Below are 72,089 nucleotides of genomic sequence, written 5' to 3' on the forward strand. Positions count from 1 at the left end.
ACTCTGTTTTGTCTATGTATTCACACATGTACTAAGTTTCCGGTTAATACAATTCTGGCATGAATAATAAACATTTATCATGATATAAGGAAATATAAATAACAACTTTATTATTGCCTCTAGGGCATATTTCCTTCAGCCTCCCACTTGCACTAGGGTCAATAATCTAGATTACATAGTAATGATTCTAACACCCGTGGAGTCTTGGTGCTGATCATGTTTTGCTCGTGGAAGAGTCTTAGTCAATGGGTCTGCAACATTCAGTTCTGTATGTATCTTGCAAATCTCTATGTCTCCCTCCTTGACTTGATCGCAGATGGAATTGAAGCGTCTCTTGATGTGTTTGGTTCTCTTGTGAAATTTGGATTCCTTTGCAAAGGCAATTGCTCCAGTATTATCACAAAAGATTTTCATTGCACCTGGTGCACTAGGTATTACACCTAGATCGGATATGAACTCCTTCATCCAGACTCCTTCATTTGCTGCTTCCAAAGCAGCTATGTACTCCGCTTCACACGTAGATCCCGCCACAACGCTCTGCTTGGAACTTCACCAACTTACAGCTCCACCATTCAATATAAATACGTATCCGGTTTGTGACTTTGAGTCATCCGGATCAGTGTCAAAGCTTGCATCGATGTAACCATTTATGACGAGCTCTTTGTCACCTCCATAAACGAGAAACATATCCTTAGTCCTTTTTAGGTATTTCAGGATTTTCTTGACCGGTCCAGTGATCCACTCCTGGATTACTTTGGTACCTCCCTGCTAAACTTATAGCAAGGCACACATCAGGTCTGGTACACAGCATTGCATACATGATATAACCTATGGCTGAGGCATTGGGAATGACTTTCATTTTCTCTCTATCTTCTGCAGTGGTCGGGCATTGAGTCTGACTCAATTTCACACCTTGTAACACAGGTAAGAACCCTTTCTTTGAATGATCCATTTTGAACTTCTTCAAAACTTTATCAAGGTATGTGCTTTGTGAAAGTCCAATTAAGCGTCTTGATCTATCTCTATAGATCTTGATGCCCAATATATAAGCAGCTTCACCGAGGTCTTTCATTGAAAAATTCTTATTCAAGTATCCTTTTATGCTATCTAGAAATTCTATATTATTTCCAATCAACAATATGTCATCCACATATAATATCAGAAATTCTACAGAGCTCCCACTCACTTTCTTGTAAATACAAGCTTCTCCAAAAGTCTGTATAAAACCATATGCTTTGATCACACTATCAAAGCGTATATTCCAACTCTGAGAGGGTTGCACCAGTCCATAAATGGATCGCTGTAGCTTGCACACTTTGTTAGCACCTTTAGGATCGACAAAACTTTCTGGTTGCATCATATACAACTCTTTTTAAGAAACCTATTAAGGAATGCGGTTTTGACATCCATTTGCCAAATTTAATAATCATAGAATGCGGCAATTGCTAACATGATTCAGACAGACTTAAGCATCGGTATGGGTGAGAAGGTCTCATCGTAGTCAACTCCTTGAACTTGTCGAAAACCTTTTGCAACAAGTCGAGCTTTGTAGACGGTAACATTACCGTCAGCGTCAGTCTTCTTCTTGAAGATCCATTTATTCTCTATGGATTGCCGATCATTGGGAAAGTCAACCAAAGTCCACACTTTGTTCTCATACATGGATCCCATCTCAGATTTCATGGCCTCAAGCCATTTCACGGAATCTGGGCTCATCATCGCTTCCTCATAGTTCGTAGGTTTGTCATGGTCTAGTAACATGACTTCCAGAACAGGATCACCGTACCACTCTAGTGTGGAACGTACTCTGATTGACCTACGAGGCTCAATAGTAACTTGATCTGAAGTTTCATGATCATCATCATTAACTTCCTCACTAATTGGTGTAGGCATCACTGGAACTGATTTTTGTGATGAACTACTTTCCAATTCGGGAGAAGGTACAACTACCTCATCAAGTTCTACTTTCCTCCCACTCACTTCTTTCGAGAGAAACTCCTTATCTAGAAAGGATCCATTCTTAGCAACAAATATCTTGCCTTTGGATCTGTGATAGAAGGTGTACCCAAACGTTTCCTTTGGGTATCCTATGAAGACGCATTTCTCTGATTTGGGTTCGAGCCTATCAGGTTGAAGCTTTTTCACATAAGCATCACAGCCCCAAACTTTAACAAAACAACAGTTTAGGTTTCTTGCCAAGCCATAGTTCATATGGTGTCATCTCAATGGATTTAGATGGTGCCCTATTTAACGTGAATGCAGCCGTCTCTAAAGCATAACCCCAAAACGATAGTGGTAAATCAGTAAGAGATATCATAGATCATGCCATATCTAATAAATTATGGTTACGACGTTCGGACACACCATTACGCTGTGGTATTCCAGGTGGCATGAGTTGCGAAACTATTCCACATTGTTTCAAATGAAGACCAAACTCGTAACTCAAATATTCACCTCCACAATCAGATCGTAGAAACTTTATTTTCTTGTTACGATGATTTTCCACTTCACTCTGAAATTCTTTGAACTTTTCAAATGTTTTAGACTTATGTTTCATTAAGTAGATATACCCATATCTGCTCAAATCATCTGTGAAGGTCGGAAAATAACGATACCCGCCACGGGCCTCAACACTCATCGGACCGCATACATCAATATGTATTATTTCCAATAAGTCAGTGGCTCACTCCATTGTTGCGGAGAACGGAGTCTTAGCCATCTTGCCCATGAGGCATGGTTCGCAAGTATCAAGTGATTCCAAAAGCCCATCAGCATGGAGTTTCTTCATGTGCTTTACACCAATATGACCTAAACGGCAGTGCCACAAATAAGTTGCACTATCATTATTAACTTTGCATATTTTGGCTTCAATATTATGAATATGTGTATCACTACGATCGAGATTCAAAAAAATAGACCACTCATCAAGGGTGCATGACCATAAAAGATATTACTCACATAAATAGAACAACCATTATTCTCTGATTTAAATGAATAACCGTCTTGCATCAAACAAGATCAAGATATAATGTTCATGCTTAATGCTGGCACCAAATAATAATTATTCAGGTCTAAAACTAATCTCGAAGGTAGATGTAGAGGTAGCGTGCCGACAGCGATCACATCGACCTTGGAACCATTTCCGACGCGCATCGTCACCTCGTCCTTAGCCAATCTTCGTTTAATCCGTAGCCCCTATTTCGAGTTGCAAATATGAGCAACAGAACCAGTATCAAATACCTAGGCGCTACTACAAGCATTAGTAAGGTACACATCAATAACATATATATCAAATATACCTTTCACTTTGCCATCCTTCTTATCCGCCAAATACTTGGGGCAGTTCCGCTTCCAGTGACCAGTCCCTTTGCAGTAGAAGCACTCAGTTTCAGGATTAGGTCCAGACTTGGGCTTCTTCCCAAGAGCAGCAACTTGCTTGCTATTCTTCTTGAAGTTCCCCTTCTTCCCTTTGCCCTTTTTCTTACAACTAGTGGTCTTGTTAGCCATCAACACTTGATGCTCCTTCTTGATTTCTACCTCCGCAGCTTTAAGCATCGCGAAGAGCTCGGGAATTGTCTTTTCCATCCCTTGCATATTATAGTTCATCATGAAGCCTTTATAGCTTGGTGGCAGTGATTGACTCCCAGCTGAGTCAAGTGGTTATGGTACCCAGACATTCTGAGTATGTGTTCACTGACAGAACTGTTCTCCTCCATCTTGCAGCTATAGAACTTGTTGGAGACTTCATATCTCTCAACTCGGGCATTTGCTTGAAATATTAACTTCAACTCTTGGAACATCTCATATGCTCCATGACGTTCAAAATGTCTTTGAAGTCCCGACTCTAAGCCATAAAGCATGGCACACTGAACTATTGAGTAGTCATCAGCTTTAGTCTGCCAGACGTTCATAACGTACAGAGTTGCTCCTGCAGTGGGTCTTGCACTCGCTGTGCTTATAGGACGTAATTCTTCTGTGCAGCAATGAGGATAATCCTCAAGTTACGGACCTAGTCTGTGTAGTTGCTACCATCATCTTTCAACTTAGCTTTCTCTAGAAACGCATTAAAATTCAAGGGAACGGTACCACGGGCCATTTATCTACAACACCATAGATATGCAAAAAAAAAACTATCAAGACTAAGTTCATGATAAATTAAAGTTCAATTAATCATATTACTTAAGAACTCCCACTTAGATAGACATCCCTCTAGTCATCTAAATGATCACGTGATCCATATCAACTAAACCATGTCCAATCATCACGTGAGATGGAGTAGTTTTCAATGGTGAGCATCTCTATGTTGATCATATCTACTATATGATTCATGTTCGACCTTTCGGTCTGAGTGTTCCGAGGCCATATCTGCATATGCTAGGCTCGTCAAGTTTAACCCGAGTATTTTGCATGTGCAAAACTGGCTTGCATCTGTTGTATGTGAACGTAGAGCTTATCACACCCGATCATCATGTGGTGTCTCGGCACGATGAACTGTAGCAACGGTGCATACTCAGGGAGAACACTTATACGTACCTTCAAATTTAGTGAGGGAACATCTTATAATGCTACCATCGTACTAAGCAAAATAAGATGCATAAAAAGATAAACACCACATGCAATCAAAATATGTGACATGATATGGCCATCATCGTATTGTGCCTTTGATCTCCATCTCCAAAGCATTGTCATGATCTCCATCGTCACCGGCTTGACACCTTGATCTCCATCATAGCGTCGTTGTCGTCTCGCCAACTATTGCTTCTACGACTATCGCTACCGCTTAGTGATAAAGTAAAGCAATTACATGGCGATTGCATTTCATACAATAAAGCGACAACCATAAGGCTCCTGCCAGTTGCTGATAACTTTTATAAAACATGATCATATCATACAATAACTTATATCACATCATGTCTTGACCATATCACATCACAACATGTCCTGCAAAAACAAGTTATATGTCCTCTACTTTGTTGTTGCAAGTTTTACGTGGCTGCTAAGGGCTTCTAGCAAGAACCGTTCTTACCTACGCATCAAAACCACAACGATTTTTCGTCAAGTGTGTTGTTTTAACCTTCAACAAGGACCGACCATAGTCAAATTCGATTCAACTGAAGTTGGAGAAAAAGACACCCGCCAGCCACCTGTGTGCTAAAGCAAGTCAGTAGAGCCGGTATCATGAACATGGTCATGTAATGTTGGTCCGGGCCGCTTCATCCAACAATACCGCCGAATCAAAATAAGATGTTGGTGGTAAGCAGTATGACTATTATCGCCCACAACTCTTTGTGTTCTACTCGTGCATATCATCTACGCATAGACCTGGCTCGGATGCCACTGTTGGGAACTTAGCATGCAATTTCAAAAAAAATCCTATGATCACGCAAGATCTATCTAGGAGATGCATCACAACGAGAAGGGGAGAATATGTCCACGTATCCTCATAGACCGAAAGTGGAAGCGTTAGCTTAACGCGGTTGATGTAGTTGAACGTCTTCGCGATCCAACCGATCAAGTACCAAATGTACGGCACCTCCGAATTCAGCACACGTTCAGCTTGATGACGTCCCTCGAACTCTTGATCCAGCAGAGGGTCGAGGGAGAGTTTCGTCAGCACGACGGCTGATGACGATGATGGTGATGTGATTCGTGCAGGGCTTCGCCTAAGCACTACGACACTATGACCGAAGGAGTAAACTGTGGAGGAGGGCACCGCACACGGCTAAGAGAACAATTGATGTGCTATGGGGTGCCCCCTGCCCCCATATATAAAGGAGGGGAGGAGGAGGCGGTCGGCCAGGAGGAGGCGCACCATGCGGGGGAGTCCTACTAGGACTCCACTCCTAGTAGGATCCCCCCCTTTTTTCCTTTCTTCACCGGAGGGGACAAGGAAGGAGGAGGAGAGGGAGAGCGAAAGGGGGGCGCCGCTCCCTCCCCTAGTCCAATTCGGACTGCCATGGGGGGTACGGCCACCCCTTGCAGCCCTCCTCTCTCTCCACTAAGGCCCATCTAGGCCCAATACTTCCCCCGGGGGTTTCCGGTAACCCCTCGGTACTCCGGTAAAATACCCGAACCACTTGGAACCATTCCGATGTCCGAATACTACCTTCCAATATATGAATCTTTACCTCTCGACCATTTCGAGACTCCTCGTCATGTACGTGATCTCATATGGGACTCTGAACAAACTTCGGTCACCAAAACACATAACTCATAATATAAATCGGCATCAAACGTTAAGCGTGCGGACCCTACGGGTTCGAGAATTATGTAGACATGATTGAGACACATCTCCGGTCAATAACCAACAGCGGACCTGGATGCTCATATTGGTTCCTACATATTCTACGAAGATCTTTATCGGTCAAACCGCAATAACAACATACATTATTCCCTTTGTCATCGACATGTTACTTGCCCGAGATTCGATCATTGGTATCATCATACCTAGTTCAATCTCTTTACTGGCAAGTCTCTTTACTCGTTCTGTAATGCATCATCCCGTAACTAACTCATTAGTCACATTGCTTGCAAGGCTTATAGTGATGTGCATTACCGAGAGGGCCCAGAGATACCTCTCCAATACTCGGATTGACTAATCCTGATCTTGATCTATGCCAACCCAACAAACACCTTCGGAGACACCCTTAGAGCATCTTTATAATCACCCAGTTACATTGTGACCTTTGATAGAACAAAAGGTGTTCCTCCGGTATTCGGGAGTTACATAATCTCATAGTGAGAGGAATATGTATAAGTCATGAAGAAAGCAATAGCAATAAAACTTCAATGATCATTATTCTAAGCTAACAGATGGGTCTTGTCCATCACATCATTCTCTAATGATGTGATCACATTCATCAAATGACAACACACGTCTATGGTCAAGAAACTTAACCATCTTTGATCAACGAGCCAGTCAAGTAAAGGCATACTAGTGACACTTTGTTTGTCTATGTATTCACACATGTACTAAGTTTCAGATTAATACAATTCTAGCATGAATAATAAACATTTATCTTGATATAAGGAAATATAAATAACAACTTTATTATTGCCTCTAGGGCATATTTCCTTCAGAGCTTGATTCCAAAAGTGCACAAATTCGTGAAGGTTTCGGCGAGGTTAGTCAGGAGGTCAGAACCTTTCCTGGACTTGACCACAATGTCATCCATGTAAGCCTTTGCGTTTCAACTGATCTATTTCCGTAGGCACTTTTGAATCATACGCTGAAACGTGGCCCCAGCATTTTTCAATCCGAATGGCATAGTGATATAGCAAAAACACCCAAATGGGGTGATGAACGTTGTTTTTAATTCATCGGGACCATACATTCGGATCTGGTGGTACCCGAAGTATGCATCCAGAAACGATAACCGCTCACACCCGACAGTAGAATCTACTATCTGATCTACGCGAGGGAGAGGAAAATGATCTTTCGGGCAGGCCTGATTGATATGCTTAAAATCAATACACATTCGGAGAGAGTTATTTTTCTTCGGCACCATGGCAACGTTGGCGAGCCACTCGGAGTGGTACACTTCTCAGATGAATTCAGCGGCCAATACTCACGCTATCTCCTCGCCAATTGCCTTGCGCTTCTCGATGGAAGATCGCCAGATGTGATCTTTGATAGGCTTCATCGTTGAGTCGACACGGAGTCTGTGCTCAACCAGCTCCCTGGGAATGAAGGAAATATGCCCTAGAGGCAATAATAAAGTTATTATTTATTTCCTTATATCATGATAAATGTTTATTATTCATGCTAGAATTGTATTAACCGGAAACATAATACATGTGTGAATACATAGACAAACAGAGTGTCACTAGTATGCCTCTACTTGACTAGCTCATTAATCAAAGATGGTTATGTTTCCTAACCATGAACAAAGAGTTGTTATTTGATTAACGGGATCACATAATTAGGTGAATGATCTGATTGACATGACCCATTCCATTAGCTTAGCACCCGATCGTTTAGTATGTTGCTATTGCTTTCTTCATGACTTATACGTGTTCCTATGACTATGAGATTATGCAACTCCCGTTTGCCGGAGGAACACTTTGTGTGCTACCAAACATCACAACGTAAATGGGTGATTATAAAGGTGCTCTACAGGTGTCTCCAAAGGTACATGTTGGGTTGGCGTATTTCGAGATTAGGATTTGTCACTCCGATTGTCGGATAGGTATCTCTGGGCCCTCTCGGTAATGCACATCACATAAGCCTTGCAAGCATTGCAATTAATGAGTTAGTTGTGAGATGATGTATTACGAAACGAGTAAAGAGACTTGCCGGCAACGAGATTGAACTAGGTATTGAGATACCGACGATCGAATCTCGGGCAAGTAACATACCGATGACAAAGGGAACAACGTATGTTGTTATGCGGTCTGACCGATAAAGATCTTCGTAGAATATGTAGGAGCCAATATGAGCATCTAGGTTCCGCTATTGGTTATTGACCGGAGATGTGTCTTGGTCATGTCTACATTGTTCTCGAACCGTAGGGTCCGCACGCTTAACATTTCAATGACAGTTATATTATGAGTTTATGAGTTTTGATGTACCGAAGGAGTTCGGAGTCCCGGATGAGATCGGGGACATGACGAGGAGTCTCGAAATGGTCGAGACATAAACATCGATATATTGGAAGCCTATATTTGGATATCGGAATCGTTCCGGGTGAAATCGGGATTTTACCGGAGTACCGGGGGGTTATCGGAACCCCCCCCCCCGGGGGGGGGTTATTGGGCCTACATGGACCCTAAGGGAGAAGAGGAAAGGAGGCAAGAGGTGGGCCGCGCGCCCATCCCCTCCCTACTCCGAATAGGACAAGGAGAGGGGGGCGGCGCCCCCCTTTCCTTTCCCTCTTCCTCCTCCTTCCCCCTTCTCCTTCTCCAACTAGGAAAGAAGGGAGTCCTACCCCGGTGGGAGTAGGACTCCCCCTTGGCGCGCCCTCCTTGGCCGGCCGCCCCCTCCCCTTGGCTCCTTTATATACGGGGCCAGGGGGCACCCTAGAACACACAAGTTGATCTTCGTGATCGTTCCTTAGCCATGTGCGGTGCCCCCCTCCACCATATTCCACCTCGGTCATATTGTAGCATTGCTTAGGCGAAGCCCTGCGATGGTAGAACATCAAGATCATCACCACGCCGTTGTGCTGACGGAACTCTTCCCTGACACTTTGCTGGATCGGAGTCCGGGGATCGTCATCGAGCTGAACGTGTGCTAGAACTCGGAGGTGCCGTAGTTTCGGTGCTTGGATCGGTCGGATCGTGAAGAAGTACGACTACATCAGCCGCGTTGATATAACGCTTCTGCTGTCGGTCTACAAGAGTACATAGATCACACTCTCCCCTCGTTGCTATGCATCACCATGATCTTGCGTGTGCGTAGGAAATTTTTGAAATTACTACGTTCCCCAACAGTGGTATCAGAGCCTAGGTTTTATGTGTTGATGTTATATGCATGAGTAGAACACAAGTGAGTTGTGGGTGATATAAGTCATACTGCTTACCAGCATGTCATACTTTGGTTCGGCGGTATTGTTGGATGAACCGGCCCGGACCGACATTACGCGTACGCTTACGCGAGACTGGTTCTACCGACGTGCTTTACACACAGGTGGCTGGCGGGTGTCAGTTTCTCCAACTTTAGTTGAACCGAGTGTGGCTACGCCCGGTCCTTGCAAAGGTTAAAACAGCACCAACTTGACAAACTATTGTTGTGGTTTTGATGCGTAGGTAAGATTGGTTCTTGCTAAGCCCGTAGCAGCCACGTAAAATTTGCAACAACAAAGTAGAGGACGTCTAACTTGTTTTTGCAGGGCATGTTGTGATCTGATATGGTCAAGACGTGATGAGTTATAAGTTTTTGTATAAGATGATCATGTTTTGTTGAAGTTATCGGCAACTAGCAAAAGCCTTATGGTCGTCTCTTTATTGCATAAGATGCAAGCGCCAAATAATTGCTTTACTTTATCGCTATGCGATAGCAATAGTTGCAAGAGCAATAGTTGACGAGACGTCCACGTGACGACACATTGATATAGATCAAGATGATGAATATCACGGTGTCATGCCGGTGACGATAGAGATCATGACAGTACTTTGGAGATGGCCATATCATGTCACATATTTTGATTGCATGTGATGTTTATCTTTTATGCATCTTATCTTGCTTTAATTGACGGTAGCATTATAAGATGATCTCTCACTAAATTTCAAGATAAAAGTGTTCTCCCTGAGTATGCACCATTGCCAAAGTTCGTCGTGCCCAGACACCACGTGATGATCGGGTGTGATAAGCTCTACGTCCATCTACAACGGGTGCAAGCCAGTTTTGCACATGCAGAATACTCAGGTTAAACTTGACGAGCCTAGCATATACATATATGGCCTCGGAACACTGGAGACCGAAAGGTCGAGCGTGAATCATATAGTAGATATGATCAACATAGTGATGTTCACCATTGAAAACTACTCCATCTCACGTGATGATCGGACATGGTTTAGTTGATTTGGATCACGTGATCACTTAGAGGATTAGAGGGATGTCTATCTAAGTGGGAGTTCTTAAGTAATATGATTAATTGAACTTTAATTTATCATGAACTTAGTCCTGGTAGTATTAGCATATCTATGTTGTAGATCAATAGCTCGCGTTGTTGCTTTCATACGTTTATTTTGATATGTTCCTAGAGAAAATTGTGTTGAAAGATTTTAGTAGCAATGATGCGGATTGGATCCGTGATCTAAGGTTTATCCTCATTGCTGCACAGAAGAATTATGTACTTGATGCACCGCTAAACGACGGACCTATTGCAGGAGCAGATGCAGACGTTATGAACGTTTGGCTAGCTCAATATGATGACTACTTGATAGTTTAGTGCACCATGCTTAACGGCTTAGAATCGGGACTTCAAAGACGTTTTGAACGTCATGGACCATATGAGATGTTCCAGGAGTTGAATTTAATATTTCAAGCAAATACTCGAGTTGAGAGATATGAAGTCTCCAACAAGTTCTATAGCTAAAAGATGGAGGAGAATCGCTCAACTAGTGAGCATCTGCTCAGATTGTCTGGGTACTACAATCGCTTGAATCAAGTGGGAGTTAATCTTCCAGATAAAATAGTGATTGACAGAATTCTCTAGTCACCATCACCAAGTTAGTAGAACTTCGTGATGAACTATGATATGCAAGGGATAACGGAAACGATTCCCAAGCTCTTCGTAATGATGAAATTGACGAAGGTAGAAATCGAAAAAAACATCAAGTATTGATGATAGACAAGACCACTAGTTTCAAGAAAAAGGGCAAAGGAAAAAAGGGGAACTTCAAGAAGAACAGCAAGCAAGTTGCTGCTCAAGTGAAGAAGCCCAAGTCTGGTCCTAAGCCTGAGACTAAGTGCTTCTACTGCAAAGGGACTGGTCACTGGAAGCGGAACTACCCCAAGTGATTGGCGGATAAGAAGGATGGCAAAGTGAACATAAGTATATTTGATATACATGTTATTGATGTATACTTTACTAGTGTTTATAGCAACCCCTCAGTATTTGATACTAGTTCAGTTGCTAAGATTAGTAACTCGAAACGGGAGTTGCAGAATAAATAGAGACTAGTTAAGGGTGAAGTGACGATGTGTGTTGGAAGTGGTTCCAAGATTGATATGATCATCATCGCACACTCCCTATACTTTTGGGATTAGTGTTGAACCTAAATAAGTGTTATTTGGTGTTTGCGTTGAGCATGAATATGATTTGATCATGTTTATTGTAATACAGTTATTCATTTAAGTAAGAGAATAAATTGTTGTTCTGTTTACATGAATAAAACCTTATATGGTTACACACCCAATGAAAATAGTTCATTGGATCTCGATCGTAGTGATACACATATTCATAATATTGAAACCAAAAGATGCGAAGTTAATAATGATAATGCAACTTATTTGTGGCACTGCCGTTTAGGTCATATTGGTGTAAAGCGCATGAAGAAACTCCATGCTGATGGGATTTTGGAATCACTTGATTATGAATCACTTGATGCTTGCGAACCATGCCTCATGGGCAAGATGACTAAAGACTCCGTTCTCCGGAACAATGGAGCGAGCAACTGACTTATTGGAAATAATACATACTGATGTATGCGATCCGATGGGTGTTAAGGCTCGCGGCGGGTATCATTATTTTCTGACCTTCACAGATGATTTGAGCAGATATGGGTATATCTACTTGATGAAACATAAGTTTGAAACATTTGAAAAGTTCAAAGAATTTCAGAGTGAAGTGGAAAATCATCATGACAAGAAAATAAAGTTTCTACGATCTAATCGCAGAGACGAATATTTGAGTTACGAGTTTGGTATTCAATTAAAACAATGTGGAATAGTTTCACAAACTCATGCCACCTGGAACACCACAGCATAATGGTGTGTCCGAACGTCATAACCGTACTTTATTGGATATAGTGCAATCTATGATGTTTCTTACCGATTTACCACTATCGTTTTGGAGTTATGCATTAGAGACAGCTGCATTCACGTTAAATAGGTCACCATCTAAATCCGTTGAGATGACACTATATGAACTGTGGTTTAACAAGAAACCAAAGTTGTCGTTTCTTAAAGTTTGGGGTTGTGATGTTTATGTGAAAAAGTTTCATCCTGATAAGCTCAAACCCAAATCGGAGAAATGTGTCTTCATAGGATACCCAAAGGAGACAGTTGGGTACACCTTCTATCATAGATCCGAAGGCAAGATATTCGTTGCTTAGAATGGATCCTTTCTAGAGATGGAGTTTCTCTCGAAAGAAGTGAGTGGGAGGAAAGTAGAACTTGATGAGGTAACTGTACCTGCTCCCTTATTGGAAAGTAGTTCATCACAGAAAACGGTTTATGTGACACCTACACCAATTAGTGAGGAAGTTAATGATGATGATCATGAAACTTCAAGATCAAGTTATTACCGAACCTCGTAGGTAAACCAGAGTGAGATCCGCACCAGAGTGGTACGGTAATCCTGTTCTGGAGGTCATGTTACTTGACCATGACGAACCTACGAACTATGAGGAAGCGATGATGAGCCCAGATTCCGCGAAATGGTTTGAGGCCATGAAATCTAAGATATGATCCATGTATGAGAACAAAGTATGGACTTTGATGGATTTGCCCGTTGATCGGCAAGCCATAGAAAATAAATGGTTCTTCAAGAGGAAGACGGACGCTGATAGTAGTGTTACTATCTACAAAGCTAGAATTGTCGCAAAAGGTTTTCGACAAGTTCAAGATGTTGACTACGATGAGAGTTTCTCACTCGTATCTACGCTTAAGTCTGTCCGAATCATGTTAGCAATTGCCGCATTTTATGAAATCTGGCAAATGGATAAACAAAGCTGCATTCCTTAATGGATTTCTTAAAGAAGAGTTGTATATGATGCAACCAGAAGGTTTTTGTCAATCCTAAAAGTGTTAACAAAATATGCAAGCTCCAGCGATCCATCTGTGGACTGGTGCAAGCATCTCGGAGTTGGAATATGCGCTTTGATGAGATGATCAAAGTATATAGTTTTATACAGATTTTTGGAGAAGCCTGTATTTACAAGAAAGTGAGTGGGAGCACTACAGCATATCTGATAAGTATATGTGAATGACATATTGTTGATCGGAAATAATGTAGAATTATTCTGCAAAGCATAAAGGAGTGTTTTGAAAGAAGTTTTTCAAAGAAATACCTCAGTGAAGCTGCTTACATATTAAGCATCAAGATCTATAGAAATATATCAAGACGCTTGAGAAGTTTTTTCAATGAGTACATACCTTGACAATATTTTGAAGTAGTTCAAAAATGGAACAGTCAAAGAAAGAGTTCTTGGCTGTGTTACAAGGTGTGAAATTGAGTAAGACTCAAAGCCTGACCACGGCAGAAGATAGAAAGAGAACCTATGCCTCAGCCATAGGTTCTATAAAGTATGCCATGCTATGTACCAAATCTATTGTATACCCTACACTGATTTTGGCAAGGGAGTACAATAGTGATCTAGGAGTAGATCACTGGACAGCGGTCAAAATTATCCTTAGTGGAATAAGGATATGTTTCTCGATTATGGAGGTGAAAAAAGGTTCGTCGTAAAAGGGTTACGTCGATAGAAGTTTTGGCACTGATCCAGATAACTCTAAGTCTTCATCTAGATACATATTGAAAGTGGGAGCAATTAGCTAGAGTAGCTCCGTGCAGAGCATTGTTGACATAGAAATTTGCAAAATACTTACGGATCTGAATATGACAGACCCGTTGACTAAAATTATCTCACAAACAAAACATGATCACACCTTAGTACTCTTTGGGTGTTAATCACATAGCGATGTGAACTAGATTACTGACTCTAGTAAATCCTTTGGGTGTTGATCACATATTGATGTGAACTATGGGTGTTAATCACATGGTGATGTGAACTATTGCTGTTAAATCACATGACGATGTGAACTAGATTATTGACTCTAGTGCAAGTGGGAGACTGAAGGAAATATGCCCTAGAGGCAATAATAAAGTTATTATTTATTTCCTTATATCATGATAAATGTTTATTATTCATGCTAGAATTGTATTAACCGGAAACATAATACATGTGTGAATACATAAACAAACAGAGTGTCACTAGTATGCCTCTACTTGACTAGCTCGTTAATCAAAGATGGTTATGTTTCCTAACCATGAACAAAGAGTTGTTATTTGATTAACGGGATCACATCATTAGGTGAATGATCTGATTGACATGACCCATTCCATTAGCTTAGCACCCGATCGTTTAGTATGTTGCTATTGCTTTCTTCATGACTTATACATGTTCCTATGACTATGAGATTATGCAACTCCCGTTTGCCGGAGGAACACTTTGTGTGCTACCAAACATCACAACGTAACTGGGTGATTATAAAGGTGCTCTACAGGTGTCTCCAAAGGTACATGTTGGGTTGGCGTATTTCGAGATTAGGATTTCTCACTCCGATTGTCGGGGAGCTATCTCTGGGTCCTCTCGGTAATGCACATCACATAAGCCTTGCAAGCATTGCAACTAATGAGTTAGTTGTGAGATGATGTATTACAGAACGAGTAAAGAGACTTGCCGGCAACGAGATTGAACTAGGTATTGAGATACCGACGATCGAATCTCGGGCAAGTAACATACCGATGACAAAGGGAACAACGTATGTTGTTATGCGGTCTGACCGATAAAGATCTTCGTAGAATATGTAGGAGCCAATATGAGCATCCAGGTTCCGCTATTGGTTATTGACCAGAGATGTGTCTCGGTCATGTCTACATTTTTCTCGAACCGTAGGGTCCGCACGCTTAACGTTTCGATGACAGTTATATTATGAGTTTATGAGTTTTGATGTATCGAAGGAGTTCGGAGTCCCGGATGAGATCGGGCACATGACGAGGAGTCTCGAAATGGTCGAGACATAAAGATCGATATATTGTAAGCCTATATTTGGATATCGGAATCGTTCCGGGTGAAATCGGGATTTTACCGGAGTACCGGGGGGTTACCGGAACCCCCCCCCCCCCGGGGGGGGGGGGGTTATTGGGCCTACATGGGCCCTAAGGGAGAAGAGGAAAGGAGGCAAGAGGTGGGCCGCGTGCCCCTCCCCTCCCTAGTCCGAATAGGACAAGGAGAGGGGGGCGGCGCCCCCCCCCCCTTTCCTTTCCCTCTTCCTCCTCCTTCCCCCTTCTCCTTCTCCAACTAGGAAAGAAGGGAGTCCTACTCCTGGTGGGAGTAGGACTCCCCCTTGGCGCGCCCTCCTTGGCCGGCCGCCCCTCCCCTTGGCTCCTTTATATACGGGGGCAGGGGCACCCTAGAACACACAAGTTGATCTTCGTGATCGTTCCTTAGCCATGTGCGGTGCCCCCTCCACCATATTCCACCTCGGTCATATTGTAGCATTGCTTAGGCGAAGCCCTGCGATGGTATAAAAGCAAGATCGTCACCACGCCGTCGTGCTGACGGAACTCTTCCCCGACACTTTGCTGGATCGGAGTTCGGGGATCGTCATCGAGCTGAACGTGTGCTAGAACTCGGAGGTGCCATAGTTTCGGTGCTTGGATCGGTCGGATCATGAAGAAGTATGACTACATCAACCGCGTTGATATAATGCTTCCGCTGTCAGTCTACAAGGGTACGTAGATCACACTCTCCCCTCGTTGCTATGCATCACCATGATCTTGTGTGTGCGTAGGAAATTTTTGAAATTACTATGTTCCCCAACAGGGAACACCCAGCATGTCAGAAGGCTTCCATGAGAAGATGTCCCAATTCTCACGGAGGAACTGGATGAGCTCGGTTTCCTATTTGCTGTCAAGGGTGGTGGAGATGTTGGTTGGGGTAGCGTTCGGGTCCTCGGGATGAATGTGCACTGGCTTCGTCTCCCCTGCCGACTGGAAAGCAGATTCCACAGTCATCTTCTTGGACATCAACAACTCACTCAAGTCCACCGCCTTCTTGTACTTGTCCAACTCGTCCATCACTATTTGTTCATCAGCAATCTGAGAGCTCTTCTAGAGACACTCTTTGGCGAACTTCCGATTTCCCGTGATAATGATCACGCCTTTCGGTCAAGCTTAAGATACACGTAACATGGACGGGCTATGAAATGGGCATAGGCGGGCCTACCCAGGATGGAATGGTAAGCACTTCGGAAGTCTACTACTTTGATAGTCAGTCGTTCCTTTCGGAAGTTCTTCTCTTTGCTGAATATGACATCAAGGGCGATCTGCCCGAGTGATTTGGCCTTCTTCATGGGTATTACCCCTTGGAACTACATGTTACACTTGCTGAGACGGGTCATCGGAATGCCCATTACTTCTAGCATGTTGGCATAGATGACGTTAAGCTTGTTGCCGCCATCCCTTAGGACTTTGCGCAATCGGACTCCACCAACGACTGGGTTAACGACCAAGGCCTGCTGCCCGGGGGTTGGTATGTGGGCCAGGTGATCCGACTGATCGAAGGTCACAGGCATCTTGGCCCAGTCGAGGTATTTGGTGACAGTCGGAACCGCCATGTTGACCTCTCGGTTAATGACTTTGAGGCGGCTCTTGCTTTCGACATCGGCGAAGATCATCAAGACATTCTCGACGTTGGGGTACCCGGAAGTACCCTTGCCTCTATTGTCGTCATCTTCATCCTTGTCTCCAGAGGAATCTTGCCACATTTCTTGCTTCGGGAGTCCGCACTCCTGAGTGGCGTGCTTGGGCAGAATCAAATTTCCCTCCTCATCCTTCTTCATATGGATCTGGCAGGGTTGGTTGAGGATGTCACTCTTCTGGGCGACTTGCTTCTTCCCCTTCCAGTCCTTCTTCTGCTTTTGGGAGCCTTTGCTTTTGTCCTACCCAGCTAGAGCCGCAGCCTCGGCGCTCCCTCCAGCCTCGGCCTTTCGCTTGTGTTTTTTTGCCATTGTTATCCGACTAATGAGCATCGCCTGTTCGGCTTTTGCCTCTTCTCATTCGGTCTTCCTCTTCACCATTGGCATATCAGTTGGCTATTTTCATAGCCTGACTAAGAGTCGGGGTCTCAGTTTGGCTAAACTTCATGTTCAGCTCCTGATACCTAACTCCGGCCTTGAAGGCGCAGATTGCCTGGTGCTCGGTGATGTTCTCCACCGTGTTGTGCAAGGTGGTTCACCACAGGATGAACTCACGAAGAGTGTCATTCTGCTTCTACACACGGTGCTGCAGCTCGGCTAGACCACCCGGCCTCTTATAAGTGCCTTCAAAAGTTTTGACGAACACTCTTGCCAAGTCATCCCAATAGAATATACTACCTGGCGGGAGCTGTGTGAGCCACGCTCGAGCGGAGCCTTCCAACATCAGTGGCAAATGCTTCATGGCCACATTGTCGTTGCCATCTCCAATCTGAACTGCCACGCGGTAATCTTCCAGCCAAATCTCAGGCTTGGATTCGCCAATGAATTTGCCGATCCCCATGGCCAACCTGAAGTTGTTGGTAATCTCAATTACTTGTATGTAATGACTGAAGCACTCGGGACCTGATGGTACGGAGCCACCCGGTACGTCATGATCTTGGTCCTCCCGTAGGGCCCATCCTCTTTCGACCAAGCTCTTGATACGTCCATTTTTCATCATGCTTTTATGTTGATATTTATTGCATTATGGGTTGTTATTTCAAAATATGGTACAATACTTATGTCTTTTCTCTCTTATTTTACAAGGTTTACACAAAGAGGGAGAATGCTGGCAGCTGGAAATCTGGACCAGAAAGAAGCAAATCTGATATACCTATTATGCACAACTCCAAAAGTCCTGAAATTTTACAAAGAATTATTTTGGAATAAAAAAATATTGGGTGAAGAAACTAGAGAAGGGGCCCACCAGGTGGCCACAAGCCTGGGGGGCACGCCTTACCCCCCCCCCCCCCCCCAGGGCGTGTGCCCAGGGGGTGGGCGCGCCCTGGTGCCTTGTGGGCAACAGGTGGCCCCCTCGAGTGGGTCTTTGCTCCAGTATTTTTTATATATTCCATTAAAAAATCTCCAAAAAGTTTCGTCCAATTCCGAGAACTTTTATTTCTGCACAAAAAAACAACATCATGTTAGTTCTGCTGAAAACAGCATCAGTCCGGGTTAGTTTCATTCAAATCATGCAAATTATAGTCCAAAACAAGAGCAAAAAGTGTATGGAAAAGTAGATACGACGGAGACATATCAATCATCTTGAGCTTGTGTTCCTCAAAAGAAGTGGGGTCATACTTCTCTTGTTGAGGAACATACTTCGTCTTCCGGTATTGATCTTCTTCCCATTCAACTCCATTGGCATTGAACTTTCATTCAAAACCAATACATTGGTTCTTCCGGTCTCTTCCTTGCTTGTGTACAATTTTCTCAAATTGCTTACTCCTGGCAAGGCTCTTGTAAACACCTTTCTCTATAATTCCTTTCAATAAAGTATTTACTTGCTCAAGCATAACTTGACTAAGAGAACCATTAGTGGAATCAAGAGAACTAGTAGAAGCAACAATATTGGATTTAGCATTGTTATTGTTACTACTAGATGAATAATCTTTCTTACTCTTGTTACTAGCTTGAGTAATTTTAACTTGTGGCATAAAAGTAGACAAGAGGAGACATTTGGCAATGTAAGAAGAACTCTTCTTTCGAAGATCATCAATGATTGCTTTTAGAAGCTCGTGCTCTTGCTCTAAATTTAACTTCTTGAGGCATAGCTTCTCATGAGTTCTTAGCGGCTCTCTATGATCTTATTGAGTTGTTTCATGAGCTAACTTAAGAGTGTTTAGTTCTTTAGTTAGACGTTCAATCTCCTTCGTAGCATTGCCACTCGTTTCATCTTGACTATCATGATTATTAGCAAGTTCATTATAGATCACATCACTACTTTTATCAACAAGCAAATCATCATCACTAGTAAATCATCCTCGTCACTATTGAAATCAAGATACTTGGGGTGTGATATCTTGGGGACTTTAGCCATGAAGCATCTTCCAATTCCTGCATTTGGTGAATCAAATATGTCATGGGAGTTGTATGATACTAGAGCAAGTCTGGCAACACCTTCATCTTGACTATAGTTAGAGTCAGAGTGGTAACTTCACTCGGAGTGGTCGTCGAAGTCGGAGCCGAATACCCATTCACCAACATGAGCTTGATGTCTTCTTCTAGAGTAGCTCTTGGTTGACTTGTATTTCCCTTCCGATTCCTTGTTTCTTCAAGAAGGTCTTCGTTCATAACGATCATCTCTACTCCTCTCTCTATGAGGTGATTCATCTCTTCTACTCTTCCATGTAGGTGAGTCCTCTCTTTTCTTGTGAGGTGACGTACAACCATTGGAGTGTCTGGGTCTTCCATAGTTGTAGCAATTTTGGTCACGCCTTAATGATATTTGCTCATAGTGCCTTGAGTTGGAGCTTCTCTCTTTCTTTCTATTCTTGTAGAATTTATTGAATTTCTTCACCATTAGGCTTAATTCCTCATTGGATACTTGCTTGTCACTTGAAGTTGTAAAAGCCTCACTTGAAGCTTTGTATGCACCACTTGACTTGTTGTGGAGCTCCTCCTTATCCTTGAGTGACATCTCATGAGCAACAATTCTTCCAATGACTTCCATGGGCTTGAGATCTTTGTAGTTGGGCATCATTTGGAGCAATGTGCACATAGTATCATATTTTCCATCCAAGGCTCTAAGGATCTTCTTGATGACGAACTTGTCAGTCATCTCTTCACTTCCTAAGCCGGCAATCTCATTTGTGATGAGAGCAAGCCTAGAGTACATTTCGTCGACTCCTTCACCATCCTTCATCTTGAACTTGTCAAGTTGACTTTGAAGCACATCCAACTTGGATTCCTTGATGTACTCGGTACCTTCGTGCATATCAGCCAAAGTGTCCCAAATTTCCTTTGCTTTCTTGAGGCGGCTGATTTTGTTGAACTCTTAGGGCACAAACCATTGAAGAGAATGTCACAAGGCTGAGCATTATATTGCAACATATTCAATTCTTCTGCGGTTGCCTCATGATCCGGTTTTTTACCATCCTCAAAGAATTCACCTTGCAAGCCAATAGGAACAACATCCCAAACGGCGTTGTTATGACGAAGAATATGCATTTTCATCTTATACTTCCAACTAGTAAAGTTTGTACCATCAAAATATGAACCTCTACGGTTGTAGTTTCCCTCACTAGATTCCATACTCTTCTAGGTTGTGAAACCAATGCAATGGAGACCAATGCTCTGATACCACTTGTATGATCGAAAGTACGTCTACAGGGGGTGATTAGACTACTTGACCAAATAAAACCTAACCTTTTCCCCAATTTTAGTTGTAGGCAGATTTAGCAAATCTAACAAGTCAAGTATCACCCTACACATGCAATTCTAAGAGTATAGCAGCGGAAAGTAAAACATTGCACATGTAAGTAAAGGAGGGGTTTGGAGATTTCAAACGCAATGAAGACACAATGATTTTTGGCGTGGTTCCGATAGGTGGTGCTATTGTACGTCCATGTTGATGGAGACTTCAACCCACGAAGGTTAACGGTTGCACAAGTCCACGAAGGGATCCACCCACGAAGGGTCCATGAAGAAGCAACCTTGTCTATTCCACCATGCCTTCCGTCCACGAAGTACTAGCCCTCGGGTACACCTTCATGAAGTAGGCGATCTTCTTGCCCTTACAAACTCCTTGGTTCAACTCCACATGATCTTGGAGACTCCCAAGTGACACCTAACCAATCTAGGAGACACCACTCTCCAAAAGGTAATAGATGTTGTGTTGGTGATGAACTCCTTGCTCTTGTGCTTCAAATAGTAGTATCCTCAACACTCAATCTCTCTCACAGAGATTTAGCTTTGGTAGGAGAAGGATTAAAGTGGAAAGCAACTTGAATAGGCTACAAATCAAGGTTCAAATGGTAGGAATGGAATCTCTTGATCTCAACACATGAGTAGATGGTCCTCTCTCAGAAAATGAATGGTGGAAGTGTAGCTTCACTCTGATGGCTCTCTTACTGGGTAAGAGAGGGTGGAGGGGTATAAATAGGCAGCACAAAAAATCCAACCATTACAAGCTTTTGACCCAACTCAGTGGTACCGATATGATAATCTCGGTGAGACAGACTAGTACAAAAGACTTGACATTTGGCTTTTTGGTGAGACCGATTATACCAACTCGGTGGGACCGAAGTGCAAAGGTTAGGGCAAAGCCTCGACTCGGTAATTCCAATCGATTTGTCTCGGTGATTCCGAAATGAAACGACTTCATTATAAAAGCTTGGCAAGGCCGTCTCGGTGGGACCAAGAACCATTTCGGTCAGACCTAATTGTTAGGGTTTTGGCTGTGGCAATGGAAGGATCATGTCGGTAGGTCTAGATTGGATGATATCGTGGGACCGAAATAATGAATTAGGGTTTGGACAGATGTGTTTTTGGGAAAGTGATGGAGGGTTTTTGGAGCAATATCACAAAGCACTTTGAGCAACAACCTCATCAACAATACCTCATCCTCTTTTAATAGTGTTGGCTTTCCTAAGGGACTCGATGTGATCTTGGATCACTAAACCAAAAAGTAGAGCCTTGGGGTAGCCAATTCTTGTTCTTGGCATTTTGAGGGGTCCACATCCATTAGTCCTTGCCATGCCAATCATTGATCTTTTCTGAAATCTATCATCAATGTTCATTAGATCAATGACATATATGTTGTTATTAATTAGCAAAACCAACCGGGGATTAGTTGCACTTTCACGTGTCGTGCCCACCCGAAACCCTAGCAACCCATCGTCGTCGCCGTCGTCAAAACCCTAGGGCAGAGAGAGAAGGACCGGAGGGGATTAACTCACTAAAACCCTAGAGAGGGGAAATAAGGTGGAGGGAAGATGCACATGTTACCTCAGCACCAGAAACCACCGGAAATGGCCGCCTGGATCGGCCAGCAACAAGCAATTACAGAAATGGGATCAAGAGGCAGAGAGCACCGCGTGCAGAGAGAGGGAGCAGGGGGAAAGAGAGTGAGGTGGAGCGAGAGGACCGTCGCCCCCTTAGTTTTGACCCTCCGACGTGCTTTTGGGCTTGGTCCAATACGCAAAAAAAATTTAACAAAAACAAATAAATTTCTTTAATAAAAGTAATACAGTATTTCTACTTTACTAAAAACAAATAAAAACACAAAATATAGAAAAAAATGTCAGCATTTAAGAAAATTAAAAATGTCAACATTTAATAAAATATAGTGGACCAGTAATTATTATTTTATAATTTATTAAAAGACTCAAAATAATACTACTACTTTAATAAAAAAATATTTTTACTTTCATAAAACAACTAAAAGACTAACTATATTTATAAAAAAAATGTCAGCATTTTCAATTCAAATATCCTTACTTTCATAAAGTAACTACAATATATTTTTTGACTACTATAATATAAAAATAAAAAGACTCTAAATATATTATAAAACTTCCACTATTTCTAATTAAAATATTCTAAATTTAGTAAAAATAAACTATAATATATAAAAATTCATGATGTACAATAAATAATTACAAATAAAAGTAATTCCAAAAAATAGACCACATGTCATATAGTGCTGGCGTCTGACGTGATGTTACGTCACCACTATATGACGCCTTGTACCAACTATGGGTCCCACATATAAGTGGCGCTCAATAAAAAATTTCAATGCCGCCACTATGAGTTTAGTGATGCCGTATCAAATATGCCAACGCCACCACTATTTGGAAAATATAGTGCTGGCGTTGATTCAAAATGACGCGCCGCCAACTAAAGTTGTGGCTAACTATTTCTCCACTAGTGCAAGTTGCAATGTATTTGGGGCTCCGAGCTGCAGCCCAATGATCACGCCTACGAGAATGGGGATCGACCAAGACGTCTCAATGCCCATCACATTTTGTTCATGAGAACAATATCTCGCTTACCATCCGCCTAGTGCCAACCCATTTTTCAGCACTTGTTTGTGCGTCGGTTGTGTGTTTGAATGTAGTTTTCTTTGTTTTTTCCTTTTCTTTTTGTTTCTTTGTTTCTTCTTCGGTTTTTTTGTTTTTCTTTGTGTTTTTACTGGTTCACTTCGTTTCTTTATAGGTTTTCATTGGTTACTTTCTTTTCTTAGTTTTTCTTCTGTTTCTTTCTTGGTTTTCACTGTTTTTTTCTTTCTTTTCTTCCTTTTTCTTCAGTTTCTTTTTGTTTCTTGGTTTCATTGGTTTCCTTCATTTTTCTTTATTTCTTTCTTGATTTCCACTGTTTTTCATTCTTTTTGCAACGGTATTCTTCTTCTTCTTCTTTCCTCTTTCCATTGGTTTCCTTTGTTTCTTTTTTGGTTTCTTTGTTTTCTTCTGTTTATATGAAAAAAATGTTGATCATTTATTTTAGAAATGTCAAACATGTACAAACAAATGTTTCTGGTGTATAAAAAAATGTAGATCATACATCAAATAAATGTAGACATAAAAAATATTTCAAAAAAGTTAATATTGTATTTAGAAATTGATAAACTTGTATATAAAAATGTTCCTGATGTATATGAAAAATGTACATTGTGTGTGGAAAAAACTTTATTGTCCTTAAAGAAATTTTAACACATGATCAACATATTTCATACATGTTTAAGATTTTCTAATGCATGATCAACATTTTTATACCCATTTAATATTTTATTAAATACATGGTGAACATTTTTTCATCTACATTGTATATTTTTTGTATACATGAAAAACATTCTATACACATTTAACATTTTCCAAATGCTTGACTAACATTTTTTAAAATACTTGATTAACATTGTTCAAATGTATGATCAATTTTTTTCATACACATTGTATTTTTTTATACATGAGAACTTTTTTCATTAAAAAATCAAATGCTTGATTACAATTTTTTAAATACTTGGTTAATATTTTTCAATTGCATTATCAAAATTTTCATGCGCATTATAATTTTCTTGTTTATATGTTTCTATATACATTAACATTTTTAAGTTCTTGATTAATATTTTCAAATATTTTATGTAAAGTATTTTTTAATATTTGGAAGTATAGACAAAATTAAAAAAAGAAAGCAAGAAGCAAATACAAAAGGCGTGAATAAAAACAGAACAAAAAACGAGCCTGCGGCCTCCCGCACGCTCACCCAGGCGAGGCGACCCTACGTCTCTCTATATGCGAGACATAGGCGCGCCCGATTTGGTTGGCTCTCAACGTGGATCTCAGTTCTCAGGCTGCAGGCACCGATGATCTTATTGAAATTAGGTACTCTCTTTGTAAATTAATATAAGAGCGTTTAGATCACTACTTTGCTCTTATATTAGTTTACGAAGAGAGTACTTAATTAACATGTTCTCAAAATTATGTGCAACTACTAGGCAGTAATGTAACTCTAGGTTAGCGACTACTACAGTCTTTGGTTTCGATGTGAGAAGGAAGAAACTGGGATCGAAGGGTCGCTAGCAACATCGCCTTGGGCCGTTGGCTGGTTGGTCCACTGCGTTTCCTCCATCCTCTAGGCTGAACAGTGGTCATTCCATTACTTGCTCGTCTATGCCCCACGATTTACGCATCCGATTCATCAAAGTACTACATCATTGGACGAGCCAGCAAGTTGATCTGTGCAAAAAGCTGAATAACAGAGCTACGACATGGTTACGAGCAAGAGAAAGCCTAAACGTGACAGAGCTATGACATTTATTTATTTATTTATTTTTGAAACAAGGAGCTACGACATGTCTACTTGCCAGAAGTGGTAACGTTTCCAACGGGCCGGGCAGGACCGCAGGAGTAGATCCAATTTCAGGCTGGATGGTCCATGGAAGTAGATGTGGAATCAATGTATGATGTGCTCCCGTTTATGAATAAGGATATGGGCTTATCTCAGACAAAAAAATGAATGAGGATTATTTGGGCAACAAGACAGCGTATCACCTCTGATTAACGCTCCCATCCATGATCTTGCCCATCCTGCCTCATTGATGCGACCAACGACGAGACAAGACAGTTTGGTATGACGAATGGAGGCTGATCTCTTGGTTCTGGGTGGTCCAAAGTTTGCTGGATCAAGTGACTCGGAACTGCTCTGTATGTAGCGCGCGCGCGTAGAATTTGGCATCTATGCATACTCAACCTACCGTTGTGTCGATATTTTTTACTATTTAGTAATAGCAGGTGCAATAGCAAATTGTAAGATAATCAGGATATGCCGTTATACTCTTGCACAAATTACCAGACTTTCGGGTAATGTTTGCACCAGGTAATGTTTAGAGATTACAAATGCTCATCAGATCTCTCCTGATAAAATTACGACTCTCGAGTCCAACCATAAATCCAACCAGGTTTTCAAAACGCAGATTTTAACATCAACAGACATGAATTGCTACCATCTAGTAGTCAGATAGCGCTATACCAACTGAACGAATCTCGGGTCTACTTCTCATTTAAGCAAAGCTCAGATGGAAGCTCTGAATTCCAAATGTACACACAACACAACTCCAACGGTAGGCTTACAGGCAGCATGATTTTTTCAAAGAGCAGCATCCGCTGCACTATTTCTCCAGGCTCGCAGCCCCACGGCCGGGAGGCACTTCCCGTTATGCTGGTCTATTACCCATGCCAACACTTGGATGATTCATCGAGTCCATAGCAGTGCGTTGCGCGATCGCAGGACGCTGTCTGAGGGAGGCGCCTGTTGATGTTTCGGGGGCTGAAACAGGTGCATGAATGTGGAAACTGCGCTGGTCTGCCGACCGACTAGGCCCTGCCATGGTTTCCTGGGCAGCACCTGATACATGAAAGAAAACATCAGCAAGAGTTGACAGTAAATATGCTTTCGACATACCTCCTAGGAGGATTGTAACATAAACCCTATCTTTTCAATACAAAGAAACACAAAAATCTCTGTGTTTTCTCGAAAGAAAAAAAAAACAAGTATGAGCAACACAATACCCCCTCTTCCCAAAATGTAAGGCACAGTTGACTTTTCACGGTCTTCCATGCACTACTTTGACCACTAATATATACTGTACCAAAATAGATGGATTGAACATATATGAATGTTATTGTTATATTTATCTTGCAATGTACTCCCTCTGTAAAGAAATAGTATATTTCTTTATGGAGGGAGCACTGTACTAATTTTATGGACATATTATACGCGAGAATCATAGTCAAAGTTGTATAGGTACACTAGACTAGTAGACTTCTAACTTATTAGATTATTAGATGTTTTTTGTGCTATGCAGCCTATCTAATCTATTATCAGTTAAATGCAGAAATATTTAACTACGACCTACAAAGTAATGGATCAATCAAAATCGTTGAATATCGAAATATATGGAGTAAAAGCTAAAGCAATGCATGCAGCTAAATAAGGCATTTCTGGGTGACATGATTGATACTAGAAGGAATAGAGAATAAGGCAACATACATGCATTGACATTTTTCTGAAACATTGTTATCACATTATTTTTTTGCAGGAACGCGAGAGAAAACACTTCTTTTTTCAATAAATAGGAAACCCAGACAAGGTCCGTTGCAAGCGACAAATACAACTACAGAGCCATCACTCTCGCAATACCTACAGTTTTCCACGCCCCCACATCGCTAGCGATGGAAGACAAAAGAATAGTCAGTCTTAATTAGACTCAGAACGAAAGAGCCGGGCATTTCTTTCCAGCCAAAGGCTGCGCAAGACAGGGAGGACGAAGCCGTTTCCCGAGCTTCTAGGACAATTCCAGCCTAGGCCAGCAGTTGATAAGGCAGTCTGAGGTAGATGGGTGAAGCTCGCACGCTCCCGGGCACAAGTAGACTGGAACCAAACTCAGGGCCGGCCCTAGGCCATGGCAAAAGGTGAGCTGGCCTAAGGCCCATCCAATACATCTACATATCAGAATAAATTACAAAAGACGTGATTTGCAGAACATAACATCAACACTATTACGGGGTGTACATCCTCCCCCCCCCCCCCCGCGCGGACACACTTTTCACCACTTAGTATTTATTCAATAGTTGCTTATGGTTGAGCACATGTATCTTCTAATCATCATTTGCATCATATAATCATATGTATTAAGACTTTATTTGCTAATTGAAATTACAGTTTTTATGCTTATGCCTTCATATTTCCATGCTATGATGCTATGAGATATATATACCGGTAAAAGTATTCATATTACTCTGTCAATTGTACCTCACTCGCACTAAGGTCTACATGATGCTAGGGCTGGCCCTGACCAAACTTGGTGCCAGAGCAACATTGGATGAGCGGGTGATACAACAACTCCACACACCGAGAGCACAAAGGGCAAGTGTCATTATCAGCAAGGCCATGGCGCTTCCTCCGCTCCACAGCTTTCCAGCTAAAGAACTTGAACTTGAGAGGAGCGCAGGCACGCCAAATGAGCTCATGAAGTGGCCATAGTTCACGCGGTAAGCCAAAAGGACCGAGAAGCTGGCTCCAGGCTCCCATGCCCGGCAGAAATGATCGGGCATACCAGGCACAAGCTGGACCAGGTCAGCCACACAGGCAAGCAAGAGCATCAGGGCGATGGCCAGAATAGACAACCCTCCAACGTTATCATCAATCCAGCTGTTGTTGAGGAGTGCCTGAGCTAGCATCCTAGAATCCATGATCTTGAGGGGAATGAACTCCAACAGATCCGGCGCGATGGATTTGCACAGAGTCCCTCTCAATCCATCTGTCGGTCCAGAAAAGCCAGTTTGCGCCATCCCCAATCTGCACCTTGACCAAGGCATAGAACAGGGTTTGATCTGAGCATGTCAAGCTAAGATTTTCCCACGGCCTGTCCAGAGCCACTTTGTCAAACCAAAGCCAACACATTTTCATCATCTCGTGCACAATGGAAAAATTCCAGAGATTCAGGCCACCCAAGTGCTTCGGTAAACAAACCAGGCAAAACCCACCGGACGACGAGTCCTTGAAGCACCAAAAAAAAATCTACAAAGCTTTTCCAGGCAAACATTCATTTACTTCGCAAGGGAGAGTCCATCATAATGTAGCGCCTGCACAAGAAACAAGGATCAAGTGCCCAGCGTCCGACATAAGATTTCCTTTCCAGGCTGAGGCTGGGATCCTTTTGGCCACCTTGTCAATATAAGGCTGGAGCTGAGCTTTGGGAAGTTTTTCATGCGACAGCGGCAGCCAAAGGTATAGGCACGGAAATTCCACAACAACACACGGCAGCAACAAGGCAAACCCCAGATCACTGCCCTGACAACGAATCAAGGTGGCCAAGCTTTTTTGGAAATTAATCTGAAGACCAGACGCATCCACAAAGATCTCCATAATCAGCAAGGCAGTTTGGATCTCCTGCTTCTCCACGGGCCAAATGATGAGAGCAACATCATCCACGAACAGGGAAGCCTATGTCGGATCCCCAAGTGCACCATGGGGCTCAAGAGCCCTGAATCATCCACGGCATTGAACAAAGCCCAAGGATGTTCATAACGATCACGAAGAGCAACGGCAAGAGGATCGCCTTGCCGCAACCCTTTACGATGCCAAACCCTAGCAAAGGGGTGTCCATTAACAAGGATCTTGGAGCTCGAAGAAGCAAGGATCAAGGTCACCCAAGAACACCATTACTCGCCAAATCCATGCACCCACAGAACTTCCAACAAGGTCAATTGACAGAATCAAAAGCCCGAGCCACATCCAACTCTAGAAAACGAGAAGGCACTTTGCGGCAGAGAAGGGCTTGAACAGAACTCTGAACAAGCATGAAGGTGTCAAGGATCTACCGACCACGGATGAAAGCGCTCTTGTTGATTGCCACCAGCTTAGACATACGCTTCACGAGACGAACAGCAAGTAGCAGAGAGAAGATCTTGGCAAAGCTATGCATAAGAATGATTGACCGAAAATCTCCCATGCTAGGTGCCCCCTCCTTGTTAAGGCCATGTCCTAGACCATTGAAGAGGCAGTTAAGAGCGGCTGCCATTATTGAATTCATGCTCCAGCCAACTTATCCAAAAATCCGAACCTTGGGAGAGGGCCTTTGGAGTTTATGATGTGGGCAGCGGAAGTGGGGGCAGGCTGCAATTATTTATTGTGTTTACTTCCGAACTGATGGAGAGAGGCGGGCAATATACTTCAGCACCCCCCCCCCCTCCTCACCCATAAGCTTAAGCTATGGGAGAGGGCCTTTTTGTACTTTTGACACAAGGGGGTGAACCAATTTTGTGGTGGGGGTCTGGGCAAGAAACATATCACCATCAGCAGCTACAAGATGGGAAGGGGGCAGGAGGCGACGAGAGCATATTCGGAGATTTCCTTGCTTTGACATTTGGCCAGTGGTGCTTGCTTGGATCTATTGGTCGATCCCCAGCAACTCTGGTAACCTGCCATATCATGCTTGATCACCTGCCAGAAACTGGTAAAAGTTCATGGGGAAGTCGTCCGGCCCTAGGGATTTATCTTTTGTCTTTCGGCATGCCCCGATCACATCCCAAACTTCCTCTTCCATCCACGACACCTCTAACTCTGACAGGCCGAGTTGGGGAAGACCAAGGGCCTGCAAATTGACGGAGCGTTGCCTGTCCGGAGGGGCACCGAGCTGGCTCCAGAAGAACTCAAAGGTGATATCTTCCATCTCAGGTTGGGTCGTGGTAACATGATCACCCGCACGCAATCGCTTGATGCAGTTCTTCTTCTGACAATTAAAGGCATGGGTATGGAAGAACTTCTAGTCCACGTCACCGTCCTCGAGGCTCAGAAGCCTCGACCGCTGCCTGGCGATGGATCTCTCCGGAGAGGCAAGGCCAAGACAATGAAATTTCAACTTGTTCTTCAAGTGACGCTCAAAATCCGAGAGAACGCATCAATCCTGTGCAACATCAAGTTTCGAGATGATCTCGTGGGCCATCGTAAGTTGCATCTTGATGTTTCCCACCTAGCGTCCAAAGTGAACAGGACGTTGTGTGTGAGCGACGTAGCATTCCACAACCGCGTTCCGAAAGCCATCCAGCGAGCACAAAAAAGACTCGAAATGGAATCGCCTCTTGGTGGTCGGCAGTTGAGAGGCACGGTCAACATAAGAAGCGGCAATTTTTTTTGACAAAGGGTGGATTTTATTGGCTCGAAATGGATCATCAAGATGAGACAAACACAATGAGCACACACCTGGCCTCCGCATAGCTAGGATGCACATAGCCAACACCGACGCACGCACACAGAAATACACCGGCAAATAGCAAAGTCATATAAGAGCAAAGCTATGCGTAGGCGAGGAAAAAATAAAACCCAAAGCGATCAGATCTATGACCGGTAAACTACAGCAATGACCATATCCGCACCAACCATCTCATGACACCACACGGACGACGAGGTTCTTCAACATAAGAAATGGCACATGATCCAAGGCAGATGAGGCAAGGTCATATAGTACAAGATTATTTTATTTTTCTCCACATACTATCCAATGTTTGTAGCAACATATTGATCCAACAATAATGACAAAGCACAATCACGTCTCCTTTTATCCAATCAATAAATATCAGATCTAAGAAGTTTCTTGTACATTGTCACATTAAAAGTTTCTTCAATTTCCTTTCTTTGGTTCTCGATAAGCAAAAAAGAACATTCTTTCTCTTATTGCAATATGGCAGAATAGATAGTAACATTACTATCCAAATGTATCGTTCCCCTTTTTGTGTTGAACTAAATAAAAACAATTTTCTTTTCAATTAACCCACTACCTCCTAGAGAGTAAAAGGTCACCGCATCTCGGATCAAAAGGAATGGGTGGTACACAATGAATTGTGAGCGTCTCAAAACCTTCTTTATTTATATAGCTAAAATTGGAATGCCCCTACTGCGTCCACTTGTCCTGTTGAGAGGATCTTTCTCAAACTGCAGTACCTTAGCAAGGGGTAGCCAACGGTAAATTGGTAGCATCAAGGTGCAGCTTGCTATGGCAAAAGAAGTTCTTCATTCCATTGAGATTGCAAGGGACTCTAGGGCTCTTTCCACGGCTGAGGAGAAAACTCAAACTTCATTGCTCCCGATTGACTCATGTGGTGGTTTGAGTTGTTGGGGTGTCCTCCCCGAGGTCACACGCGATGTAACGGCGGTGTTGGCCGTTGCTGCGGCCTTCGAGGTCCTCGACTCCACCATCGGCTCATGTGTCGGCTGCAAGCAGCAAGCCGGATGGCGCAGGATGCTGCTAAGGCAGCATGACGGGTGCAAGCGGCAGATCGGTCTGCACAAGGTGTGAAATGGCTCCAATCCGGCCATTATTAGGTTCTGCCAGCGCTGGTCCGGTGCAAGCACGTGCTGGATCCGGTGGTACAGCCCTGCCTAGGGGCTCGATCTCGTCAATAGGTGCTATGTGGTGAACACTAGGGTGGCGTCCCCGGGGACGTGGCGGGTGGATCCGTGAGATGGCTGCAACAGCGGCAACCTGCGAGGTGGTTGCAAAGGTGGCCAAATCTGGGCCAGCTTGCGTCCGTGTGTCACTCTTTCCCATCAACGGGATCGAAGGTGGTGCGACAGTGACAGGAAGGCGGGCTTGGTGCTCTCCCAGGCACCAAAATCCGGTGAGCAAGACGTCGTCCACCGGTAGCGAGGTTGTTGGCATTAATAAATTTGATGACAAGTTTGCATATACTTAAGGTGAAAACCCATGATCTTCTTCGGCTAGATCAGGCAATGTCGACGCGTGAGCCTCGTGCCAGGTGTTGGCTTGAGGCTTGGCTTCGGGGATGAAAATCCCATGTTCGATCTTCGATTGGACTCCTCAACATAGGCACTCGTATGACGATTCCTTCTTGAAGGCTTTGTCTAGGATAGCTTATTTTTCATTTAATTCGGTCATATGTCATAGGATTATGGTAGGCTTGTGGAGATCCTGTTACAAGGCAAATCCATGTTGGATGGCCTCAAGTTTTCATTTTTATTTTTAAGCCAGTTTGTTCCGCATCAATGCTAGGCTTTGCTTATCATCGTTAACTATTCAATAATATATGGCTGTGTGCATCACTCCATGCAGAGGCCGCGGGTCATCCCCTTTTTTCGGAAAAAATGTGTCCTTGTTCAAGCTCCTGAACACAGCTTTTATCACCTTCTTACCAAAGAAAGTTGATGCCATGCAAGTTAAGGATTAGCCCATAAGCCTTATTCACGGTTTTGCCAAATCGGTCACAAAACTTATGGCGAATCGGCTCACAGCTTCCCAATATGGTTTCTATAGCCAGAGTGCATTTATTAAGGGGCAGAGTATCCAGGACAAAAAAATCTTGTTCAACAAAAGGCCAAATGTTTACACAGGAAGAAAGAACCTCAAATCCTCCTGAAATTGGACTGATTCAGTTTCTTGGCCCTTTCTTATTGAAGTTCTACACCATTTGGGCTTTGGCCAGCATTGGTGCAACCTTCTGTGTTTGCTGCTATCTACCTCAACCACTGGGATTTTGGTGACTGGGGAACCGGAGAAGCAATTTATCATCGACAGGGACTTTGACAAGAGGGTCCTCTTCCACCTATGCTATTTATATTGGTTATGGATGTCTTGAATTCACTAATTATCCAAGCTTCTGTGTAAGGTCTTCTCCAACCTCTCACTCTCCAGCAAGTGCAGCATCGGGTTTCTTTCTTTGCCAATGATGCTGTCATTTTCCTCTGACCTGCAGCAAGTGACTTATCACTCATTAAAGAAATCTTGGACTCCTTTGGGCATGCTTCAGGCTTCATGACAAACATGCTTAAGATTTCAGTCATGCCTATCCAGTGCAAGGATGATGACTTGGCGGCCATCTCCAGAAATCAAGGATTTCCCATGCACCTACCTTGGCCTCCCTCTCACAGTTCAGAAACCGACTAAGCTGGAGTTAATGCCACTTATTGATAAGGTGGAGGAAAATCTTCCGGGTTGGAAGGCTTCCCTCATGAACCACGCTGGCCATCTTGTTTCAGTTTCGGGTAGTCCTAGCCGGGGGGGGGGGGGGGGGGGGGGGGTCTTCGGAAAGGACAAGGCCAATGGAGGCAACTATCTTGTGAACTGCACACTTTCAACTCGTCGAATTCAGTATGGCAGTCTTGGCATCCACGATCTTGAACTTTTAGGATGGGCTCTCCGCATTCGGTGGCTCTGGTTACAATAAACTGACACAGCCCAAGGTGCCCTTATTTTATGCGAGATTGTGATGCTTTACTTGTGCCTCGGACTATGATGAGCATGTGAGATATTTGCCATATCAAGATGACATGTTAAATAGCTTACTAGCACGAACACGATACCATGCCGCAAGGAAAGGGTGCATATATTAGCGAAACCATTTGCTGTTACCAAATTTTTTACACCTTATCAGACACAAATGTAAAACCAGATATTAAGGGCATCTGGAATGGCTAGTATATACAGCTATGCATAAATTTATCAAATTATAAGATATCAAAGACTAGTTAAATTTCTAAGATGGGCTCGAATTTAGTTTGAGACAATAAACTAGCCAAGTGGAAGATTGATTTCATGTTCCACAGTAGTTTCAAGCTGATTCTAAGCAAAGCCAGGCTGGAATCCCCTCAAATGTTTTTTTTTACCCAAGCGATGCAGACCAAAGGGCGAACCACAAGTGGCCAAGCCATATACAGGGGCTGTTTGGATCACACCCCAGTCCGCCCTGCCAATAGCAGGCTCGCCAAAAAATTGGCGAAGGAATCCGCCGCCGTGGTTTCGCCAACTCGCAGGTGTAAAAACTGAACGAAGCTGCCGAAATTTTGGCGTGGTCGCGAAACGTTGGTCCCGATCCAAACGGCTGCCCGGCGTGCTAGTCAACGCCGAAAAATTGGTAGGGCGCTCGTCGGCTGTATTCCAAACAGCCCTACAAACTTCACCAGAAACTTCAGTTTGAAAGGAAAAGGAGTGACAAAAAGTAAGAATTTGTTCAGCTCAATGAGGGAAATGTTGGATTTTGCCACTTCCAAGAATGAATTAATATTTGGGTCATAGGGAAAAGGTCACTGGGACATGGGGTAACAGATCGAATTCCCAGTCCCTGGAGTAGAAAATATTTCCAATAATAAGAACCTTGCACAAGACCACAAGGGCACGTGGTTATACTTAGTACTCCCTCCGTCCGGGTTTATTAGACCCAGCGGCAAAAACACTAGGACCAAGGCAGGACAATTACTCCCATAACATTTTGGTGATCTGTGTCTGATTAAAGTGGAAGGGCCTTTCTCCTTCCGTAATTAGCTACAACAGTTAATGTGGAGTTGTTCGTGGGCGTGCATGCGTTGGCTACTAATTTCTCTCCTTTTATTTATTCAACAACCTAATTAATCACCTTGAGTCACGCATAAACAGAAGAAAGATCGAGGAAGAAAACTGCACTTTTCATGCGGAGTAAATTACGGGGCCTAATAGGAAGGGACGAGGCTAAACTGCTCACGGGCCAAATAAACCCGGATGGAGGGAGTACATAATAACTATATACATGGAAAACTAAATGATAACAGAATGTACACAAGCCAGAGTGAGAACTACTAAGTAATAACGCATATAACTTGATCAATTTATCATTTATGATGTCCTTATGCTTCCCCCTATATTACCAATAATAAATTCCTTCAACTAATTGATACAAAATCAAAGAAATAATATGTCAATGCCAAGGTAGTAACTGTATCTTAACAAACCGAGTTAAGATGTATGAAAGATATTTACCTCTAGGACTGTCTGGAACAACTCTAGCAGAAGCCTTAAATATAACCTGTAATACCTCAGCCAATATCTGCTGTTTGTAAATTTTATCAGCTTTTATCTTAAGTTCTCTCTTTCGCTGTAATGTTTCTACCTCTAAATTATATTCCAGCTCGTCATACTTCCTTTTAGCTTGAGCCAACTCTATTTCACGTGCCAAATTAAGCCGTTCTATCTGGCAAAACACAACCGGAGATTCATGAGTAATACCTAAATAGGCGGAAGTACCTTTCTACACCCAGGAGCAAATGCTCCTGGTATGAATAGTAAAATTAAAAAACTAGAAAAAATGTTCAAAAAATTCTGAAATTTTTTTGTGACATACTTTCACAAATGTTTGATGTGCACGCAAAATTTCATTGCGAAATCACATTGGTGGAAGGCGTGCCAAAAAAAACAAAATCAGAGCTCCAAAATGCTTTTGTAAGTAACATTTTCAGAGCATCGATTTTGTTTTTTTTACCACGCCTTCCATCAATGTGATTTTGCGATGAAATTTTGTAGGCACAACAAACATTTGTGAAAGTATGGCACAAAAAAAATTCAGAATTTTTTGAATTGTTTTTGAATTTATTTGATTTTACTGTTCACACCAGGAGCATTTGCTCCTGGGTGTAGAAACTCCACGTCCCTAAATAGGGTGCAATCGTTGTGCACGTGCTTCTTGAAATAAGATAAAAATACAAAAGTAGAAGAGGAATTCAAGAAAGAGACCTTCTCTTGATGCCTCTTTGTCATCAGATCAGCCAACTTTTGTAATCGACTCAACTCAATGGTAAATAGATTCAAGTCAAGCCCATCTTCAGCCAAAGATGGCCCAGGAGGGGAGCCTGTTGGCACCTGATTGGCTGAAGCTGGATGAACATGTGATGCCCCAGGACTGTGATTTGAATCAAACACATCTTCAGCCAGACGAAGCCCAGGAGTGGAGCCTGTTGGCACCTGATTGGCTGACGTTGGATGAACATGTGATGCCCCAACACTGTCAGCCGCAATTCTTGCTGAATGCGTATCCCTACAAGGTGGTTGATATGGAGGACTAGCAAACTGGCAAGTTGAACCGAAATGGTGATGGTTTATCACACTTTGGGTATTGAAGTGCATGTTTGGCTGCTCGGTAACTTGGGCAAAGGAAGGTACTTGACTACTAGGTACTTCCTCGCCGCTTATATCCTCGGCTTGAACCACTTGTCTATTATCACTTGAAGGTGGAGGTGATCTTGCAGCTGGAGGTTCCTGCAGATAAACAATGCCAAATATGTCAATGGCAATTTATAAGCGGCCACAAGTAAGGACGATGAGACACTATTAATAGTTCTTATAAGTTCACCTAGAGACCATTTTAAAAAATACAACTAAAATGAGATGTAATCTGACAGTTCTTGTGAATGTATTTATAGCCTCCAATCATGGTTGAATTACTTATAAATTTAATAATTTAACACTGAGCAGATGATGGTAGGATACAAAACAAACAAGAAATTTATTGTTCACTGTTTATCCTTCCTAATGATAACTAGCTTCTTTTTGATAATTTTCAGTTTACTTAGGTTCAACATAAGCTCTCCTGTTGTCGCAAGCCAATCCATAAAAAAACAATTGTTGAGACAACACTAAACTATAACTAAAAGACATGAGCTAAAATACCTCTTGAGGCAATGTTGTTCTGAAAAGGTTCGAGGTAGGCATTATCTCGGACCTAGAACATGAACCTTCTGAAATATTATTGCCTGAATTTATGTGCTTTTGCTTTTCATTAGAACCAGATGGAGCATTTTGTGAATCAGTGTTCACTGTCATCACAAGTTTTAGTGCCGTATCTGCGTCAGAATGAGAAGCACAACATCTCTCCATGTCTCCCCCCTCATTTTGTGTTGCTAGTGATAAGGTGATTTGTGTCCCATCTTTTTCACCAGACTTTCTCCCTGGCCTGCAACATGAACCTTCTGAAATATCATCATTGCCTGAACCGATGCGCCTTCGTTTTTCTCTATAAATCGAGGCAGCATTTTCTGTACCATTGCTCGCTGCAATAGTAGGTTCTGATGCTAAACTCATGACAGACTGAGAACCACAGGGGCTCTCCATGGTTTCCCCCTTGTTTTGTGCTGCTATTGAGAAGGCAATTTGTGTTGCTGGTGAGAAGGAGATGTGTGTCCCATCTTTTTCACCTAACTTTCTCCCTGACCTACATGGACCTTCTGAAATATCATTGCTAGAACACATGTACCTTCGTTTTTCTCTAGAAATCGGGGCAGCATTTTCTGTATCAGCGCTCACTGCAATAGCAAGTCCTGATGCTGAACTCGTGACAAACCGAGAAGCACAGGGGCTCTCCGTGTTTCGCTCCTCATTGCTGTCAGCTGCTGAGAAGATAATTTGGGTCCCATCTTTTTCACGAAACTCCATTCCTGACACACTGGTTACCTGCAAGGAGCTGCTTTCTAAGGTAGCCATTTCTTTTGATACACCAACTGAAAACCCAGGCTTTGTAGCTTCATTCGTTACAAGCAGCAATTGCGAGTGTTCTAGAATAGGCTCACAATCATCACTTGCCTTACCTGTTGTCAGTGTCTCAGCAGGTTCTAGTGCTGCACTCACGTCAAGCTGGCAAGCAGAGGGTTTCTCCACATCTCCTCCCTCGTTTTTATCTGCTGCCGGGAAGGTAGTTTGTGTCTGATTTTCATGACAAAACTCCATGGAGGGAGCACAGGTGTACTGTGAAGTCCTGCTTTCTAAGGTGGCCATTTCTTCTGCTGTACCAACTGAAAACCCGAGCTTTGTATGTTCATTTGTTTCAAGCGATGATGGTGAATTTTCTAGATTGGGCACAGTAATATCAGTTGCAAAGGTGCCTCTAGGTTCTTTATTAGAGGCAATTGCTTCAATTTGAGTGGTTATAGATTGCATGTCAAAATATTTTAGATGCTGTTCACCATCTGAATAGTCAACCATACAGCTTTCTAGTTCCTCTGGCTTGAATTTAGAATATGACAAGTTAGTCACATAAAACCATTTCTTAAGGTAGCCAGCTTTGGCCTCAAATATCCAGCGCTCTTTTATTCTGTTCTCTTTGTCCCTGTCACATATAAGCTGTTTATAAAATTTTATCAGCTGAGATATCATATGTCGATGAAATCTGTAGTGCAACATGCTGGAATGTAGCTTAGGCAACATCATCCTGCAATATCTTATAGTTGGTGCAACATGTGCATGATGGAATTTATAAGAATTCACATGTTTTTGGAAGAATTCTATCTTCTTCTTTTTTTGCTCATTGTTGAATTTCTTCCGATCTACAGTCTGCCGTGACAGTAGTGTTTTGGACCTTTCTGAACAAACTTCCTCAATCATTTTCGTGACCCAATGGGAATCATAGTATCTAAAACATCCTTCCTTCCTTTTCTTATGCCTTTCTTTTGAACTACTATAGATAGATGGTGAATAGCTTCGACGGTGGTTCCCACATTTTCTATGCAAAGTTGACTGACTCACATTAACATATCGGCCCTCAGATGCAGCATACTTAGATTGTTGCACAACAGCAGTACATGCAGTCCCTCCAAGGCGAGAACCTCTTTCAGCTGAAGTTGATGACTCCTCTTCAACCACCACTTGAGAAGATGTGCTTGACTCTTTAAGACTTGCAGCCATGTTCTCGCGGATTGCACTACACTTACACTGCTGCACAAAATTAATACCTGCAGTCCTGCCTTCACAGGAAGCTCTTTCAGGTGAAGTTGATGGCCTCATAAGGGCCTGCTCCTTTTCAATCGTATCTTGCACAAATGAGCGTACAATGCTTGGAGGCATGTGTTCGTGGATCACTCTGTGTTGCAAAACCACAATACCTGCAGTCTCTACATTATGAGAAGCTCCTTGCGGTGAAGCTGATTGCCTTATACGGACCTGCTGCTGTTCAGCATTTGCAGCTGTGCCATTCTGGATAGGGCTTTCTAATCCGGATGCCTCATCTGCCTCTCTGATCTCACCTTCTTCTAGTTCAGATTCATAATGTTCAATTTTTGCCACTCCAATCTTGCCAATCTCACAACTTTCAGATTGGAATGATCCCTTGCAAGCTTCGTTGTAATCCATAATATCTCAATTTAGTTGGGTGACTATCTGACTGAGGTGGAAATTTTATGCTGTTTGTAGAACAGAAAAAAACACTGGAACTTTCCTCGCAGAAATAGTAATTCCACCTTAGCTAAGTTGATTCTCTTCTGTGCAACTGATTAAGGATCATTTCGTGATGCAAGCACCAGCTAACTGGCTCATATATGTGCTATGCGGAAGATCAAGCAAGCCTAAACAATGATAAGGATAGACATTTCAAGACCATGCATTTAAACACAGTGAGATTTGTATCATTGGTCAAGGAAGGATGCAAAATTCTTCTATATTTATGTGATCAGGTGAGGAGAACTGCAAAAATGCCTCCAAATTCTCGGTTAAAGATCATGATACAGAAATTTCTTATGATACTTCATGAACATAGAAATAAATCAAAGTTCAAAGTTTTAACCAATTTCTTCAATAACATAATAGTTCCACATTTCAGGCGTAATTTATAATGAAAATATCTCTAATACTTCCATTGGCAGGTTGTTGGATTTGTGGGCCAACAGTCTATAAGGAAAAATCTGATGGTATCTTCTACAATTTATTGCCCGCACTAAGTAATTTAAGTAATAATAGAAGGACCAACAAGGAAACACGGGTTGAGTGCACTACTCCCATATCATAGGCACTAACCATAACAAAATATTCATATTTTGATGCCTCTAGTCTGTTAAAATCAGGGCCAAAAATCTCCTGTGTAGTACCTTGCAGCTATCAATTATAAATGCTATTCCACATTTAGGGCCATTTTTCCAACATGTTGCAAAGCGCAAAGAAATTGCCCGCTTCTGCATTAATCACATCCTCGAATAGGTTTCCAAGCTGACGAAGGAGCGCAGATTAGCTGTTCGTGTATAGCCGAACCAAACCTTCCCCGTCAGTTGGTCAGCTGTGGAGACCTGGTTCGGCTAAATTGGTGCAACCCAAAAGGTTAAAAGGTGCACCTTCGCCAACTAAGAAGCGAATTCGATTAATACATCTTTACATGGCAAGCCTCATCAGTTCGACATGTACAGCTGCTCTGCTCTGTCAGTTTGGAGACAAATTGTTCAATGGAGTGTGTTTTGTCAGGAGGGTTTTTTATTGGTGTTAGGAGGTTTCTTGAATGGGGACATTGGTGAAAAGAACATTAAATGACGTACTCGCTGTCATAAAAGTGATCTTTGGGGGGACAAAAAGGAATATTTTGCGAAGCAAAAAGGAATTTATTGATGAACAGCACTATGGCACAAGCCACTTGATGCTTCTCATGTCAACTTGTGTCGTCACCTTAGGACACAGCCTCATGTCCTCATGGCACACAGACCATCACGCCTTAGGACACAGCCTCATATTCGCATGTTATAAAATTGGTTTATTCATTTATTGTTTACAAGGCGGTAAGGCGACCTGACCAACCGCCCTGACGTCTAAGCGCCTAAAGCGGGCATAACTGTAAGGCACTGCAGGGCGCCTTGCCACCTAAGCGTCCAAGGCGGGACGCCTTATAAACAATGATAAGCACCCCAGCACAAGTTGAATAAGACATGAACCTGGGTGGTGGGGGTGTACATCCACACTTCCTACCAAGCAAGCTAGGCTCATTCGTATTAGACGTAATAAAGAATTGAAAGCACCTTTTTAAAGAAGAAGCTGAATTGAAAGCACCTGCCAATAACAAGTACTCCCTCCGTTCCATAATATCAGAGCGTTTTTTGGCATGGAGGGAGTAGTTTCCAACAGACAGAGTTTTATTTTTTTACATTTTCCAACAAACAGAGTTAGATGTGACGTAAATGGCTAAATTGGTAACACGAATGTGAGAAGGAATTGAAGGGGGTGGTAAAACATGGCAACTTCTAAGGCAATCGGTGTTCGTATCTACATTAGATGCTCAAAATCGATTACCTCGAATTAAAAGGAAAATAAAATCCATACTGGAATCTAGAGGTGAGACCGAGAGTAATAAAAGGAAAACCGCTGAACTGAACGTCGCCCTCATCGATAAGGCGCAACCGTCCGACTTGCATGCACAGTTGGGAATCTAATAATCGGGTCGCCTTCGAAGCCAACACAGGCAGGCAGCGACCCCGCTGCATGCCGGAATGGCGGAATCGATGGGCATGAACCTCGCCAAAACCTCTGGCCTGGGCAAAACCCACCGCCCAAAGCCCCGAACCCACGGAGCGCGACCCTTTCCCCCCCGAATCGACCGCGATCCCACCGTAACTCGAAACGAAAATCAAGCGTACGCGACGACAGACAATTAATCGGGTCGCGCAGGAAAAAAGAACATCAGTGGTTGAAGAGTAATGCTTACCCCACGACGGCCGGAATCGAGCGCTCCGCGGCGGCACGCGGAGGAGATGGGGAATCGCCGCGGATGAAACGAGTGTTTTGGGTTGGGAACGGGGGGATTGTGAGGGAGGACGGCGGTGGGTTGGGCTTGGGCGCGTGGGGCGTGAGCGAACCGCTCTGCGCCGAAAACTGAATGAAAAGCAGGGGGGTTGGCGTGTTCGAAGCAGGGCGCGACAGTCGTCTCGTCAAGTCGTGGTGAGTCGGAGTGGGAGTGGTCATTCATTGCGCTGTGTGAGTTGGCTTGCGCTGGACCAGGGGAGGATGTAGGGGGCCGCACTGTGCTCGCGTGATCGCGTCTGGTCCCTCGGTCTTGGTCTCCGTCGACCGTGCAAACGTGCCAGGGTTGACCTTTGTTGTGTCACGCGGTTGTACTGCAGCGCACTGTACGAGTCCTCACACTTTCCTTTTGCCTTTTTTTTCGGGGGGCCTCCTCACACTTAATTTTCATTGGAGAAAATCTAGTGGATTCGCATGCAAAATTATCTACCATACGAATGCGGTGGTTTTCAATGAGATTTTTCCGTGAGAGAGGACACATCTATGCATGGAGAATCTTTCACCCAGTATTAACGTCATCACATTAACCGACGCTACCGGTCACGATATTTGGCCATGCTTTGCCATGTTAGTGGTTAAAATAATTGTATATAGTTACCAGCCAATGGTTTTGTTATTGTCTTTAGACATTGTGATGTTATGCATGGCTCAATTTGGGATTTTTCTTGGGAAATTTCAGGTAGAAATAGGAATGGACATAGGATGTGTTGTGGTAGTGCACCCTATGGAGTTATACAAAGTCATCAACCGTTTTGGGGCGTAAGCATAGGCAACACATGAGAATGACTGATGACAAGGGTGAGACGCACACCAAACTGGGTTTCTAACAAAATTGAGAGATCTGGCCAAAGAAGGTGATAACCATGTTCATTCGTTCCCATGATTCAATCCTTCCCAGTATAACGTGATGTGTTCGAATGATGATCGCTTTTATGCGAGAAGGGGGACTAGAGAGTGGATGATCAAGTGTTAAAAACAATTAACGAGTGAATCAACTCATGCAAGTATCACGAAGTAAGTTATGTCGGATAATTAGCTGGTTGATCGCCTTGTGACATTGCAGGTATGATTTTTTTTTCAAGCTTGTTGATATGGAATCTATAAAAAAACTCACCGCAATGAAGCCAACGATGAAAGTGGATCAGCAATTGGATTAGCGGTTTGAAATGTAAAAATCTACAAAGAGGGGGATATTTGATAATGCCATTCTATTGGACATGCGCATCCTACATTCTTAAGAAGTTGATCACCACTACTACCAATTCTCTCAGCATACACACACTCCACATCAGCATGCATGCCACATCACCTTTTTAGTTCCCACTACCACTAATCCTCTCACCATGCGGCATTCCACATTACCAAATATGCTATGTCAGCAAAAAAAGTTCCATTAAAATCCTGTACAAGAAACTCATCTCTTATTATAGCGCATCAACTAATTGATTTCCTGCTTGCTCCTCGTCTTCTCCCAACCTTCTCCCATTCCGCTTAGTTATCTCAGCTCTTAATTTCTTATAAATGTCTCCTTCCCAGTCCCATTCCTCCCTTCCTCCCGTCCTCCCAATTGAGGTTGACGCATAAACTTCCCCTTCAACAGCCCCTCTCGTCTAGTCCTTCCAATTGAGGTTGACATTTCCATGGCCGTATTCTTGGTTTCTTGATCTGTAGTCGCCGTTGCAAGGATGGATAACCAAGGACTCCTAAGGAAATCTCATGCCCCGGCGAGCGACCTGCTGCTGAACACCTATTGCAGCTTCAAGATCTTCCACTTCCATCTAGCGCGACCATCGTCGAAGAGTGACATGATGACAGTGTATGTGGTACCTGCCCCGGAGCTGCTTCTCAACTCCATCAATTACTCTGCCGCCATCGATGTATGGTCCGCTGGTAGCATCTTCATGGAGTCCATCAACCATGCCCTGCTCTTCCCGGTGAGAAACCATGATTCAGGGTTGGACCCATAGTTGTGCCAAATGTGCAACCCGCACAGGCCCAATAATTTGGAGGGGGGGGGCAAATTTTTTATACATGGCTAGTTTCTCAAAAAAAAACTCCTAGGCGCCGTCGACGCACTAGGTTGCTGGGCGCTGGAGCTGGGCCTGAGTCGAGGCCATCGAGCACTATGCTCGATTGATCTTTCTCTGAAAAAAGAAACTGCTCAATCGTAAGATGGAAACGGGATCGTCCGTAAAAAATGGGATCGCTACAACAGTCGATCGGGAATCACGATCGTCTTGATCGGGAAACCTCCTCGGTTAAAGATCACAGTTGTGACACCCCGACTTAATCGTGCACTAATCATACACGCAAATGCACATGATCAAGATCCGAGACTCACGGGAAGATATCACAACACAACTGTAGACACAAATTAAAGTAATATATAAGATTGAATACACAATAGTCGGCGGAAGCAACAATATCTGAGTACAAACATAAATTAAACAAGTTTGCCTTAAGAAGGCTAGCAAAACAACGACATCTAGATCAAAAAGGCGTAGGCTTCCTGCCTGGGAGCCTCCTAACTACTCCTGGTCGTGGGCAGGCTCCACATAGTAGTAGGTTCCGTTGGGGTAGTAGTAGTCCTCGGCGGCATCAGCTGGCTCCTGGACTCCGTCATCTAATCGCATCATTCGGGTGGAGGGGAAAAGAGGTAGCAAAGCAACCGTGAGTACTCATCCAAATTACTCGCAAGACTTACATCAGATCTATGCTAAGTATGCATCAGTATCAATGGGAAGGGGGTTGTATCTGTGGACTATACTGCAGAAATGCTAGAATGGAAGGAAGGCCTGGTGATGTAGGGTGGAACCCTAGGGGCCGATCTTTTATGATTGGAGCAGATCCCGCGAAGAACACAAAGAACACACTAGGAGAACGAGAGGAAAACACTCAAATCAACGAGATTCGATTACACATGTGCTAGATCTGAGTACACAACGAGACACACAATCCAAACACAATAAGGGACGATACAAACGGTCGGTAGTTCTTCCCAATCCGTGAGGATATGTGGCTTGAATCCATGAGGGGATCTTCCCTTAACGTGGTCTTGAATCTACTTGGGGGATCTGAAGGAAATATGCCCTAGAGGCAATAATAAAATTATTATTTATTTCCTTATATCATGATAAATGTTTATTATTCATGCTAGAATTGTATTAACCGGAAACGTAATACTTGTGTACGGAAACGTAATACTTGTGTGAATACATAGACAAACAAAGTGTCACTAGTATGCCTCTACTTGACTAGCTCGTTCATCGAAGATGGTTATGTTTCCTAACCATAGACATGAGTTGTCATTTGATTAACGGGATCACATCATTAGGAGAATGATGTGATTGACATGACCCATTCCATTAGCTTAGCACCCGTTCGTTTAGTATGTTGCTATTGCTTTCTTCATGACTTATACATGTTCCTATGACTATGAGATTATGCAACTCCCGTTTACCGGAGGAACACTTTGTGTGCTACCAAACGTCACAACGTAACTGGGTGATCATAAAGGTGCTCTACAGGTGTCTCCAAAGGTACATGTTGGGTTGGCGTATTTCGAGATTAGGATTTGTCGCTCCGATTGTCGGAGAGGTATCGCTGGGCCCTCTCGGTAATGCACATCACTTAAGCCTTGCAAGCAATGCAACTAATAAGTTAGTTACAAGATGATGTATTACAGAACGAGTAAAGAGACTTGCCGGTAACGAGATTGAACTAGGCATTGAGATACCGACGATCGAATCTCGGGCAAGTAACATACCAATGACAAAGGGAACAACGTATGTTGTTATGCGGTCTGACCGATAAAGATCTTCGTAGAATATGTAGGAGCCAATATGAGCATCCAGGTTCCGCTATTGTTTATTGACCGGAGACATGTCTCGGTTATGTCTACATTGTTCTCGAACCCATAGGGTCCGCACACTTAACGTTACGATGATAGTTTCATTATGAGTTTGTATATTTTGATGTACCGAAGGTTGTTCAGAGTCCCGGATGTGATCACGGACTTGACGAGGAGTCTCGAAATGGTCGAGACATAAAGATCAATATACTGGACGACTATATTTGGACACCGGAAAGGTTCCGGGTGAGATTGGGACAATACCGGATCACCGAGAGGTTATCGGAACCCCCCGGGAGGTATATGGGCCTTATTGGGCCTTAGTGGAAAGGAGGGGAAAGGAGCAAGGGAGGGGGCGCCCCCCAAGCCCAATCCAAATTGGGAGGGGCGGCGGCCCCCCTTTCCTTCCTCCCTCCTTCCTCTTCATTCCCTCTCCTACTCCTAATAGGAAAAAGGGGAGTCCTACTCCCGATGGGAGTTGGACTCCCCCCCCTTGGGCGCGCCACCCTCCTTGGTCGGCCCCCTCCTCCACTCCTTTATATACGGGGGCAGGGGCACCCCATAGACACAACAATTGATCATTGATCTCTTAGCCGTGTGCGGTGCCCCCCTCCACCATAATCCTCGATAATATTGTAGCGGTGCTTAGGCGAAGCCCTGCGACGGTAGAACATCAAGATCGTCACCACGCCGTCGTGCTGACAGAACTCATCCCCGACACTTTGCTGGATCGGAGTCCGGGGATCGTCATCGAGCTGAACGTGTGCTAGAACTCGGAGGTGCCGTAGTTTCGGTGCTTGATCGGTCGGGCCGTGAAGACGTACGACTACATCAACCGCGGTGTGCTAACGCTTCCGCTTCTGGTCTACGAGGGTACGTAGACAACACTCTCCCCTCTTGTTGCTATGCATCACCATGATCTTGCATGTGCGTAGGAATTTTTTTGAAATTACTACGTTCCCCAACAGTGGCATCCGAGCCTAGGTTTTATGCGTTGATGTTATATGCACGAGTAGAACACAAGTGAGTTGTGGGCGATATAAGTCATACTGCTTACCAGCATGTCATACTTTGGTTCGGCGGTATTGTTGGATGAAGCGGCCCGGGCCGACATTACGTGTACGCTTACGCGAGACTGGTTCTACCGACGTGCTTTGCACATAGGTGGCTGGCGGTGTCAGTTTCTCCAACTTTAGTTGAACCGAGTGTGGCTACGCCCGGTCTTTGCGAAGGTTAAAACAGCACCAACTTGACAAACTATCGTTGTGGTTTTGATGCGTAGGTAAGAACGGTTCTTGCTAAGCCCGTAGCAGCCACGTAAAACTTGCAACAACAAAGTAGAGGACATCTAACTTGTTTTTGCATGGCATGTTGTGATGTGATATGGTCAAGACATGATGCTAAATTTTATTGTATGAGATGATCATGTTTTGTAACCGAGTTATCGACAACTGGCAGGAGCCATATGGTTGTCGCTTTATTGTATGCAATGCAATTGCGCTGTAATGCTTTACTTTATCACTAAGCGGTAGCGATAGTCGTGGAAGCATAAGATTGGCGAGACGACAACGATGCTACGATGGAGATCAAGGTGTCGCACCGGTGACGATGGTGATCATGACGATGCTTCGGAGATGGAGATCACAAGCACAAGATGTTGATGGCCATATCATATCACTTATATTGATTGCATGTGATGTTTATCTTTTATGCATCTTATCTTGCTTTGATTGACGGTAGCATTATAAGATGATCTCTCACTAAATTTCAAGATAAAAATGTTCTCCCTGAGTATGCACCGTTGCCAAAGTTTGTCGTGCCCAGACACCACGTGATGATCGGGTGTGATAAGCTCTACGTCCATCTACAACGGGCGCAAGCCAGTTTTGCACACGCAGAATACTCAGGTTAAACTTGACGAGCCTAGCATATGCAGATATGGCCTCGGAACACTGAGACTGAAAGGTCGAGCGTGAATCATATAGTAGATATGATCAACATAGTGATGTTCACCATTGAAAACTACTCCATTTCACGTGATGATCGGTTATGGTTTAGTTGATTTGGATCATGTGATCACTTAGAAGATTAGAGGGATGTCTTTCTAAGTGGGAGTTCTTAAGTAATATGATTAATTGAACTTAAATTTATCATGAACTTAGTACCTGATAGTATCTTGCTTGTTTATGTTTGATTGTAGATAGATGGCCCGTGATGTTGTTCCGTTGAATTTTAATGCATTCCTTGAGAAAGCAAAGTTGAAATATGATGGTGGCAATTATACGGACTGGGTCCGTAACTTGAGGATTATCCTCATTGTTGCACAGAAGAATTACGTCCTGGAAGCACCGCTGGGTGCCAGGCCTGCTGCTGATGCAACTGACGACGTTAAGAACGTCTGGCAGAGCAAAACTGATGACTACTCGATAGTTCAATGTGCCATGCCTTACGGCTTAGAACCGGGTCTTCAACGATGTTTTGAACGTCATGGAGCATATGAGATGTTCCAGGAGTTGAAGCTAATATTTCAAGCAAATGCCTGGATTGAGAGATATGAAGTCTCCAATAAGTTCTATAGCTGCAAGATGGAGGAGAACAGTTCTGTCAGTGAGCATATACTCAAGATGTCTGGGTATTGTAATCACTTGATTCAACTGGGAGTTAATCTTCCGGATGATAGCGTCATTGACAGAATTCTGCAATCACTTCCACCAAGCTACAAGAGCTTCGTGATGAACTATAATATGCAAGGGATGAATAAGACTATTCCCGAGCTCTTCGCAATGCTGAAAGCTGCGGAGGTAGAAATCAAGAAGGAGCATCAAGTGTTGATGGTCAACAAGACCACTAGTTTCAAGAAAAAGGGCAAAGGTAAGAAGAAGGGGAACTTCAAGAAGAACAGCAAGCAAGTTGCTGCTCGAGAGAAGAAACCCAAGTCTGGACCTAAGCCTGAAACTGAGTGCTTCTACTACAAGCAGACTGGTCACTGGAAGCGGAACTGCCCCAAGTATTTGGCGGATAAGAAAGATGGCAAGGTGAACAAAGGTATATGTGATATACATGTTATTGATGTGTACCTTACTAATGCTCGCAGTAGCACCTGGGTATTTGATACTGGTTCTGTTACTAATATTTGCAACTCGAAACAGGGACTACGGATTAAGCGAAGATTGGCTAAGGACGAGGTGACGATGCGCGTGGCAAACGGTTCCAAAGTCGATGTGATCGCGGTCGGCGCGCTACCTCTACATCTACCTTCGGGATTAATATTAGACCTAAATAATTATTATTTGGTGCCAGCATTAAGCATGAACATTATATCTAGACCTTGTTTGATGCGAGACGGTTATTCATTTAAATCAGAGAATAATGGTTGTTCTATTTATATGAGTAATATCTTTTATGGTCATGCACCCTTGAAGAATGGTCTATTCTTATTGAATCTCGATAGTAGTGACACACATATTCATAATGTTGAAGCCAAAAGATGCAGAGTTGATAATGATAGTGCAACTTATTTGTGGCACTGCCGTTTAGGTCATATCAGTGTAAAGCGCATGAAGAAACTCCATACTGATGGACTTTTGGAACCACTTGATTATGAATCACTTGGTACTTGCGAACCGTGCCTCATGGGCAAGATGACTAAAACGCCGTTCTCCGGTACTATGGAGGGAGCAATGGATTTGTTGGAAATCATACATACAGATGTATGTGGCCCAATGAATGTTGAAGCTCGTGGCGGATATCGTTATTTTCTCACCTTCACAGATGATTTAAGCAGATATGGATATATCTACTTAATGAAACATAAGTCTGAAACATTTGAAAAGTTCAAAGAATTTCAGAGTGAAGTTGAAAATCATCGTAACAAGAAAAAAAAGTTTCTACAATCTGATCGTGGAGGAGAATATTTGAGTTACGAGTTTGGTTTACATTTGAAACAATGCAGAATAGTTTCGCAACTCACGCCACCCGGAACACCACAGCGTAATGGTGTGTCCGAACGTCGTAATCGTACTTTACTTGATATGGTGCTATCTATGATGTCTCTTACAGATTTACCGCTATCATTTTGGGGTTATGCTTTAGAGACGACCGCATTCACGTTAAATAGGGCACCATCAAAATCCGTTGAGACGACACCTTATGAACTATGGTTTGGCAAGAAACCAAAGTTGTCGTTTCTGAAAGTTTGGGGCTGCGATGCTTATGTGAAAAAGCTTCAACCTGATAAGCTCGAACCCAAATCGGAGAAATGTGTCTTCATAGGATACCCGAAGGAGACTTTTGGGTACACCTTCTATCACAGATCCGAAGGCAAGATATTTGTTGCTAAGTGAGGGAGTCCTGGATTAGGGGGTGTCCGGATAGCCGGACTATATCTTTGGCCAGACTCCTGGACTATGAAGATACAAGATTGAAGACTTCGTCCCGTGTCCGCAAGGGACTTTCCTTGGCGTGGAAGGCAAGCATTAGCGATACGGATATGTAGATCTCCTACCATTGTAACCGACTCTGTGTAACCCTAGCCCTCTCCAGTGTCTATATAAACCGGAGGGTTTTAGTCCATAGGATGAATAACAATCATACCATAGGCTAGCTTCTAGGGTTTAGCCTCTCTGATCTCGTGGTAGATCTACTCTTGTACTACCCATATCATCAATATTAATCAAGCAGGACGTAGGGTTTTACCTCCATCAAGAGGGCCCGAACCTGGGTAAAACATCATGTTCCCTGCCTCATGTTACCATCCGGCCTAGATGCACAGTTCGGGACCCCCTACCCGAGATCCGCCGGTTTTGACAGCGACATTGGTGCTTTCATTGAGAGTTCCTCTGTGTCGTCACTTTTGGGCCCGATGGCTTCTCCGATCATCAACAGCGATGCGATCCAGGGTGAGACTTTTCTCCCCGGACAGATCTTCGTATTCGGCGGCTTTGTACTGCGGGCCAATTCGCTTGGTCATCTGGAGAAGATCGAAAGCTACGCCCCTGGCCATCAGGTCAGATTTGGAAGTTTGAACTACACGGCCGACATCCGCGGAGACTTGGTCATCGACAGATTCGAGCCACAGCCGAGTGTGCCGCATTATCACGATGGGCATGATTTAGCTCGGCCGCCGAACAGTGCCCTGGAAGCCGCACCTGTGTCCGCTCCGACCCCTAGCTCGAAGCCGATCACACCAATCGAGGATGGGTGGTTAGACACCGCCTCGGGGGCTGCAATCTCTACGACGGTCGAGCCGAACACCAGCCCTATTCTCTGCGAAGCCCATGACTCCAAGGAGTCGGACTCCTCTCCAGACTCCGAGCCCTCCGCGCCCCGACCGATCGAACCCGATTGGGCGCCGATCATGGAGTTCACCGCCGCAGACATCTTTCAGCACTCGCCCTTCGGCGATATTCTGAATTCACTAAAGTATCTCTCTTTGTCAGGAGAGCCCTGGCTGGATTATGGTCAGCAAGGTTGGGATGCGGATGATGAAGAAATTCAAAGCCCACCCACCACCCACTTCATAGCCACTGTCGATGATTTAACCGACATGCTCGACTTCGACTCCGAAGACATCGACGGTATGGACGCCGATGCAGGAGACAATCAAGAACCAACACCTATAGGGCACTGAAAAGCCACCTCGTCGTATGATATATACATGGTGGGCACCCCAAAAGAAGGCAATGACGATGGAACAACAGAGGATGACCCCTCTAAGAAGCAGCCTAAGCGCCGGCATCAGCGGCGTCGCTCTAAATCCCGCCAAAACAAAAATGGTGATTCCGGCACGGGAGATAATAACACCCCGGACAGTGCTGAAGACAACCACCTCCAGCAAGATTCAGCACAGGAGGATAGAGAAGCCAGCCCTCATGAGAGAGCGGCAGACAGAGAGGTCGAGGACGATAATTATATGCCTCCCTCCGAAGACGAGGCAAGCCTCGATGACGACGAATTTGTCGTGCCGGAGGATCCCGTCGAACAAGAGCATTTCAAACGCAGGCTTATGGCCACGGCAAGCAGCCTCAAGAAAAAGCAGCAACAGCTTAGAGCTGATCAAGATTTGCTAGCCAACAGATGGACTGAAGTCCTTGCGGACGAAGAGTATGAACTCGAACACCCCTCCAAGAGCTACCCAAAGCGCAGGTTTCTACTCCAATTAGAGGAGGAAGCACCTAAATCACCAGCGCATGATGCGGCCGACTGGCCACCCCGTGGCCGCAATAGAGAGGCCTCTCGGCCCTCCACTCAAGCCGCACCCCGGTGCCGCTCAAAAAATACCAAGGCATGGGAAAATGCGCCAGACCTGCGAGACATATTGGAGGACAAGGCAAGGCAAACAAGATCGATCTACGGATCATGTGGGCGCCCCACGGCACGAGACGGTACTCGTCACGCCGGATATAGTAAATCCGGCCGGGCCGAACACAGTAGACAAAGCTCGTTTGAGCTGCGTCGTGATATAGCCTAGTACAGAGGCGCCGCACACCCACTATGCTTCACAGATGAAGTAATGGATCATCAAATCCCCGAGGGTTTCAAACCCGTGAACATCGAATCATATGACGGCACAACATATCCTGCGGTATGGATCGAGGACTATCTCCTTCATATCCACATGGCCCGCGGTGATGACCTACACACCATCAAATACCTCCCACTCAAGCTTAAAGGACCAGCTCGACATTGGCTTAATAGCTTGCCGGCAGAATCAATTGGCTGTTGGGAGGACCTGGAAGCCGCATTCCTCGACAATTTCCAGGGCACTTATGTGCGACCACCAGACGCCGATGACCTAAGCCACATAATTCAGCAGCCAGAGGAATCGGCCAGACAATTCTGGACACGGTTCCTAACCAAGAAAAATCAAATCGTCGACTGTCCGGACGTAGAGGCCCTAGCAGCCTTCAAGCATAACATCCGCGATGAGTGGCTTGCACGACACCTAGGACAGGAAAAGCCAAAATCCATGGCAGCACTCACGACACTCATGACCTGCTTTTGCACAGGAGAAGACAGCTGGCTAGCTCGCAGCAATAACATGACCAAGAGCCCTGGTAATTCGGATACCAAGGACAGCAGTGGCAAGTTGCGTCGCAACAAGTAAAAGCGCCGCATTAACGGTGACAATGTTGAGGATATGACAGTTAATGCCGGATTCAGAGGCTCTAAATCCGGTCAGCGGAAAAAGCCATTCAAAAGAAATACTCTGGGCCCCTCCAGTTTGGACCGAATACTCGACCGCTCATGCCAAATACATGGCACCCCCGAAAAACTAGCCAATCACACCAACAGAGATTGTTGGGTGTTCAAGCAGGTAGGCAAGTTAAATGCCGAAAGCAGAGACAAGGGGCTGCATAGCGGTGACGAGGAGGAGCCCCGGCCGCCGAACAACAGTGGACAGAAAGGTTTTCCCCCACAAGTGCGGACGGTGAACATGATATACGCAACCCACGTCCCCAAGAGGGAGCGGAAGCGTGTGCTAAGGGACGTATGCGCGATGGAGCCAGTTGCCCCAAAGTTCAACCCATGGTCTTCCTGCCCGATCACTTTTGATCGAAGGGACCACCCCACTAGCATCCATCATGGCGGATTCGCCGCATTGGTTCTAGACCCAATTATTGACGGATTTCACCTCACTAGAGTCCTTATGGACGGCGGCTGCAGCCTGAACCTGCTTTATCAGGATACAGTGCGGAAAATGGGCATCGATCCCTCGAGGATTAAACCCACCAGAACGACCTTTAAAGGCGTCATACCAGGTGTAGAAGCCAACTGTACAGGCTCAGTTACACTTGAAGTGGTCTTCGGATCTCCGGATAATTTCTGAAGCGAGGAGTTAATCTTCGACATAGTCCCGTTCCGCAGTGGCTATCACGCACTGCTCGGGCGAACCGCATTTGCCAAATTCAATGCGGTGCCGCACTACGCATACCTCAAGCTCAAGATGCCAGGCCCTCGAGGCGTCATCACGGTCAATGGAAACACCGAACGCTCTCTCCAAACGGAGGAGCATACGGTGGCTATCGCAGCGGAAGTACAAAGCAGCCTCTTAAGGCAATTCTCTAGTCCGGCCATTAAACGTCTGGACACCGTCAAGCGCGCCCGGCGTAACCTACACCAAGACCGTCCGGTATGTTCAGAGCAAGCATAACAATGCGGCCCCAACCCCAGCCCTCGCGAACTTGCGAAACCAGTGCTGCGCGTACATAACTATGCTCTGGAAATACCATGGGCACAGGGGGAGGGGCACCATCACGGCACGCCCGAAACGCGGCTTAAACCGCACTAGGGGCTGCCGATTTCTTAATTTTCTCTTATTTTCAGGACTCCATTCTTCGGAAGGCTTGTCCGGCAGCACAATTGTCGCACAAACGATACAACCAGGGAAGTAGAAAGCTACGCCGCACTATGGAACTCTAAGGTGGTCTCTATAATGAGCAGTATACCTGTTTCGCATAACATTCTGCAGCTCGCCCCTGGAAAGGACATATTTGATAGTCCCATCTTTTGCTTATCACACTATTTGTATCGTCCTGCTTTGATCGCAGCCTTTTTTAAACAAACAATGCATAGCTTCCGTCTATTATTGCATTACTCTTTTTTACGAATATATGTTCATTAATGACATGCTGCACCCGTACACTTTGGTACGGCCAATACGCCAGGGGCTTAAGTACCCCACAACATGGTGTGAGAAGTCCGAACACTTTCACAAGTGCGGCACCCCGAACTTATAGCATTATATGCATCGGCTCCGAATCATGCCTTGGGTCAATAGTTGGGTTTACCCGTCTCCTATGTTTTGGTACCTTACGTTCCGTTATATCGGCTAAGGTAGCACTAGGAGAACTACTGCGATTGTGCCCCAGTTGAGCTGGGCTAAGCACCTCAATAGAGAAAGCTAAAACTGGCCGTCATGATGAGGCAAGAGTTGGCCGCTGTTCGAGAGGTTTTCGAGTCCCTAAAGACTTATGCCGCTTAGAGCGAGGAGCCGGCTTTGTCCGGCCTAGGCGTGGATAGCGCCCCGAACTCGGTCTTCCGAACACTAGGGGCTTCACCGAAATTTAAAATTATAGAATTCTATGGCTAAGTGAGAGTGTTCAAGCATTATAGTCTGATTGCCTTGTTCGTTGTGTTGAGCGCCTCCCTCGAAGGACCCAAGAATGGGAAAAAGAGCGCTCATGTTTATCCCGAACACCCCAACACTCGTGGCATGGGGGCAGAAGCCGACGACTCGTCATCTCTCAAATTTGATAAATGACCGCACAGAAGGTAATATTTTAAATTCAAAAGCGTTGCTTAGCGCATATGAACAAGTTTTCAGCGTACAGGATCACAAATGCGAGTTTACTCAAAAATTACATCTTTGGAGCATTCATCCGCTATAAGGCGGGCACCCTTTAGGACACCCTCATAATACGCTTCCGGGACGCGATGCTCCTTGCCCGGTGGCGGCCCGTCCTTCACCAGCTTCTCCGCATCCATCTTGCCCCAATGCACTTTCGCATGGGCAAGCGCCCTACGGGCACCTTCGATGCAGACGGAGCGCTTGATTACTTCAAGCCATGGACAGGCATCCACCAGCTGCCTCACCAGCCCGAAGTAGCTCCCAGGCAGAGCCTCTCCAGGCCAAAGCCGAACTATGAGGCCCTTTATGGCCTGTTCGGCCACCTTGTGGAGCTCGACCATTTGCTTCAGCTGGTCGCTCAGAGGCACCAGGTGTCCGGCCTCAGAATACTGAGACCAGAACGCCTTCTCCGTCGAGCTCCCTTCCTCGGCTCGGTAGTAGGCGGCGGCATCAGACGCACTGCGGGGCAAATCTGCGAATGCTCCTGGAGAGCTCCGGACTCGGGTAAGTAACAAGTAATTCACTTTCACGTTCTTGCTTTGCATAATGAATGCCTTACCCGCCGCTATCTTCTTCATCGCGTCTATTTCTTTGAGGGCTTTCTGGGCTTCGGCCTTGGCAGACTTCACGCTTTTGAGGGCTGCCGCAAGCTCGGACGCTTGCGTCTTTGAGTCAAGCTCCAAACTCTGGTGTTTTTTCACGAGAGCCTGGAGCTCTTTCTGCACCTCCTCCACCCGCGCCTCCTGCTTCTCTCTCTCCGTACGCTCCGCGGCCGCTTTGTTTTCGGCCTCGGACAACGCTTGCTTAAGGGTTGCCACCTCGGTCGTGGCCCCTATAATAGCATGTTGATCCTGTCATTTTTTGCAACCACATCTTCTCTATATAATTGCACCTTTCACATATTTCAATAAGGTATTTCTTGCCTTCCTTCTCCTCGAGCTGTTGCTTGGCTAGGCCGAGCTCTTGCTCGGACCGCTCGAGGTTCTGCTTCAGCGTATCCACCTCCGCAATCAGTGAGGCGGAGGCCAGCAGCGAAGCCTGCATACGCATATTGACTTGATCATGTTAGACTCCTGCGAATGTTATTAGATCCTCTATTCGGCTTTTCTTTCTGAACGCCGAATAGAGCATCAGGGGCTACCGTCTATGCGGTAATATTTTTATTATTTACTTACCTCAAAGCCTGTTAGAAGGCTGGCACAGGCTTCAGTCAGTCCGCTCTTGACGGACTGAACCTTCTCGATCACTGCACTCATAATAGTGCGGTGCTCCTCGTCGATGGAGGCGCCTTTAAGCACCTCCAGAAAATTGTCCGGTGCCTCCGGTTGGACGGAGGTCACCGGCTCGGTAGGCTTGCCCCTCTTGGAAGGAGGCTGCCTACCAGAGTCCGGAATCGTTGAAGGTTCCGGCGCGGTACCCTTGGGGGTTCTATCCCCTCTATGCCTGGAGTCCGGGAGGTCGCCTTGTGGCGCCTCCAGGACCACCTCCTCCTGGCTTGGAACCTGTTGGGACGCCACCTCGGCGTCGTCCGTAGGGTGGGGGGAGGAAGCCGTCGGGAGTGAATTCACATCCGACGAGTCCAGGGAGCCGCTCGACGACTCGTCGAGCCCGGCCTTGGGAGGACTACATAAACATGCTCGACATAAGGAAAAGTTGTGCAATGGAGGAATACTATGAATCACTCTGGTATCGAGACACTTACGATCTCGCCAGGGGCTTGGCCCTGTGCGGCCACTCCTCTTCGCCGTCGTCGGCGTTGGTGGGGCCGTCTGGAGGAAGGGTTTTCCCCTTCTTGGACCCTTCGGCCTCCCTAGTTGGGGCGGCCTTCCTTTTCTTCTCTCCCCCCGCTGGAGGGGGAGAGGTCTCTTCTTCCTCCTCCTCGTCTTCACGGGAGGAGTGCGTCTTGGAGTCGTCGGATGATGAATCCGACGCCCCCAGGCGCCGGGCACTCTTTCGAGTCCCCATGGCCTTCTTCTTGGCCTTCTTCTCCAGCACCACATAGGGTGCCGGAACCAGCAGCTTCGCTAAGCGAGCGTCAGCTCGGCCTTCGGGCAAAGGAGCCGGACAGTTGATCTGTCTGGACGTCTCCTGCCAATCCTGTCAAAGGTAAGGGAGCTTAGATCCCGCATAGAGTCAAACTATGAAGAACTAATACCCTGTAAAAGGTAAAAACAGCTTACCGCACGAGCGCGACGCTGCGTGCTGAATCTGCGATCCTCGGTAGCGGATGCGGGGGGCTCGACGCCCTTGAAAAGCACCTTCCAGGCATCTTCGTACATCGTGTCGAAGAGCCTGCTCAGAGTTCGGTGCTGCGCCGGGTCGAACTCCCACTGGTTGAAAGCCCGTTGTTGACACGGGAGGATCCGACGGATGAGCATAACCTGGACTACGTTGACAAGTTTGAGCTTCTTCTCCACCAGGGTTTGGACGCATGTTTGGAGTCCGGTCAGCTCTCCTTCTTTACCCCACGACAGGCCCGTCTCTTTCCAGGAGGTGAGCCGCGTAGGGGGTCCGGATCGGAACTCGGGGGCTGCGACCCATTCAGGGTCGCGCGGCTCGGTGATGTAAAACCACCCTGATTGCCACCCCTTTAGGGACTCCACAAAGGAGCCCTCAGGCCATAGGACGTTGGGCATCTTGCCCACCATGGAGCCTCCGCACTCCGCCTGAGTGCCGCGCACCACCTTCGGCTTGACGTTGAAAGTCTTGAGCCATAGGCCGAAATGGGGGCGGATGCAGAAGAAAGCCTCGCACCTGACGATAAACACCGAGATATTGAGGACAAAGTTCGGGGCCAGATCGTGGAAATCCAGGCCATAGTAGAACATGAGCCCCCGGACAAATGGGTGGAGAGGGAAGCCCAGTCCGCGGAGGAAATAGGGGAGGAACACCACCCTCTCATGGGGCCTAGGGGTGGGGACGAGCTGCCCCTCTTCGGGAAGCCGGTGCGCGATGTCGTTAGACAAGTATCCGGCCTTCCTCAGTTTTTTGATGTGTCCCTCCGTGACAGAGGAGACCATCCACTTGCCTCCCACTCTGGACATGGCTGGAGAAGGTTGAGGTGGGGTGTGCGGACTTGGGCGCTGGAGCTCGAGTGCGCGGAAATGGATAGGCAAAGGAGGAAGAAGGCGTGGATGAAAAGGTGGATCCTTATCCCCTTATATGGGTGGACGCGACTATGCGCCCCCACCAGCCTGGTAAAACTCGCTTATCTCCCAAGCGCTGTAGTCAATGGCGCGGTTGGGTTACCCACACCCATATTGATGAGAATCCCGAAATAAGGGGACACGATCTCTGCTTTAACAAGACGTGCCAAGGAAACCGCCTCGCTAAACGCGCTGAGGTGGGACAGTAAAACGATTCGAATAAAGACTTAGCTGTGGTGTGATGTCATGCTACGAAATACGTCAGTAGATTAGATTTGTGTAAATATTATTCTCTCTATGGCAATATGTGGAAACTTATTTTGCAGAGCCGGACACTACCTTTGTGTTCAAAATCTTCTATGAAGTACTTGGAGGAGGAACCCGCCTTGCAATGCCGAAGACAATCTGCGTGCCAGACTCGTCGTCATTGAAGTCTGGTTCAGGGGCTACTGAGGGAGTCCTGGATTAGGGGGTGTCTGGATAGCCGGACTGTACCTTCGGCCGGACTCTTGGACTATGAAGATACAAGATTGAAGACTTCGTCCCGTGTCCGGAAGGGACTTTCCTTGGCGTGGAAGGCAAGCATTAGCGATACGGATATGTAGATCTCCTACCATTGTAACCGACTCTGTGTAACCCTAGCCCTCTCCGGTGTCTATATAAACCAGAGGGTTTTAGTCCATAGGACGAACAACAATCATACCATAGGCTAGCTTCTAGGGTTTAGCCTCTCTGATCTCGTGGTAGATCTACTCTTGTACTACCCATATCATCAATATTAATCAAGCAGGACGTAGGGTTTTACCTCCATCAAGAGGGCCCGAACCTGGGTAAAACATCGTGTTCCCTGCCTCCTGTTACCATCCGGCCTAGACGCACAGTTCGGGACCCCCTACCCGAGATCTACCGGTTTTGACACCGACACTAAGAATGGATCTTTTCTAGAGAAGGAGTTTCTCTCGAAAGAAGTGAGTGGGAGGAAAGTAGAACTTGATGAGGTAACTATACCTGCTCCCTTATTGGAAAGTAGTACATCACAGAAACCGGTTTCTGTGACACCTACACCAATTAGTGAGGAAGCTAATGATGATGATCATGAAACTTCAGAACAAGTTACTACTGAACCTCGTAGATCAACCAGAGTAAGATCCGCACCAGAGTGGTACGGTAATCCTGTTCTGGAAGTCATGCTACTAGATCATGATGAACCTACGAACTATGAAGAAGCAATGGTGAGCCCAGATTCCGCAAAATGGCTTGAAGCCATGAAACCTGAGATGGGATCCATGTATGAGAACAAAGTGTGGACTTTGGTTGACTTGCCCAATGATCGGCAAGCAATTGAAAATAAATGGATCTTCAAGAAGAAGACTGACGCTGACGGTAATGTTACTGTCTACAAAGCTCGACTTGTCACAAAAGGTTTTCGACAAGTTCAAGGGATTGACTACGATGAGACCTTCTCACCCGTAGCGATGCTTAAGTCTGTCTGAATCATGTTAGCAATTGCCGCATTTTATGATTATGAAATTTGGCAGATGGATGTCAAAACTACATTCCTGAATGGATTTCTGGAAGAAGAGTTGTATATGATGCATCCGGAAGGTTTTGTCGATCCAAAGGGAGCTAACAAAGTGTGCAAGCTCCAGCGATCCATTTATGGACTGGTGCAAGCATCTCGGAGTTGGAATAAACGCTTTGATAGTGTGATCAAGGCATTTGGTTTTGTACAGACTTTTGGAGAAGCCTGTATTTACAAGAAAGTGAGTGGGAGCTCTGTAGCATTTCTGATATTATATGTGGATGACATATTGCTAATCGAAAATGATATAGAATTTTTGGATAGCATAAAGGGATACTTGAATAAGAGTTTTTCAATGAAAGACCTCGGTGAAGCTGCTTACATATTGGGCATTAAGATCTATAGAGATAGATCAAGACGCTTAATTGGACTTTCACAAAGCACATACCTTGACAAAGTTTTGAAGAAGTTCAAAATGGATCAAGCAAAGAAAGGATTCTTGCCTGTGTTACAAGGTGTGAAGTTGAGTAAGACTCAATGCCCGACCATTGCAGAAGATAGAGAGAAAATGAAAGATGTTCCCTATGCTTCAGCCATAGGCTCTATCATGTATGCAATGCTGTGTACCAGACCTGATGTGTGCCTTGCTGTAAGTCTAGCAGGGAGGTACCAAAGTAATCCAGGAGTGGATCACTGGACAGCGGTCAAGAACATCCTGAAATACCTAAAAAGGACTAAGGATATGTTTCTCGTATATGGACGTGACAAAGAGCTCATCGTAAATGGTTACGTTGATGCAAGCTTTGACACTGATCCAGACGATTCTAAATCGCAAACCAGATACGTATTTACATTAAACGGTGGAGTTGTCAGTTGGTGCAGTTCTAAACAAAGCATCATGGTGGGATCTACATGTGAAGCGGAGTACATAGCTGCTTCGGAAGCAGCAAACGAAGGAGTCTGGATGAAGGAGTTCATATCCGATCTAGGTGTCATACCTAGTGCATCGGGTCCAATGAAAATCTTTTGTGGCAATACTAGTGCAATTTCCTTGGCAAAGGAATCCAGATTTCATAAGAGAACCAAGCACATCAAGAGATGCTTCAATTTCATTCGGGATCTAGTCCAGGTGGGAGACATAGAGATTTGCAAGATACATACGGATCTGAATGTAGCAGACCCATTGACTAAGCCTCTTCCACGAGCAAAACATGATCAGCACCAAGGCTCCAAGGGTGTTAGAATCATTACTGTGTAATCTAGATTATTCACTCTAGTGCAAGTGGGAGACTGAAGGAAATATGCCCTAGAGGCAATAATAAAGTTATTATTTATTTCCTTATATCATGATAAATGTTTATTATTCATGCTAGAATTGTATTAACCGGAAACGTAATACTTGTGTGAATACATAGACAAACAAAGTGTCACTAGTATGCCTCTACTTGACTAGCTTGTTCATCGAAGATGGTTATGTCTCCTAACCATAGAAATGAGTTGTCATTTGATTAACGAGATCACATCATTAGGAGAATGATGTGATTGACATGACCCATTCCATTAGCTTAGCACCCGATCGTTTAGTATGTTGCTATTGCTTTCTTCATGACTTATACATGTTCCTATGACTATGAGATTATGCAACTCCCGTTTACTGGAGGAACACTTTGTGTGCTACCAAACGTCACAACGTAACTGGGTGATTATAAAGGTGCTCTACAGGTGTCTCCAAAGGTACATGTTGGGTTGGCGTATTTCGAGATTAGGATTTGTCGCTCTGATTGTCGGAGAGGTATCTCTGGGCCCTCTCGGTAATGCACATCACTTAAGCCTTGCAAGCAATGCAACTAATAAGTTAGTTACAAGATGATGTATTACGGAACGAGTAAAGAGACTTGCCGGTAACGAGATTGAATTAGGTGTTGAGATACCGACAATCGAATCTCGGGCAAGTAACATACCGATGACAAAGGGAACAACGTATGTTGTTATGCGGTCTGACCGATAAAGATTTTCGTAGAATATGTAGGAGCCAATATGAGCATCTAGGTTCCGCTATTGGTTATTGACCGGAGACATGTCTCAATCATGTCTACATTGTTCTCGAACCCGTAGGGTCCGCACGCTTAACATTACGATGACAGTTTCATTATGAGTTTATATATTTTGATGTACCGAAGGTTGTTCGGAGTCTCGGATGTGATCACGGACTTGACGAGGAGTCTCGAAATGGTCGAGACATAAAGATTGATATATTGGATGACTATATTTTGACACCGGAAAGGTTCCGGGTGAGATTGGGACAATACCAGATCACCGGGAGGTTATCGGAACCCCCCGGAAGGTATATGGGCCTTATTGGGCCTTAGTGGAAAGGAGGGGAAAGGAGCAAGGGAGGGGGCGCGCCCCCCCAAGCCCAATCCAAATTGGGAGGGGGGCCGGCCCCCCTTTCCTTCCTCCCTCCTTCCTCTTCCTTCCCTCTCCTACTCCTAATAGGAAAAAGGGGAGTCCTACTCCCGGTGGGAGTTGGACTCCCCCCCTTGGGCGCGCCACCCTCCTTGGCCGGCCCCCTCCTCCACTCCTTTATATATGGGGGCAGGGGGCACCCCATAGACACACCAATTGATCATTGATCTCTTAGCCGTGTGCGGTGCCCCCCTCCATCATAATCCTCGATAATATTATAGCGGTGCTTAGGCGAAGCCCTGCGACGATAGAACATCAAGATCGTCACCACACCGTCGTGCTGACGGAACTCATCCCCGACACTTTGCTGGATCGGAGTCCGGGGATCGTCATCGAGCTGAACGTGTGCTAGAACTCGGAGGTGCCGTAGTTTCGGTACTTGATTGGTCGGGCCGTGAAGACGTACGACTACATCAACCGCGTTGTGCTAACACTTCCGCTTCCGGTCTACGAGAGTACTAGACAACACTCTCCCCTCTCGTTGCTATGCATCACCATGATCTTGCATGTGTGTAGGATTTTTTTTGAAATTACTACGTTCCCCAATAGGATCTTCTCCTAGGAGGCCTCGGTCTCCAATGGAGTAGGGGTAGAAATGGATGAGCAATGCTCTGATCTCCAAAATGAGCTATCATATGTTGGGGAACTTAGGATGCAATTTCAAAAAAAAATCCTACGCTCATGCAAGATCTATCTAGGAGATGCATAGCAACGAGAGGGGGACAGTGTGTCCACGCACCCTCGTAGACCGAAAGCGAAAGCGTTTGACAACGCGGTTAATGTAGTCGAACTTCTTCTCATTCTGACTGATCAAGTACCAAACGCACGACACCTTCGAGTTCTGCACACGTTCAACTCGATGACGTCCCTCGAACTCTTGATCCAGCAAAGTGTCGAGGGAGAGTTTCGTCAGCACGACGACATGGTGACGGTGATGGTGAAGTGATCCACGCAGGGCTTCGCCTAAGCACTACGACAATATGATCGGAGGCGTAACCTATGGAGGGGGGCGCCGCACACGGCTAGGAATCAATGTTGTGTGTTCTAGCGGTGCCCCCCACATATATATAGGTGGGTGTAAGTGCATCTAGTGCCACCCCTAGTTGGTTTTGGAGTATTGACGACAAACCTGGTGGAGGGACTAATGTGTTTGTGAGAATTGCAGGATAACACAGGTAGAAGTCCCCCATTGATTCGGTTTTCCTTCCAAAGATGACCCCTAAAAATGTATGAAGACATTGAAGTCAAAGGTGGGATGTGAAGACATTCACATTGAAGACTATGACAAGAGAAGACATCGCCTGAAGACTATGGAGTGCGAAGACTTAGTTGTTTCGTCGTTCTTTTTCTTCTTTGTTGAGTCATAGGAACCACCGTACTGTTAAGTGGGGTCCAAGAGAACCAGTCAGATTGACTGAAGTGATGCTTAACCAAAACCCTATGTCTTCGAGTGAAGACTATGAGAGCAAATCTTATCCAGAGTTGGATAAGTCAGCTTTGCTTGTAGCCCAAGTAAAGTTGCCGTGTGTGCTTGAAATCTGATCATTGGAACACGTGTCAGTTCCTTAGTGACCCAGGGTCATTTCGGACAAATCAGGTCGGGTTGCCTAGTGGCTATAAATAGCCCACCCCCTACAACCATAACCGGTTGGCTGCTCAGAGTTAGTGTACGGCTTTTGTCGTTTGAGAGCAACCCACCTCGAAGCCTTTGAGAGATAATTCCTTGCGTGGATAAAGCCCTAAACACCCAGAACCAAAGAGTGTTAGGCATCACTTAAGTCTTCCTTTCTGAGTGATCTGAAGACTTATTACACTTGAGGACTGTGAATCCTCCAGCCGGTTAGGCGTCGCGTTCTGAGCATCCAAGAGTCATTGTGGATCGCCGGTGAACAAAGTCTATGAAGGTTTGGAAGTCTGCCTTGAAGACTTACCAGAGTGATTGGGCGAGGACTGGGTGTCCTTAGTTCAAGGGGAATAAGGTGAAGACACGGTCTTCTGAGTTGAATCTCAGCCTCCCTAACCAGACGTACAGTTGTCACAGCAACTAGAACTGGTCCAACAAATCATTATCTTCAACGAGTCACTAGTTCTATCCTTCCCATCTCTTTATTTACTGTTGGTCCTTGTGAAGTCATTGTATGATTGCATTATCTTTTGTCTTCACTGAGTGACTGCTTTTTCTGATTAGCTTCATACTATCTTCCATCCTGATCTATACTGCCTAGCTGCTATTAGTCTTTGTGCTTTCATTTCATTGAATACTTGACTATGGCTTGCTTAGTGTAGTCTACCTTCCGCTGCATGGTAATAGGTTTATTTCTATCATTTGTCTTCGAAACTTGCATGTTTTGAAGGCTTTCATAAAAATCGCCTATTCACCCCCCTCTAATCGATCACTAGCACTTTCAATTGGTATCAAAGCAAGGTACTCCCTTGTTCTGTGTGATTCGGTTTAACCACCTAGAGTTTTAGCTATGTCGACTGCAGGGATAATCAAAGTCTCCGCTGTGTGCCCAGTCTTCGATGGAACTGAATATCCCTACTGGAAGAATAAGATGCGCATGCATCTTGAAGCCATTGATGTCATCCTATGGTATGTCGTCAAGAATGGCGTTCCCAAGGCGGGTGAAGGTGTCACCGCTGCTGATGTCAAGAAGTTCGTTCAACTAGACTCCACTGCCAAGAACATCATCTGTGGTCATCTGACTAAAGGACAGTATGGCCGTGTGAGTGCTTTGGAAACATCTAAGCTAGTCTGGGACTGGCTCTCCAAGGTCAACGAAGGCGTCTCAACCCAGAGAGATCAAAGAATCAGTGTCCTCCGCAACCTCTTCAATCGCTTCAAGAGAAACGACAATCAGAATGTTCAGCTCACGTTTGATCGACTCACTGACATCACAAATGAACTTCAAGCCCTTGGCGCTACTGAGATCACCAAGCATGAAGTCATCAAGACACTCCTGAGATCACTTGACAGCTCGTTTGACACCCTAGCCCTGATGATTCAAGAACGTCCTGATTTCAAGACACTCGATCCGTCTGACATACTTGGGAGGCTCAACACACATGAGTTTCAGCTTTCTGAGAAAAGAGACATCTACGGTCCCAACTATGGGCGAACTCGTGCCCTGAAGGCAAAAGCTGTCTCTTCATCTGAAGAAGAATCTGACAGCAGTTCTGATGATCCTGAAGACATTGGAAAGGAGATTGCTATGCTTGTGAAGAAGTTCCAAAAATTCACCAAGAAGAAAGGCTTCAGAAAGTCTTCACGATCAAGCTCAAGGAATGATGAAGCTTCTGCTCATGACTACAAGAAGAGAACATGCCACAAGTGCAAGAAACCTGGCCACTACATCTCTGAGTGTCCACAGTGGGACAATGAGAACAACAAGAAGAAGAAGAGCAAGGAGTATGATTCTGACGACAAGAAGAAGAAGAAATACTCAAAGTCTTTTTCCAAGTCTTCCTCAAAGTCTTCATCACACAAGAAGAGCTCATCTGGCAAGGCTCGTGCGTTCGTTGGCAAGGAAATGGATTCAGAGGAGGAGTCCGCTTCTGAGGAGGCGGAGGTGGAGTCTGAGGAGGAGTCCGATTCTGGCGTTGCAAGTCTGGCTACAACATACGTTGCCAAGTCCATCTTCAACACTGAAGACAATGGCTTCATCACCGACGCCGATGCAAATGACAAGGACTACTCCGCTCCCACCTACTGCTTCATGGCACGTGGTGCCAAGGTAAACACACGCACTACTCACTATCAAACATCCAGTGAAGATGACTCTGATTGTGGTTCCAAACCCAGCTACAAAACACTTGCTAAAATTGCAACTGAACAACAGAAAGCTATGGAACATATTCAAAAACTGTTAGACAAAAGCGATGACCTGTTAGACGCTGAAATGACTCGATCTCAGTCCTTAATTGAAGACATAAAAAATCTTCATGTTAAGTATGAGGAACTTGAAAGTCGTCATGAAACGCTCTCAACAACTCATGAAAAGCTTTCCTATGATTATCTTCAAAGGAAGCAAGATCTTGAGAAATTGAGAGCGGCTCATGAAGATCTTCAAAAGGAAAATGAGTCACTTCGCGCCAAACAGATCAGTTCCGCTCAGGAAGGATTTGAACCACCATGTCTTAAATGCATTGAGCGTGACAACGCTACTTCTGTTGCTGGATGTTCTACTGCTGCTACTATTGCAATATCTTCAACTGTTGATGTGGTAACTAACCCCTCTGCTGAGGATACCACTGCTATTGCTGATGAAAATGCTAGGTTGAAGACATTGCTTGAAACAGGGATGTACAAAAGTCTCAAAGGGCATCAGACACTATGTGATGTCCTCAAAAGGCAGATCCTGAACCGAAACCCTAGGAAAGAGGGTCTTGGGTTCGAAAGGAAAATGAATGCTGATGGCTCTTACTGGAAACCTGAGCAGTACCCCAAAACCACATGGGTTGCTGCAAAGGAACCTTCAGTGGATCCATCCACCCTGTCTGGCTTCACTTGTGCTAATCCCATTGTTATTGATGAATCCTTTGATGCAAACTATAAACTGTTTAAGAATCAGAATGGTGAAGTGTTTGCCAGGTATATTGGTACTAACTGCAGGAATGGGCCACCTATGAAGAAAGTCTGGGTGCCGAAAAAGTTGTTGGAGAATCTTCCTGTGAATGTCGTCATGACACCACAAGTGAAGAAGACAAACCCCAGACCACAGGCTTCATATGGTCCAAAGGCTTCATACAGACAAAGGACTCACCTGAGTCGCACTAATGCAAATGTTTTGCAGGGAAACCATACTCAGGCCTATGAATATGAGCGCGTTTCATCAAACCGCCATGTTCATAAGACCAAGAACTACTCTGCTTATTCTTATGAGTACTATTGTCCACCTGCAAGACTTTTGCTAGGGCTCCAAAGCCAAAGTTCTCAGATGCTGCACTTAGACTCATTGCTTCGAAGCCACCCTTGAAGATGTGGGTGGCTAAGAAAGCTTAACTCTCTTTTGCAGGGAAGGGTCTCCAGCCGAAAATCAAATTCGTCTGAAGCTATTGCTGGGGACCTTAAACATCTTGTAGGGCGCAAGATCAAATGCCCAAATGGTCTTATTATGTATTTTGTTCCTGAGTCGCTTGCTACTTGCCCTATCAGTCCTAACCTCGATCTAAGCTTTCATAATCCACTTGCTCGTCAAATGTTTATGCTTCACAATTCTCTTCGTGAAGCCTATCCCCCTAACTGCACTGTAGGGTATGACACCAGCTGCTTCAGAATGGATTATTGATAGTGGGTGTACTAATCACATGACTGGCAAGCGAAGTCTTCTCATGGACTCAACTTTACGTCCATCTGACAAGAGTCACATCACATTTGCTGATACTGGTAAAAGCAAGGTATTGGGTCTAGGTAGAGTTGCAATCTCGAGGGATCAACACATGGATAAAGTAATGCTTGTTGAATCCCTTGGTTTCAACTTAATGTCTGTCTCAATGCTTTGCGATTTAAACATGATTGTGATATTTGGAAAATATCGTTGCCTTGTTCTAATGGAATCTGACAAGTCTCTAGTCTTTGAAGGGTATCGGAAAGATGATTTGTACGTGGTAGATTTCTCAGCAGGACCACAGCTTGTCGTATGTCTTCTAGCAAAAGCTTCAGAATGCTGGCTCTGGCATCGGAGGCTAGGGCATGCTGGCATGAGGAACTTGCACACTCTTGCAAAGAAGAAGCATGTCATAGGCATCGAGGGCATCAAGTTCAAGAAGGATCACTTATGCGGTGCCTGTGAAGCAGGAAAGATGACGAGGGCCAAGCATCCCTCGAAGACAATCATGACAACGACTCAACCCTTCGAACTGCTCCACATGGACCTCTTCGGTCCCACTCACTACTCAACTCTTACTACTACTGCTTGTCTCTATGGCTTTGTCATTGTTGATGATTATTCAAGATATACTTGGGTGCATATAATCCTCTACAAGACTAAAGTGCAGGATGTCTTCAGACGCTTCGCCAATCGAGCCATGAACAACTATGGCGTCAAGATCAAGCACATCAGAAGTGACAATGGCACTGAATTCAAGAACACTGGCCTAGACACTTATCTTGATACTTTGGGCATCACTCATGAATTCTCAGCTCCATACACGCCGCAGCAGAATGGCACGTGGAACGCAAGAACAGAACACTTATTGAGATGGCCCGGACGATGCTCGATGAATACAAGACTCCAAGAAAGTTCTGGCCTGAAGCCATTGATACTGCATGCCATATCATCAACCGTGTTTATCTTCACAAGCTTCTGAACAAGACATCCTATGAGCTCCTTACTGGCAAGAAGCCAAATGTCAGTTACTTCAGAGTATTTGGTGCCAGGTGCTGGATCAAGGATCCACATCACACTTCAAAATTTGCACCGAAAGCACATGAAGGTTTTATGCTTGGATATGGAAAGGATTCGCACTCCTACAGAGTCTTCAGCCTCTTTAACTATAAAGTGGTTGAAACTGTGGATGTGTGGTTCGATGAGACTAACGGCTCGCAAAGAGAGCACCTGCCAAATGTGCTAGATGAAGCTCCATCCAGTGAAACCATCAAACTCATGGGAACTGGAGAAATCATACCGTCTGAAGCTCAGCCTGAAGAGGAACTCATCATCTCTGCACCAGATCAACCTGAAGACAATGCTCAGCCTGACGACAATCCTTCTAACAATGACAATGATCAGCAAGAGCAAAATCTTCGTCCTGTTCATCCTCGTGTTGCAAATGAAGTACAGATTGAGAGAATAATTGATAGCATCAATGCACCAGGTCCACTCACTCGTTCAAGGGCAACACAGCTAGCAAATTTCTGTGGGCACTTCGCATTCATCTCAATATCTGAACCCAAGAAAGTTGATGAAGCCTTCATGGAACCTGAATGGATTCAAGCTATGCAAGAAGAGCTTCAACAATTTGAGTTGAATAATGTATGGGAACTAGTTAAGCGTCCTGATCCTCGTAAGCACAATATAATAGGCACTAAATGGATATATCGCAACAAGCAAGATGAGCATGGTCAAGCTGTCAGAAACAAAGCTCGTCTCGTTGCTCAAGGATACACTCAAGTTGAAGGAATTGACTTCGATGAAACATTTGGTCCTGTGGCTAAGCTTGAAGCTATACGCATACTGCTGGCCTATGCAAATCATCATAACATTCTTCTATATCAAATGGATGTGAAGAGCGCTTTTCTCAATGGCGAGATTGAAGAAGAAGTGTATGTTGCACAACCGCCTGTCTTTGAAGATCCAAAACATCCTGACATGGTCTACAAACTCAACAAGGCACTGTATGGCCTTAAACAAGCCCCTCGAGCTTGGTATGACACACTCAAAGACTTCTTGAAGAGCAAATGCTTCAAACCTGGTTCCCTGGATCCCACTCTCTTCATGAAGACATATGATGGTGAACTGTTTGTGTGCCAAATATATGTGGATGACATTATCTTCGGCTACACTAACCAGAAATACTGTGAAGAGTTTGGATATATGATGCAAGAGCAATATCAGATGTCCATGATGGGTGAGCTGAAGTTCTTCCTTGGTCTTCAAATATGTCAGCAATGCAACGGCATCTTCATATCTTAAGAGAAATACCTCAAATATTGCCTGAAGAAATTTGGAATGCAAGACTGCAAAGGCTACACGACGCTAATGCCAGCCAAACACCATCTGGGTCCCGACGACAATGGTAAAGAGTTCGATCAAAAGGTATACCGCTCCATGATTGGTTGCTTGCTTTATTTATGTGCATCTATGCCAGATATCATGCTTAGTGTTTGCATGTGTGCCCGATTCCAAGCGGCACCAAAGGAATCACATCACTTAGCTGTGAAGCGACTTCTTAGATATTTGGCTCACACCCCAACACTAGGATTATGGTATCCAAAGGGCTCAGAGTTTGATCTAGTTGGATTCTCGGATGCTGATTATGCTGGTGACAAGGTGGATCACAAGTCTACATCAGGCACATGTCATTTTCTGGGACGATCACTTGTATGTTGGTCTTCAAAGAAGCAGAACTATGTATCTCTCTCCATTGCTGAATCTGAATACATTGCTGCTGGATCTTGCTGCGCTCAGCTTCTATGGATGAAGCAAACACTCAAAGACTACGGAATTCATCTGAAGCAAGTGTCACTCTACTACGACAATGAGAACGCCATCAAGATTGCCAACAACCCAGTTCAGCACTCGAAGACAAAGCACATTGAAATTCGTCATTACTTTCTCAGAGATCATGTTATGAAGGAAGATATTGATATCATACACGTCAACACTGAAGAGCAATTGGCAGATATCTTCACAAAGCCCTTGGATGAGAAGAGGTTTTGCAAGTTACGGTGTGAGCTAAATATCTTGGAATCCTCAAATGTCCTGTGATCAGGCACACTTCCTAACACTTGTGCATGTTGATGACTTAGATGTGCAACACACGAAGTAACGTATGTCTTCAATCAATGAAGACTTACATTCTGAGTGTGAATACATTAATGTGGAATTTGACTTCAGAGCGCCACGAAAGTTGTGCACCGTGTCTGGGTCTAATACTTCCTATACGGTGGGTAACGCCACCACAAAATTCTTCCCTAAGAAGCGTTTCTCACACTACGTTACATTTGCAAAGTCTTCGCTTTCTGTTTGTCTTCAATGTTAACATGACCTCATGTTTATCTTCAACGTACTAATTTGGTTTCTGTCCTCTAGAGCATTCACTTATAGCTATGGCTTCTTGCTGAATCTTTTGAACTAAGTGAATGTGATCGGACCCTAACCCCTCTATGCTTCTTTCCTAAGTCTATCTATCCAAATCATATGCATTCTATTGACACTGTCAAAATGTCTTCTCTACATCCTTGTCAGTAGAAGACACAGAGACAAAAATTAATTTGTTTTCAATGCTAAATCCTTTCACATGAAACCCGGAGAAGTGGGAACGACCACCCGACAATTCAGGCGTGCGTGGGAATGTGGAACAACCTCCGATGTGTTGCATGATAGCCACGTGTCCTTCAGATGTGAACCGCCAGCGGCACCTGTGTAATAACACTGTGCCGTCCCTGTCCCTATATATACACGCCTCACCCCAGTCATTATCCTTTCTTCCACTCTCGCACAAACCCTAGCGCCACCGCTAGCCCTCGACGACGCCGGCGACGAAGCGCTTAGCTGTCGTGACCTCACCGACACCGTCTTCACGCTGACCGCGGACATCGTCTTCACCGTCGTCGCCATAGGTGTCCTCCGTCACCAAGTTAGGGCACGGAAGATCGAACTGCTCGGCCTCCTCTCCCACTCCGTCTAGCAGTTCCTCGTGTGGTAAATAAAACCTCCTTTTTACGGTCTCTTTGATCCGATAGATTCATCCTTTTCTACCACAAGCAGTTTCTATTCACACAAGTTGGATCTATTTCATACTGCATCTCATAATATGCCTAGTATGTTCACTTATGCTTCACAAAATAGTTAGATTCCTCACTTGTACTTATTCGTGGATTCGTACAAATTTGGAACCAACTCTCTATCTATGAGTGAATGTCTTCGCACTATGAGGTCAATGTCTTCTAAACTGATTTATCTTCAAAATCTTCTGAGAATGCATATGACCTCTTCCCCTTCCCTCGCACCTTAATGCTGTCACAGGTACATGTCCGTGGGAGAATCCCTTGGTTCACATTCATTTGCAGAATTCTTACAGCATCATATAAATTCCCCTGAAGCCAGTTCTTGTATGACCAGTAGACGAAAGACTTTGACAGTTTTGAAGCCTTTCAGTCTAAACTTCATGGCACCAGAAAAATCTGCAAGGAAGGGTGGCAGGCAGCGTCGTGGCAACACCTCAAGAGACTTGCCTCGAGACCTCTATGAGTTGTACAAGACAGATCCGGAGGAGGACTACAATCAGCGGAAAACTCGAATCCAATGGATTCGAAAATATTGGG

At 44.7% G+C, this 72,089-nt stretch overlaps 1 protein-coding gene across 2 annotated transcripts; it reads right to left on the reverse strand.

The window, feature by feature from the left end:
* Nucleotides 1-25,714: 25,714 nt before the first annotated feature.
* LOC123127716 (uncharacterized) lies at nt 25,715-41,918 on the reverse strand. 2 transcript variants are annotated; one of them, XM_044547516.1, is made up of 5 exons: nt 41,674-41,913; nt 36,897-39,559; nt 35,964-36,485; nt 35,214-35,424; nt 25,715-26,311 (listed from the first exon to the last, which is right to left on the reverse strand). In XM_044547516.1, the coding sequence occupies exons 2-5, from the start codon at nt 39,345-39,347 to the stop codon at nt 26,121-26,123; spliced, it is 3,375 nt and encodes a 1,124-aa protein (XP_044403451.1). In that variant the 5' UTR covers nt 39,348-39,559; nt 41,674-41,913; the 3' UTR covers nt 25,715-26,120. The 2 variants fall into 2 exon arrangements, with proteins under 2 accessions (XP_044403451.1, XP_044403452.1); XM_044547517.1 differs by lacking the exon at nt 35,214-35,424 and having other exon boundaries at nt 41,674-41,918.
* Nucleotides 41,919-72,089: the final 30,171 nt, after the last annotated feature.

This window comes from Triticum aestivum, chromosome 6A, assembly GCF_018294505.1.
Source record: "Triticum aestivum cultivar Chinese Spring chromosome 6A, IWGSC CS RefSeq v2.1, whole genome shotgun sequence".
Taxonomy (NCBI): domain Eukaryota; kingdom Viridiplantae; phylum Streptophyta; class Magnoliopsida; order Poales; family Poaceae; genus Triticum; species Triticum aestivum.

What these genes read in the sequence shown, in the direction of transcription:
- LOC123127716 (XM_044547516.1), bottom strand. Translation starts at nt 39,347, where the DNA reads ATGGATTACAACGAAGCTTGCAAGGGATCATTCCAATCTGAAAGTTGT. An exon ending in GAACAACATTGCCTCAAGAG is followed by an intron (nt 36,486 to 36,896) that starts GTATTTTAGCTC and finishes GTTTATCTGCAG; the next exon opens with GAACCTCCAGCTGCAAGATC. An exon ending in CAAAGAGGCATCAAGAGAAG is followed by an intron (nt 35,425 to 35,963) that starts GTCTCTTTCTTG and finishes GTGTTTTGCCAG; the next exon opens with ATAGAACGGCTTAATTTGGC.